The 72,089-nt window shown below is 46.3% G+C and overlaps 1 protein-coding gene across 1 annotated transcript; it reads left to right on the top strand.

Moving 5' to 3' along the window:
- Positions 1–5,491: 5,491 nt before the first annotated feature.
- Positions 5,492–55,350, top strand: KDELR3 (KDEL endoplasmic reticulum protein retention receptor 3). The gene is made up of 5 exons (XM_086963325.1): positions 5,492–6,388; positions 31,741–31,841; positions 32,968–33,126; positions 33,250–33,502; positions 54,032–55,350. Exons 1-5 carry the CDS (start codon positions 6,298–6,300, stop codon positions 54,070–54,072), a joined length of 645 nt encoding a protein of 214 aa, XP_086819451.1. The 5' UTR covers positions 5,492–6,297; the 3' UTR covers positions 54,073–55,350.
- The last annotated feature ends 16,739 nt before the right edge of the window (positions 55,351–72,089 follow it).

Consider the following 72,089-nt stretch of genomic DNA (forward strand, 5'->3'; position numbering starts at 1 on the left):
GGACAGCAGGGCATAAGTCTCAGATATTTTCTTATAAAGCAATGTTCTTGTGGAGACAATTCTTAAGATTATAATACACGTTAAATATTTACAAAATGCGCTCGAAGTGACAAGGAAAAGGAGACAGTTGAGTGGGTTGGGTGTGATTGGGTGGAGGTGAGGACTGGGTAAAGGGTGTTGTGACCTTATTACAATCACAGTGGTTTCAAGTGCAACCTTTACAGACTAATATAGTTCATTAGTTCCGTTCTGTTCTTTAACATAGAATCCGTATTACTCAATGGGTTGCTTCCTATGTTAAGAAAGTACTAAGCAATCCGGTCTACGTTTCGACCCCCTGGGTTAAGGGTTGATTGAAGCCTCAAGCTGGGGTCTTCTTCAGGACAAAGAGGTGCAGGAGCGCTTCATGTAGGGCCGTCCAGTGGCCTATTGAGGATGGACCTGCGTCGGGCAGCACTGAGACAAGCACCGAGTCGGATTGAGTCCTGAGGACCCGCTGTGCTTCACTTTGAAACAAGATTGATCCATATTATCCAGACGCACCCAGACCTGAGACTATGAACCAGTTGATTGGAAAACCACTGATGCCCTAGCTTTCTTACAACACTATGGAACTGACGCAGGTCCATCCTCAATAGGCCACTGGACGGCCCTACATGAAGCGCTCCTGCACCTCTTTGTCCTGAAGAAGACCCCAGCTTGAGGCTTCAATCAACCCTTAACCCAGGGGGTCGAAACGTAGACCGGATTGCTTAGTACTTTCTTAACATAGGAAGCAACCCATTGAGTAATACGGATCCTATGTTAAAGAACAGAACGGAACTAATGAACTATATTGGTCTGTAAAGGTTGCACTTGAAACCACTGTGATTGTAATAAGGTCACAACACCCTTTACCCAGTCCTCACCTACACCCAATCACACCCAACCCACTCAACTGTCTCCTTTTCCTTGTCACTTCGAGCGCATTTTGTAAATATTTAACGTGTATTATAATCTTAAGAATTGTCTCCACAAGAACATTGCTTTATAAGAAAATATCTGAGACTTATGCCCTGCTGTCCTCACTTGATCCAATGAAGTAATTGGTATTTCTCTTTCTTTATTGTTTGTGGTTTCCATTTCATTAGTGTGAATCACAATGTCACAGTAATGTTGAAATAAATGCTTTTGTGTACTACATATTGGAAAATCTTCGTTAAATAATTCTTTTGAAAATGTATTCATGATTAACTCTTGACCAGAATCTATAGAACCTGACCATCATATACGTACCTGTATTTAGGACTGTGGCATCTTTGGTGTTCAGAATTTCTGAGCCGTATGAAATGGAAGGTAAAAATTTTGCAGCAATCACTTTAAGCAGGTGGGCAGTGGAGCATCCTATAAGTTTTTTCCTTAGAGTTTTAAAAGCGAACAACAGTTGTTTGGCTTTCAAGCGACCTTGGTCCAAGTGTGATTTGTCTGTAGTCCACTCATTTTCTTATTGTGCCCCTGTACCTCTGATTAGTCATTGCCCCCCGGCAGCAAGGGGCACCACACTGGCGACGAGGATGGGATGCACTTAATCCCACAAGACGCAAGGAAGAAGGAACGCGCGTTCGGCCCAGGAAAACTCACACTCGGCCGACAGCAACGTGCACGCATGCGCAGTAGCACCGAAGCCGGCTAGCAGAAAGGGGAGAGATGAGCAAGCTCCGGAGGCCACGCAGGAGTGAGAGAGGGACCGAATCACCGCTTAGGAGGGAGCGCAAAAGTCATAACGACCAGAAAGGTACAAGAAAAGACAAGAAGCGTTAAACCTGAGGAAAAGGGGACACACGCACGACAGAATTGAATAAGCATTGGCAAATGCAAAAGGAAATAATTCAACAAATAGTGGCACAGTGCACCATATTAAATAAGCAGTGGCAAAACACCAGTGAGAGCCCACATATACTGACAAGTAACGACATAATTAAGGACAATACACCCAAACAAGCACAGGCGCAACCTACCAACGCCAGCAGACACACAAAAGAAGCACTGGCCCAACCATTCAAGAGAGGACACAAACATCAAGAATAAAGGCAATAGTCAGAAAAGCCCAGAGTCACACCATGTCTAACCCGCCAGATGCAGGGGCAGGAGGACAACAAGCGGGAAATCCCCCAGTGCAACAACCAGCTATACCACCCCCAGTGCAACAAGCAGGACCTCAAGTACAACAATCTACGCACTCACAAGTACAGGCACTACCACCCTTCAGTGAACTCATCGACCCAGCAACAGCCGCTCCTAGGTAGGCCATCTGGCTAGGGAGACTGAACAACTACTTCGTGGCAACTCGCGAGAAAGATGACAAAGTCAAAAGGTCCCTCCTACTCCACTTTGGTGGGGATGAGATCTACAAGCTATTCGCTCATCTCCCAAACACCGGAGAGTCGGATGACTATTATGCAGCAGTACAAGCACTAAACACGCATTTTGACCCACAGCTCAACCCACATTATGAGCGGTTCAAATTCAGACAATCAAGACAGAGAGAAGGTGAGACAATGGACGCTTTCCACGCCCGACTGCGAGAGTTAATCAGCACGTGTACCGAAGATGACCAAAAGAAAGAAGTCACTGCCCAACTAATACAAGGGTACCGAAACAAGCCTCTGAGAACGTTGATCCTACGCCAACCTCAAAACACACTAGAAGAAATCCTACTGCTATCACTGTCTCACGAACTATAAGACGTCAGGTCATCAGCAATGGAAGCTGCCCTCAATGCCAACGCAAACACAGGAGCAAACGTGAAAACAGAGAGAGTCGACGCTATCCGCAACCCAGGACGAGTCGGGCGTGGCCGATATGAATGCCATGGCGGTCGCAATGCGGATACTGTGGGCGCAAAGAACACGGCCCGAAGGATGCCCGGCGCGAGGAAAAACCTGCTCAAACTGCAGAGTTCCTAACCACTTCTCCAGTGTCTGTAGAGGGAGACCTCGAGGAAAAGGACAATCTGGTAGGAAAACACTATCCGGAGCCGTGAGGCAACTCGCACTTGACGACGCCCAGTCGCAACGGTCGACGAGATCAAAGAATTGACGATATGACCTCATAGACGACTCTTCGACAGAAGAAGATGACGAATGCTACTTTGTCTCGTTCACCATGGTCACTCATGTTAACAGGGACCAGGAAAGACATTCTCCAATGGCCGAAGGCTGGACTCCTGAACCGTATTCCCCAAACGATGCTTAAATGAGAAGAAAAAGAAATAATGACAAAGCCAGCAAGAAGAGAAGAGCACGTGATAGGGTACTAGTGCCAGGAGACGTAGTCCTTATCCGAGCTCGGCGGCCAGGCGGGAAATTCCGCACTTCATATGAGGCTGAACCTTGGACTATAAAAGACACTAACGGCACAGCAATCACAGTCCAAAGAAATGGAGAAGAAGTGACGCGCAACATATCATGGTTCAAGCGGGTTCCGGCAGACAGAAGCTGCAACGAGGGGCGAGTCAGTGAACGCCCACAGAATGAGCCTGAAGAGGAGAGTGAAGAACAACCTCCATCAACGACCATCAGTGAAGGACCAACATCATCGTCACCGTCACTGTTATCTCCTCGAGTAAAGAACACCCGCACTCCCGCAAGAGGGAGACAGACATACAACCTCAGGCCTAATCCAAAACCGAGCCAGAGGTTGGCAGACTTTGCATATTATCAGTGAACTGTTATTTCGTTATTAAAAGACTAACGGCCAGATTCATCAAGCTAAATTGCGCTTGCAAAGGGCCAGATTCTGAGAATCTGCCCCTTTGCGAGTGCAATTTTTTCTATTGGGATTCATCATCCAAAATGCAAAATTTGCTATTAAAGAATTTGCACATTTGCGAGGAATTGCATTTAAGGAATCTCCATTTAAGATTCCTTAAATGCAATTCATGAACCATTTTAAAATTGCGAAATCGCAATTTTGGGCCGCTATTTACTGCGAGGTCAAACCTCGTGGTAAATAGCGAAAACTTAAAAAAATGCATTTAAATGCATTTTTCTAAGTTGCATGTTACAAACACACATGTCCTTTGGACATGTGTGTGCGCAACACCAATGTAGATTACATTTCAGGTGTGCTACAGGGTGTCCTTTGGACACCCCTGGCACCCTTGAAATCGCATCCTCATTTGCGATTAGCAAATTGCTAATCGCAAATAAGGAATAACTCCCCATTCATTCCTATGGGCCTTTAGGCCCATAGGAATGAATGGGGAGTTATTCCTCATTTGCGATTAGCAATTTGCTAATCGCAAATAAGGAGGCTGTAGGAATCGCAATTTATTTAGCGATTTCTACATGAATCCCGATTTGCAAGTCGTTAATAACGATTCCTTAATATTCGCTATTAAGGACTCGCAAATCGGGACATTGATGAATCTACCTGTAAGTTGGGAAGGGATGTAGAGCTCTAGTGGTCCTAGGGTCTCGGCTGAGCCCCGGAACCACTTCCATACTTTGTATCACTTTCTGGCCAGGCGTGGCAGCAAGGGGCACCACAGAAGTTATGGCATGGAAATGTAGCCGCTTAAAGTTGGAAATTCGTTTAGTGCCAAAGAAAACAGCTGTCCTAAAAAAAAATCATAGGCATTCCCCAGGGACCCCATCAGCAATGAATGGGGTGAGCTTTTTCAAAGAAATATCTCTAGGTTAAATCCAGTTTTGTCTATATCTGCAGAAAGTTTGACACAAAACGGATACCGGTCTTCGAAGCAGGGTGCTTAAAAGTCATTTCCCGCCTGTGATACATAGATTATCTTTATAGATAAAACTGAGATTTTGCACAGACTTCTGTGGAAAAATTGCCCCTACTGAAAATGGCACACCGATTGGTCATTGCAAATACGACTTTAAATCTCATCGCCGGTGCGTGCATTTAATCTGAGCCAGGGCCTGCATCAGTGCACAACTTCTTGGATGCTGTGCAAAGTCTGAAGAAATGTGACATGCTCCCGCTCGGGCCGCTCCCTTCCCAATGTGACCTTGCAATTGTTTGGGAATCGGAACATTATGCCCGCCCCGTCCACATCCTGTGCAAATGCAGTATGTCCACTTACGTAGCTGCCACATGGCCTCACAACAGCAAAACTTTGCATGCGTATCTCTTCAAGCTCGCTAAGGGTGTTACGTTCGCTGAGAACGTAACGCCCGGCGTATCCGGCAGGCACCGATCACAGCCCGCCTCTGCCTGATGTGCCTGTGCACACACGCGCTTGTACATGTGCACAAAAACGGCAGCGCATACTATGTCATGAATCGGGAAACATCCGGGAATCTGCAAAGTACAGCGCGAGAAGAAGTGCACTATTCCACGCACTGCCTTTTTTGGAAACGCCTGCCGGACATGTCACGCCTCTAAAAGTACATTGTGGTTTGCCTTTCAGTGGGCGGGAGAAAAGGAGGGGTGATGGGAGGAGAGAGGCACCTGGGGTGCCACCCCGCAGAGGCCAGACTCCTCCCCCACACCCTCCCCTAGAGGAGCCACGTCAACGACCCGCAGCAGTGGACCAGGGAGGAGAGCTCAGCTGGACACAGGGGCGCAGGGCAGCTCGGACTTGGGAGCAAGGGTTCTGGGGCGTCCGAACCGAGAGGAAAGAGTCGCAGAGGGGTCCAAACAGGGAGGGGGCTCAAGAGGACTCACCCGTCAAAGGATGCATACTGCAGAAATTAGGATTCTGATGAAGTTAAATAGCCGGTCCTAACAACATTCTGGGGGAGTTGTAGCGAAGTTTTAGAAACTCGCGCAGTTTTAGGAAGTTCTGGGCTACTTGGAACCGGCATTAGGAAGAAGTTCGTAGAAAGCCAGAAGAAGTTCGTGACGTTATTTGAGCTGCAAAGTTGTTTTCTGAAGTTTGTGAGGGCCAGGGACACAGTTCTAAAGTCCCTTAGGAGAGTCAGAAGTTGGATCGGAACTTTTTGGGGAGAATTAGAACTAGGATTGTTGCAGAATAGCATTTTTTGAGGGAGTCACATTCTGAAATACAAACGTTTGTGAGGTATCAAAAGCAGGAGAGGGAAATTCTTGTGGAGACAGAAGTTAAAAGTTCTGGGAGTTTTTGATTCGGAGTTATCAAATTTGGAGAGTTTCATATTAGGTTTTAGGAAATTCTGACAATTTTAGAACCAAGATTAGGACATTGCGGTGGTGGGACGTTTTAGGAAACCACTGATCTGAGTTCACGTTGAAGGTTGGGAATTCAGTGAGCGACTCCTCTTTCTTTAGGATAACCCAAGCCCCAGATCTGAGCTTACCCATCCAGTGCCCATCATGAACATCTTTCGCATCACGGGAGACCTCTCCCACCTGCTGGCCATTATCATGCTCCTGTGGAAGATGTGGAAATCCCAGACCTGTGCAGGTGAGCGAAGGGCTCTTAAGGGCAACAACGCTGAGCGTTGGGGGAGAAATGTGAGGTGGCTCAGAGAGAAGGAATGGGGAGTGAAAGGGAAGAGCATTAAGCAGTGGAAATGGGCCAATCCAGGTGACATGGGAGCAGAGTCTGGAGTGGAGTATTCTGCAGTGGAGTGGGATTCTTGGGGAGGGAGAGTTTATGGGGGCCATGGAGCTGGTTGTTGAGTCTGTGGGTAATGGTTGTTGGATGGAGAAATATGGTATATCTGTGTGTGGATAGAGTATCTCCAGTGCTGAGATTTGCTGAAGCTAAAACAAGAATTGATAGATTGTTTTTGGCTGAAATGGACAAAAGAGAGGCGGCACTACTGCCAGACTGATGTCAAAGCTGAAAATGTCCTTTGGCCCAAAAAGATGAAAGCAGTCCAAATAGACCGCCATGATTGGGGCCCATCCACACACTGGGCATTAATTTCACTGACCTTTAACCGCCTAGTTATAGTCAAAGTGAAGGTTTTAATTTCAAGATGGAACATAATATCACAGCTATGCACGAGTTCTCAATATGGATGAGGATAATAGAAACAACTGTCTTTGTATACCATTTTAGAATCTAGAATAAAGTTTTTTTTGCGGCGAGGTGGGGGGGGTTATATAGTGCAAACTTGAGCCGAAGGTATCGAGTATCGGAACGCTTTACATGAGCCCCAGCTTTTTTGTTAGGCACGGGGAGATTAAGTGTTTTTCCCAGAATCACAGGATGTTGATCATCGTTGCAGAGACTCGAACCCGGTTCCCCAGATTTGAGGTCGACCGCCCTAGCTGTTAGGATAATCCTCTCCCACCCTGATCTAACAAGCACCCTTCCTTTCCACCAGTCAGTGATGACGCTTCTTTGAACACACCCGCATTCAAATACCTCCTCACGTTATATTTTAAAAAATTAAAAGGTTTGTGCTCCATTAATCCAATACATACATACAAGGCTGGTATTGCACAGGCACCATAACTCCTAACATTAAGCCTAAACTTGACCCACACCTTCACCCTATCTGTAACCATAACACCAATCTAAGATTGATCTCTAATTTTGTCTCAAACCAAACCCCATCTCTGATCCTTACCCTAGCACAGTACTTTAATTGGGTTGAAAAAGGGGATAAGAATGTTATCCAGCTGGAATGAAATAGTATCTTAAGCCCTGGAACACACATGGTAAACAATAATATCCACCTGTTACTTCGTTCCTTTGTTACAAACTAAACTACCTGTAACACTATATAGCAGGTACAGTGTGTAATAAGCAGGCAAGTACAGTTTTTTTAATTTGACAAATTACAGATACATAGAGTCCTTGAGCCCTGGTTCAATATCCTTTTTAGGTCTCGCCTGACCAGTGCTTGCGCTGGTCCGGCCAGACCTTAAGTAAGAAGGGCTTCAAAAAATGATACCGCCGGCTACAGCTTGCAGTGCATGTGCACAGGCTTGAGCAGAGGCGCCATATGGCGTGATTACTGCTGCGCGCGCACCACTCGTGCACATGTACTGCAAGCTGTGGCCAGCTGTAGCATTTTTTCCGCGCGATCACTTTCGCTTTCACGGGCGTTACTTTTTTTTTGCAGAGGCGAGAGGAGATGCAAGCCGCTTGTCGAGCCTGGGGTTCTGCATTCTTTGTAGTTTTGCCGTGAACGGCATACGGGCATTCTCTTTGTGGCGAGGCGCATGCCTTTGGTTTCAGCTTTACGTAGTACCAGAGTGTTTGCGATTTTGTCTGTGTCGCTCTTCGGCAGTGTATACGCTTGTGTCCATTTGCGTTAATTTTTGAGTGGCACATCCCTCTGCTTCAAATTATGGATTGCAGCCGAACAGCGCAGGCTAAAATATATGGCTCTGATAAACCACATTGTATTCAGCTAGGCTTGGGTTGGGTTGCATATCACATAAACCACATGTCTTTGTCTCTGCAGTCAGCATACGTTATATCCTGGGCGTCCTGCAGCGTTATTTGGTGGAGGCAGAATGTTTAAAATGTGCGCAGTAAACGTCACATTTTATAACAAGCATTTTAACTAAGGGAGGCTTTTCTTAAGGTTGCATGTTACAACGGTGATGTAAGAGAATAACTTGTTTATTGCCATTTGGCACAGACAGCGTGTGTCAAAAACAAGAAAATGGCCGTGTCACATTTTAAAAGTTGAAGAATGATCTGGAGGGCTTTGAAAGAAGACAGGACGTCTGCAATTATGCAAATTTGCCACACTGTGAAATCAAGTGTAGAATGTGTTATCATAGATGGCTTTCTTTCCATTATCCATATGTGCTTATTACAGCTAAATTATGAGGAACTTGAATGTAGTAATGATGCCTATTAATTGACCAACTGTCAAAGATAAGATATTTGCAGATTAGCCCTCGGGCTGCCGCAGATGTCACAGCGTGGCACCCATATTACTTCAGTTGTCAAGTAGAAAAATGGCAGATGCTCGAGAGGTGCATGTCACCCCCCCCTGAGGATGCGCATGCAGTACATGTTATGTTATGTTATGTTATGTTATATTAAATTTATACAGCGCACAGCTACTAAAAGTGTCCCGGCGCTAACTCCAGAAAGAATTAAAAATTATCAATATTCTGATGTCAGTCTAAAACAGCAGCGTTTTTAGTTTTTTTTTGAAAAGCAATGGGTCATGGATACTCCTAAGAGCCATCGGTAGTAGGTTCCAAGCCAGGGCGGCTTTGCGAACAAATGAGTTGCCGCCAAGCCTCTGGCGGATGAACCGAGGAGTTTGCATTAGCAGCTGATCCGATTATCGCAGGTGCCGGGAGGGTTTATAAAAGGCACATCGCTTCTGCAAATAGCTATGGCCAAGACCATGCAGAGCACGGTGAGCCATGGAAAGCATTTTAAATTTAATGCGAGACTCCACCGGGAGCCAATGCAGAGTACGTAAATGAATGCAAACACTCTGTCTACGAGGCAATCCCAGTAGCAGTCTGGCGGCCGCATTTTGGACTACTTGAAGTTTCCTGGTCAAGTAAGCTGGACAGCCAGCCAGCAAGGCGTTAGAGTATTCTAGGCGAGACAGAATCATTGCTCTGACCACCGTCTTCTTAGCGCTCACTGGAAGCAGAGGGAGGAATTTCTTCAAGATTTTAAGGGTCCCAAAACAAGTCCCTGTCAGCTTTTTTTATCTGAGAAAAAAAAGTTCAAGTCTTCATGGAACCAAACCCCTAGGTTTTTGGCCAGGCCCTTGCTCACAGTAGGGCATGGAAAGTCAAGGGGCCAGAGCCTAGCCCTGAAGTCCTCAGGGAATGAACTATACAGAAGAACCTCCGATTTTTCTTCATTACACTTCAACTGTGCGTTTGCTAGCCAATGAAACACCGAGGCTAGACAATGCTGCACAGCCTCCACCGCATCCTCTCCCCTCTTCCAAGAGAACAAGAGTTGTGTGTCGTCTGCATAGGCCATCACCTTAGCCCCCAGAGACTCCGCAAGATAAACCAGCAGAGTCAGATAGATGTTGAAAAGAAGAGGGCTAAGGGATGACCCCTGAGTAACACCAGTGGCCAGATGTAACGGGGTAGACATGCAGGGGGGCAACCACACCTGTTGTGATCTGCCCGCCAAAAAAGCTTGAATCCAGCACAATGCCGAACCCGAAATGCCAATTGCCATTAGGCGATCCAGAAGTAAAGTGTGGGGCACCGCATCGAATGCCGCCCAAGACCAGAGCGACTCTCCCGCCGGCATCCAGGCACTCACGGATCGCCTCTGTCACCTCCACAAGCGCAGACTCCTTGCTATGGGCCGCACAAAATCCCGATTGCGCTGGGTGTAACAGACCCGCCACCTCTACATAGTTGGTAATCTGAGATGTCACGACCTTCTCACAGACTTTAGCCAAGCTTGGCAAGAGCGAGATAGGCCGATAGTTGGCCGGGGACATTGGGTCAAGGGACGGTTTCTTAAGGAGGGGCAAGATTAGTGCTTCCTTCCAGGGTAGCGGAACCCAGCCCTCGCAGAGTGATTGATTGATCACTAGATTGACTTCGCCATTAATTGTGCAGCCACCTCCGCTAGAAGCCTAGCCGGACAAGGATCTTTCGGCGATCCTGATTTGAGGGCTTTCAAAATTCTAAGAGATGTAATTAAATCCTCTGGACTAAAAACGGAAATGGTGCCACTCCGCTCCTTCTCTTGCACCCCTAAAGGAGCAGCCAGAGTTGTCTTAGGCCCACTCAAAAAAGATTGCTGGATGCCGACTATTTTCTCCGGAAAGAAGTTAACCAAGGTATTACACCAGGTAACAGAGGATGGTATCACCGCCGCCTGGGCACAAGGAGCCACAAAGCTCTGTACGATGGCAAATATTTCTTTAGAATTGTTGTTGGCCCACTCAATGCGAGCCAAGAAATGATAGCCCTTGGCTAGGCCAATAGAAGAATAGTAAGCTTCTGTTTAGCTCTCAGTGCCAGTTTAGCAGTGGGGCAATAGCCACTGAGACGCCAGGCTCTTTAAAGAACCTTACAGGCATGTTTCAGTGTTCTCAGCTCCGCAGTACACCAAGGCTTAGAAGGAGACTCTCTCCTAAGCGTACTATGCACCGGAGTAGAGATAGCACTGACCGAGTCGGAGATCCAGTCAGCAAAGCTGGCCACATTTTCTTCTAGACTGCCCAGAAGGAGAGGCAGCTAGGCCGCCGCTGAGTTGCCCCGCGTCCAGTTTCCTAGCCGTAGGGGGACGATGGTGGCTAGCAGCCCGAAGCGGGCGCAGAGCCTTCCATGAAAAGAATATGGGGAAATGGCCCGACCAAACGACCTGATGGGGCTTCACCATAGATATAGGGAAATTGGAGCAGATGGGATCTAGAATATGGCCTCCTTGGTGTGTCGGATGAGCCACCCATTGTGAGAGCTGGGCCATCTGAAGAGTCTCAGAAAAGTCTACCGATTCTGCCAAGTCTGTGACATCAAGATGCAAATAGGATCTCCCAGGAGTAAATAATTCGTAAAGCAAAGTGATCTATCTTCCAAAGCATCCCCAAAAGAATCCAGAAGCGCCTTAGCTGGTCCCGGAGGTCGATATAATAAGGAGCCCCCTAAAGTAAAATGCGGCTATAATTGCAGGCAAAAGTCAGCCGCCTCACAGGCCTCCCACAAGGAGGAGGTTTCACTCTGCAGAGACCAGCAGTCCCTGTATATATTGGCCAGACCTCCACCTCTACCAACTGGGCGGTCCAGGCGATGAATTTTGTCGCCTGTCGGAGTAGCCAACGCGACAATCGGATTAGAGAAAGTATCGAGACAGGTCTCCGTAATGAATAGGTGATCTACCTGATTATCATTAATCAAGTCCGTTATATCATTAAAATGCTTCCTCATTGATCTTACATTCATGAGACATCCGTGCTAACCATTTCCAAAATTGAGACCGGAAAGCGGGGGCTGTGGGAGGATTTTTGCCGCCTTTAGTGAAGCCACATTTTGCCGCCAGGCGCCAGCTGAAAGTGGCTGACTTTTGAGGCTTGAAGGTGCGTGTTTGGAGGACGTGTTGGCAACTAGGTTTTGGTAGCCTTTTGGTTTCTATCCTTGTTCCATGGGAACCCATTTCTACACCGCAGTCAGATTGATTACAGGTTATACACTATGAATGCATATTACTAACTACTGTGTCCAAGGGGCATCACTGGCTGAATTTTAAATGTGGGTCCAAAATCAGTTTCAAGATGGAATAAAGGATAGCACTGCAAATATACCCCTAACCAGAAAGCTGTACAGACCAGGACACTCTCTCTTCCCTTTCTTCGTATTACCTTTTTTCTGTCCCGACCTCGCTCCTATACTCTTATTTACCCTCCTCATCCTTCTGCCCCTTCCTGCTCCTTCTCTGATACATAGGAAGAATTAGCCAGCTTCCCTCTGATCATCTTCAGATTCGTTTTACATGTTACTTTTAGGCTCTTGTTCTCTCCTGTTTGACTTCATCCTCAGTGTTTCTTGTTCCTGCAGTGATGTTTCTTACATCTTGCCCTTAGCCAGTCTAACCTTCCTGGTCTGCCCCACCACCATCAGCCCTGGTGTGGTCTTCATCACCCACGCGCCAGCTGCAGCTTCCTTTTCCTTCTCTTTAACCCTCTATGCCAAAAAGAACTTCCACCATGGTCAAACAGATGGTTCTCCCAGTTCTCAGGTTACATGTGGTGGTCAATCTCACCTACATCTAGTCCTGACTGACCTGCCATGATCTCCTGACAGAAGACCACAACCAATCCAATATTACAAAGTGGTTTGTCCTCCTTTTTCCTGCGCTGCTGCCCCATCTCTACCGGCATCCCTGTCTGTCTTCAAGTTTGCAGTGATGCCGTCCTATACAGCCCATCTCATGAGGAAGCTCTTTCATCTTCCAACATCAAATTTATCTGTTTTTGTTCTTTCCTTTACATGGCTTCTTCTGCTTATTCTTAGCATGAACAGGCTCCATTAATGGCTTTTAGCTCGTAAAACATTGCCACATACTTGTGACATTATAAACTGCACACCCTGACACAGTGAAGTCATTGAGGTGGGTATCAATTCCAATGGTTTGTGGATCCAAACAACCCCGAGGAACATGGAACCACCTTCTGCTGAATAATACCGAGGCAAGATGCCTGTATTCAAAAGGTAATGTTGTAACAAGTGTAAGAATTACCACATGATATAGAGAAAAGAAAAATAATTTCCTCATTTTTTTTTTTAAAGTAATTTTTATTGTAGACATACAGCGCTCAGACCAGGATATACATATAATCGGCAGCATCATGATTCACAAATGTCAGCTTTTCTCTGAGTTGTATACACAGCCAATGAGCCCACAACCCGGAGGTCAGGCGGTGATGAAATAAGTGTTCTGGATAGCGTCTGGTTTCAGTGTGGCTAATCAGTTTCAATCGTTTTTAGTTGTGTATGTCTACTTTTTCGCCCTAACTTATCTACTCTATAGAGACCCCCCCCCCTACCCCCACCCCAACTCGCTCCACCTCCCCCCTCCCCCCCTCTACCATCCGCCCAAGGGTCCCACGGTGTTGTGTATCAGGGTGCACTATATGGCCTGTCAGTTATAAAGTCTGCATTCCTCCCAATTGTGTCTGAGTGCCGTTCCCGTGTGTGCTAAGGGATTCTTCCTCGTCCGTGAGCATAGTGTCCCTAAGGGCTTGTACCATCACCTCCCATGCCGTGGCTGTCTCTAATGCTCTGGGATCAGGGTTCCTGCGAGCTAGCTGGTATCTATGCGTGCTGTCGCAAGCCGCCCACTTCAGGAACTCATTATACCACTTCCTGTACGTCGGGCAGATTTCGCCTTCCACTGTCTAGTTATCTCCCTTTTGGCTACCATCAACCCCATATCCACGAATTTGCTAGAAAGTTTGTTTTTGGGCGTATGGGGGAACCAGTGCAGTAGGCAGACCGCCGAGTCAAAATCAATGACCCTTTCCGTCACTTCGCTCAGGGTTTCTCCTATGGCCCGCCAGTACTCCCGTAGGGCCTGACAAGACCACAGCATGTGCTCCAGTTCCGCCCCGTCCATCTTACAATGCGGGCACTCCGATACTGCCACCCCAAAGTATGTCTTGATTCTCCTGGGGTCATATAGGCCCTGTGCAGTATATAATAATGGATGAGTTGAAATCTCGCGTTCCTTGTGCTGTTACATGCACGACGCGCCAGCTGGGCCCAGGTCGTGTCGGGAATGTCTTTCCCCAAATCCATTTCCCACTTAGCTTTAAGCGTCGTGAGGGGCGCCAGGTTTTCACGGAGCATTCTCGAGTATAGACAGGTCACGGCCTTGATCGTCCCCGCCGCCATCATGGTATACTGACAGACCATAGATGTCTCGGGTTCTGCCAGCCCTCCCCCCCATTACGCCTGCATTGCTCTAACCACCGCCGAGTGCAAAAGAAACCCTCCGCGCGGTAGGTCAAAGCGGTCTAGGAGGTCCTGGTACGGCAGGAGCATCCCGTTCTCATAGAGATCCCCCTCCACCTGCAGACCTGCCTCCTCCCATCGCTGCAGACTGGACCAATCGCCCCCATGGGGTAGCGCCGTCAGCATGCCCAGGGGAATTTCCGGGGCGTATGGGTGTCTAATACCCGCCCGTCGCTGAGAGCGATTCCAGGAAAGTTGGAATGTTCACTGCTCCATCATTAAGTCTCGGGCGGCGATTTTCTGCTGGAGGGTTATGTAAGCCAAGACATGTCTCGGCGTGCCTCTGGCCGCCTCATGGTCAGGTCCCCTGTACACTCTCGCCACCTCTTGAGTGAATATCTGTAGTTGGGCGGCCAGATAGTATACTTCAAAGTCCGTCACCGCCAGCCCACCCTCGTCTTTAGGACGGGTCAGCATCGCCAGAGCTACCCTGCATCTGCCCGCCCCCCACAAAAATGAAGTCAGCTGGGACTTAAGTTGGCGGAAGAAAGAGCTGGGGATCCAAATCGGGAGTGTCCGGAAGTAATATAACAATCTCGGTAGAGCCACCATCTTCAACAGGGATATGCGGCCGGCAACGGATAACGGTAGCGTTGCCCAAAAGGCCATGCTGCCCCTCAGGGCTCGCATACAGCGCCCCACATTGCCTTCGAACAGGTCGTCTGCGGTATGATATATGTAGACCCCTAAATATTTAATGCAGGTCGGTTCCCAGTTCAACGCAGGGCGGTGGTCAGGTCGAGCGACATCCTTCTGTAGTGGAAATACACTCGTCTTCGCCCAATTGACTTTCAGGCCAGAGACTACCCCAAACCGCTCCAGCAACCCTTCTGCCCTCTCTAGCGCTGTTGAGTCGTTTTCCAGGAATAGGAGCAAGTCGTCAGCATACAGTGAAATTAACTGCTGGCCGTCTCTACTCTCTATACCCTCGAAGTGTCTGCCCGTTCGGGCCTCAGCAGCCAATGGTTCAATCGCCAGTGCGAACAGCAAAGGGGATAAGGAGCAGCCCTGACGAGTGCCCCTCTCCACCGGGTATTGCTGTGAAACTAGAGGCCCTATCCGTACTCTTGCCACCGCCTCCGAGTATAGCACCTTTGTCCACTTAATGTAGCCTTCTCCAAGACCAAAGCGGGCCATAACCTTATATAGGTAGTCCCACTCCAGACTGTCGAAGGCCTTTTCAATGTCCACTGATAGAACCAGGGGGCTCCGAGCCATTGTCTTCGCACTCTCCATCAGCCGTATGAGCCTCCTAATGTTAATGGTCGTATTCCGAGCTGGGATGAAACCGTTTTGATCCACGTGAACTAATCCGGGCATATGCTGCAGGAGTCTAGCCGCCAAAATGGAGGTCAGGATTTTATAGTCTGCAGTGAGCATAGATAGCGGCCTGTAAGATGAAGGAACGCCGCTGTCTCTACCCGGTTTCAGGAGCGGTATCACCAGCGCCTCCCGCATTGATTGTGGTAGGCGGCCCACCGTCATAGCTTCCTTGTATATTACCTGGAGCCTCGGCGCTAGGATGTCTACATATTTACTATGGAATTCGATGGGCAGGCCGTCTAGTCCTGGCGTTTTGTTGCGAGCCATTCGTTTGATCGCCCCCCTGATCTCTCCCAGTGTGATGTCGCCCCCCAGATCTTTCGCCTATTCCTCCTCCAGCTGAGGTAGCTGAAGGCCAGACAGGAAAGCCTCAATCACGCTCTCACGGTCCCCCTGCCCGCTTCTGTATAGGACTGTGTAGTATTTTTGAAAACCTTCCAAAATCTCCTGAGTGTAACAGGTGTGGCCCTCCCCATCTTCCAGTGATAGAATAGGGGAGCAGCGCTTCGTGGGGTCCGCCAGCCAGGCTAAAAGCGTACTAGCTTTGTCTCCCTCTACATGGGCTCTAAGCATATATGCACGGTGGTCGAAAGCACGTAGGCGTTCAACCTCCGCCGCCACTGCCTCCCTAGCCGCGCATACCTCTTCCTGGAGCTCGGGGCGACCGGGACGCCTCGTCTCCGCCTCGCGCAACTTAGTCTGCTTTGGTCACATCATCCAGCAACACCCGTCTCGTACCCACATACTTAGTTATGCATTGGCCCCTTATCACTACTTTAAAAGCATCCCATTCCCTCGCTCTGGTGGATGTTGTCCCCTCATTATCCGCGAAATATTGGGTTATTCCGTCCTCTAGTGCCGCGTGGAAAAGCGGGTCCTCCAGTGTCTCTGGCCTCAATTTCCAAGTCGGCACCAGGGGTATTTCGGTCGTCCAGGCTAAATTAATAATAAGTGGGTTATGATCCGAGATTGTCCTCGAGAGGTACTCCGACCTGGTTGCGGACGGCAATACATCCTGCGAGCACAACATCGCATCGAGCCGGACATGCAGGTCGTGCAGGCTAGAGAAATATGAGTAGTCGAGGGTCGCCGGGTGGTGTGCTCTCCAGATATCTGTTAGCCCCCAGCTCTCTTGCCATTCCCGTCTGCCTTTCGTGAGTCTATGCACCGGGGAGTCCCTAAATGGCAGATGGGATCTTTCTAAGTCTGTGTCTGCTATGGAGTTGAAGTCGCCGCCCACCAACACGTGCCCGCTAGGAATTGTGCCAGTGTCCCCGACAATCCCGTTAGAAATACCATCAGGTCCGTATTTGGGGCGTATACGCTGCTTACAGTGATATCCCTACCCCTCAGCCTGCCTTCTACCACCACGTATCTCCCCTCAGGGTCCACTAGGTGTCGTGTCGGTTGAAAAGGTGTCCCCGCCCTAATCCAAATCAGTGTCCCCCTAGCATAGGCTGAGTTGGAAGTGTGAAAGACCCGCCCTCTCCATCTCTTCTGGAGAGCCGCCCCTTCCTGCTTTGTAAGATGCGTTTCCTGTAGGAGTGCAATATGGACTCCCCTCCTAATTAAGTAGGCGTGTACTTTATGCCTCCGTTGCATCGTATGAAGTCCCCACACATTCCAGGTCATGCACTTCAACAAACCTACATTAGCCATTGTCCCGGAAAGCGTTTCGGTGTAGCACATCACATTGCAGGCCCCCGCGGATGGTGTCCCCCCCCCCCCCTCCCTCAATAACATAAATCAGTACATCGCACAGTGTGCTCTGCGCTCTCCATTGCCAAACGTGGAAGTTACCCCCAACAAAGTCACCCCCCCAGAACAGGCCCCAATATTGAACTATTAGTTTCCATCCAAACTAAGCAACTTCCCCAAACTGTGTTGCTGTAACACGGTCGTAAATGTGGCTGCCTTAAGGGCCAATAGAGAGCGGCCTAGGCCAAAAGGGGGCCACGCGTGTACCCCCCCCCGCACTCCCGGTGAATCCCCATCATGTATACCAAGCATGCAACCCAAATTGCAAGCCCCGATCATCTCACTGTGCCATCAACGGGATCAACGCCAGCCGGGAGTTAAGTGTTCAGGATAGTTTCAGATGACTGTGGTGTCACCAGCGGGCCTTTAGCTCCATGGAACCCTGATACATCTGAGTCCGAGCCCGAGGCAGAGGCATGAGTCTCAGTGTCCGTGTTCTGTTTAGAGTGGGAGCCTCCAGATCTCGACAACGTTCCAGCCGCCTGAAGCGCCGCTTTCCTTTCAGCCTCCGTTTGTGTAGCCGTCGGTTTCTTAGCGCCTCGCCGCCCATTGCGCAGTCTCTGCGACTTTCGGAGGCCCGTTTTCGCCTTGTCGCGTTCTCGCTCCCTCTCCTCTTGTGCCTTGGCTCCATCAGTGCCCGCTTTATACGTGTCCCACCATTCCCACGCTTCCGCTGCCGTGGCAAAAAAGTGTGTCCTCTCCTCCACCACCACTCTAGGTTTCGCTGGGAAGAGCAGGGAGTATGATATTCCCTCCATCCGGAGTTCTTTTTTGAGCGATAGGAAGGAGGCCCGCAGCCGCTGCGTCTCGAAAGTGAAGTCGGGATACAGGGTCACTCTGTTGTTCGCCACCTGAAACGGGCCAGTGTCCCAAGCCCTCTGCAATAACAGGTCCCTATCCTTATAGTGCAGCAGTTTGGCGATAATCGGCCTTGGGGGTAAACCGGACTTCGGTGGTCCTGATGGAACTCGGTGAGCCCGCTCTATAGCAAAGAAGGATAGGCCCTCCGGCGCCACTACTGAGCCGAGCCAGGTCTCGAGGAATTCCACCATATCCTCCCCCTCCTCCTTCTCTGGAACCCCTAAGATACGGACGTTGCTGCGCCGACTTCTATTTTCCGCATCGTCCGCTCACCTCTCTAGGACTTGGATCCGATCAAGGGCATTCGTTAATTTGCTCTCAATAGTCTTGTGCGAGGGCACCAGGTCCTGCAGAGCAACTTCCACGTCCTTGACCCTATCCTTAAGTTTATCGTGGTTCGCTCGCAATAGGCCAAGTCCCGAGGCCACTTGTGCGATGTCTTGCCGCAACGTGTCCTGCGTGGAGGCTATAGCTTCCAGGATACGGGTTTGTAGCTGCTGTAGCTCCGAGGGCTCCTCCAGGTCGCCGTCCACCATGTTCGAGGCCGACGCTCCCTCGGCCTTCCCCTTCGGCTTCACCATATCGGGCCGTCGCCTCTCTCAGGGTCGTTAGTATCGCTTATTCGGCTCCTGGTGTCACCATTACAGTTCAGAGCTAGGCCGAAGGTCCACGTTGTCCTCGCTTCTCTCAATCCCAGGCCGCTCCCGAGCCAGTAACCAAGTCGCTGGGTCGTTCCAGGCCCGTGAGGCACTGTGGGCTCCACTGATCACATGGGCCAAAGACAGCAGCTAGATCGTTTTTCTAGGCAGCCCAGCGCCAGTATTTCGCTTCGTTGTCTCTAGCCTTCGCCGCCGGTGGATTACACTGCATCAGGCATCATCCTTCTACTGGGCTCCATTTACCAGCCTCCATCGCCATCTTGTCCATCTTTAGCTCTCGGTCTGGCGGGCGAGGTGTGCAGGTCCTCTGTCCAGCGCTCGCTCTGATCCACCCCCAGTTCACCAATAGTCACTCAGTGGTAATGTCGGATTATAGGGTCCGGATCCACCAGGAGGATCGGCTTCTCGTTCGGTCCGTACGTTTTCACACCTCGGCCGCCATTTTGATGATCGCCTTTGTCTCGCATCGATTAAAGACGATTCGCTGTTCTGGCATCACAAGTTCTCCAATCTGCTCCGCTGGTGGCTCTTTACTTGCCCTCCATCGTCCTTCAGCAGATCCCCCCCTTTTCTGGGGTTATCGCAGGGTTTTTAGCGACGGTTTTCAGGATGTTTGTGGGGATCGGGCGCGGAGCTCCGGGCTCACGCCGCCATTCCCTCCGGCGTCCAAGCCACGCCCCCCCCCCCCCCCGAAAAATAATTTCCTCATAACAACTTCTCTGCCTAGTTTATTAGAGCAATAACTATACATTAATAGCTGAAGCACCATTCAACAGAACTCAGAAAGTCTACAAAATGAATGAAATATGAGAAAATAAAAGAAAAAGAGGAACTGGCTCAGGAGTTTGCAAGGCCGGCACTTCCACTCTCCAGCCTGCCCCAAATGGGATCACTGCCTAGGATGTGGCTCAGAGAGGCAAGGAGGGAGTGATGAATGGCTAAGATCCAGGGGCCACAGAAATGCAGTTTGTTTCCAATTGCCGTCCTTGCAAGCTTTCAAGCTGTTTTTTCTTTAGGGATTTATTCAATCTTCCTCAGTGCATCATTACCGGATTCTCTTTGGACCGGTCACACACGCATATGTCAAGGTGTAGTTGTCCATTGAATGACCAGAGTCCCTTTTTTTCCTTCAGAGTTGTATTTTAAATAATTTTCTGGCAGGTGTCTGATACATCTTCAGTCTAATCTCCTTTATGACTAGCACTTTCTTTTTAAAGCATTTAGTAAGCCTGGTTTTTTTATGAAAACAACACATTAAACAAGCATCGGCATAGCCAATAGGTCTCGCTTTTGGGACCTTATAAGTGTTTAGCCATGCAACAGTTGATGTTGATGCACCAAGGATATTGTGCTGCATAGCTAAATACTTATAAGTTCCCAAAAGCGAGACATATTGGCTATGCCAATCCTTGTAATCTCTGGTGTTAGCAAGACTGTTAGATTTTTACTAAACAATATTTATTATAAACTTACACAGTGTCTCTTTCGACACCCCCCCCCCCCCCCCAATCTTCAATTCAAGGCACTTGTAGAGTGTGCAGCTGCCTCCAAAGAGGCGTCCTGGCATTAGCGATAAGCTCAGGAAAAGAAGAAAGCTTAAAAAAAGTGTCAAACCTATTAACCTACTAGGGATGAGTCAAAATTAGGGTTCTGACACTATGCCTGAAGCAGGATTCCGAGGGGCTACACCACAGACTGAGAGGCAGTGCATTCCATAGTTTGGAAGCCAGGTGAGTGAAATAACTCCCACCTCTTCTTACTTTGTGAATGCAAGGAACTTGAAACAGTTTAAGATTATTAGATCTTTCACTAGTCTGTTCAAATGTCTGACAATTTGCTTCTACCACCACAGCATACAGCATGGGTGTTGGGACAGGAATGTCCACTGCATGATGACCTATCATGTTCCCTTGCCCGACTGCCCAATTGTGTGTATCTGGTATCTTTGTTTTTTATTTCTGTCCATAGTCACCCAATATCGTATGTACACAGAGGCCTAGGCCTGTTCCTCCGCATGTGTGAGGGCCCGGACCTGTCTTGTGAACTGAAGAGCACCTCAGTGGTGCCCCATTATACAGGAAGTGGACAACTGTTCATACACTGACTTAATACAAAGTTCAGTGGTGATAGTGTACCATGTTTTGTGAATCCATAGTAGTGAACAGTCATAGTGTACTATGTTTTCTGACTCCATAGTAGTAAACATACCTTTTTATTTGTGTCACTGGAGTGGAGGCCTACTGGCTTGCTCATGTAAAGTTCCAGTTCTATGCACTAACCCAGATAATAGCACTAACATCTCAAGTGTATGTTGTTCATGTATGTAGCCTGCCTGGTACATGCACTATATGGATTATTGAACCAGAGTAATGGAGGACTGCTGGATCCATTTTGATGCCCTTGGCCCTTTTGCACACAATGAAGTTTAGGTTGCTTCCTTCAGACAGTGTAAGTGTATTGCTGACATTCCTAAAGCTGTAGGGAGGAGACATAGACACTGAAGTAGGGAGAGCTGAGACAAGGCTCCTTTAGAAATCTGATTAGACCTTCTGCTGAGAGAAATTGCTCATTAGTCTCCCTCCACCACTACCATTTGATAGATGGAGTAGATGAAGGGTGGGGCTGCGGTCTCAATTGTTCAAGGTGAAAGGAGGTTCTTAGGTGAGGCCAGCCTTTTGTCTTTTACCTGAGCACCTTTTAGTTTTGCCAATGACAGCCAGGTGTAGAAAGCTCACGCCTTTTTCGCGTCTCTGTTATGGATGTTCCAAGCAGGAGACTACTGCACAGTGAAGAGCTTCACTCTGCACAAAGTTGTGTCTGGCGAGCAGCCTGGAAGGGACTCTTAAAAGGAGAGCCACCCCAAACAGATTCTGAAAGTGGAGGCGTTGAATCCACATCTCCTGTCTGCATGTACTGCAGCACAGAGAAACCTACAGACCCACTTGTTTTTCCAGTTCCAAGTTCTCTATGTCCAAAGAAGGGAGAGCTCCACAGAGTACACAGAGGGCTGATGTGCAACCAGAGTTGGTGTCTGCCTGACAGACGGCTTCTGAGGTGAGGGCACATCACCCGAGTCTATCCCTTGCTGCAAAAGCTGATACCTATCCTGAAGTACCTAAAAACCAGCCAGCCTGCTGAGAGAGGGAAGTTACCTGCTAACCTTGTAGGAGGTATGAGTGTCCAGGAGGAACAAGATGCAGTCCCCATTGCGGTGTTTCTTCAGGAGTGAGGGTAGGACTAGAGAGATTGAGCTATTTTCTTAGGTCTGGGTGAGGTCCAAAGTTGGTTTAAAAAAAAAAATAAGCTAAAAGACACGGCCAGTGCTGACTGCGTCCTAGCATTTTTGTTTTTTTACTTTCAGCCATGCTGTTCTACAACATGGCTAAAAAAACACTTGACAAAGCGAATAGGTCTCGTGTAGGTAAGACCTATTAGCTTTGCCGATGCTTGTTTCAAATCTTCTTCTACAGAACATGCTAACTCTTCATGAATCATACTCTGTGTTTTGCATTACTTCCTTTGGAAGTCTCAGGTGAATATTGGGGCCCTGGTCAACTTTGAAGCTAATAAGGAAAACTAAAGCCCACTTGGTTCTTTTTGTGGCAGAGACACCTTTTTATAAAGCAGGTGTATATCTTCCCCTGCCTCCCATCTCCATTTACAAGTTGCAGTGCCTTTGCACTGCTTGTGGTGAATGACCATAGATCCGGAATATGTGCAGCTGCACAGGGCGCATGCTGACTGAAGCAGTTGTTCGGCAGGGCTTTCTTCCCTGCTGAGATGGCCGCCAGTAGCATTTTTTTGTTAACCTGAAGAGTTTTTTATACCCAATTTGCAGCATCGATACAGGGTGACTAATTTACCTGGCACCAGCATCTAGCATCCACCCAAAGATGAATGGTTTCACGATGCACCTTTACTCAAGGCTACGAAATATGGTGTCCATCTCAGGGAGGCAAAAGGGTTGGATCCTGTTGAGACCAAAAGTTCGGGCTCTCTTGAACCTCAGGATAGGATGCATTTCATGGTATCATTAGGCTTAATCTGGTAAACCTCAGAAGATTAGCTACTAGAAACCAGGGGGTGTCCTCCAACGAGGTACAGTCTTTTTAAGCACAGATCATTCCACGATCATGGACCAAATACAATAATAAATCATGTTTAGATTTAACTCCTTCTTGAGTGATTGTTAGTCAGTACGGTTAAACAAGCCCTACAGGTCGAATATAACCCTTTTGACTGCAGCACTTAAATGTTTGTCAGGGATTAAATTAGGTGAAACGTGACTATTATCAGTGATAGTTTCCCACTGGGCTAGGAATATGAAAATGGAAGTCTGCTGTTTCCAAAGAAAATTCGAGAAACATTGCTAGACGACACCCCAGGCCAAATAGTAGTCTTCATTTGTTGTACGTTGAAAGAAATAGATTTCAGGGAGATCATTTTGATCCAGGTATTAACAATGATCGCTATTAACATAAGTGGAAGATTGCCATGAGGAAATACATCAGGGTGAACTAAAGTGTCTGGTTACAAATCCCTTAAGGAATGGTCAAATATTGTGATGGAAAGAAAGGGAGTCTCGTGTGCCTCGTCTTCCCTTTAAAGCCTGGTATAGGACATGTTGTTAATCCAATCAGTCGTGTTTACATCTAGCATAAAATGTTATGTGCATTTATATGGATTATTCCCAAGACTTTTCGGATCCCATAGCGCTTTATGAATCTGGGTGCAAATTTAGGGTTTGGAGATTCTCTGTCAGAAGTTGTGGTGTGGCGATTAGGTAGTATTATGTTTTTGATGGGGATAGCTTGCAGACATTGCAACAAAGTATATGGGAAAGCCAGATGTATGACTCGATTAGAGAAAAGAAATGGGGAAGGAAAATAAATGATTTTCTATTATAGCAGAATCAGATAATGCTACAGTACGTGTTTGTGCAACTGGAACAAAATACTTTATGAAGAGAAGAATTATTTTCAATCTTCTTTTCGGATGAAAATCAAGTGAATTGAATTTGTGTTTTTGAGGAACACATATTGGTGATATATTTATATTTTGTAACCATCGTTACACATGAGTATCTAAAAATACAACTTATTTTTAATTTGGATGAAAATTGAGAGATGCAGATGGTAAGACATAGGGTTACTATGCCAACCGAGAGGCCCTGGCTCAGCCTCAGTGTACCTAGGACTGGATGTATGGACAGCTTTTAACCAGCAGTATACTTCACTGAGTGCAGTATCTGTAGCCACTGCAAAAGGCGGTGAAGGCATTTAGGGGGATATGCACAAGAAAGTGGCGGAGCGCGGCGTTAGCCTCCTTGGCATAATGCCGCGCTCCACCACTTCTGAAACGCAAGGCTGCACCTTATTTACAAGAATGTGGTACAACCTTGTGTTTCTCCCTGAGATGGCGCTAAGGTTAGCAACTTGGCGCCAATGCAGGAACCTTTGCACCATAGTGCAAGGGTGTATGCATGCAGGGGATGATTGTTTATGTGTAGGAACGTGTCCGTTCCTGCACATAAACAAACCTAAAATGCCATTCTGTCACTTTCATGTGTGCTACTTCATGCAGCACACATGACAGTGACAACATTTAATTTTTTTAAATGTTTGTTTATGTACAGGAAGGGACATCTTCCTGTACATAAACAAACCATGGCATTTTGCTTTTTCCATGTGTTCAGCACAAGGCAGCACACATGGAAAAAGCAAAAACGAGGAGAAATAATGCATTTATTCTCGTTTCACCAACTTAAGACCAAGATTTACCTGGTCTTAATTTTGGAGCTGCCTCCTATGTATGCCACCCTTGTACATAGGAGGGACACGTCAAAATGAATGGGTGTTGCAGTGGAACGCCCACTACCCCCCTTTCACGCTAAACATAGCGTGAAAGGGGGCCTTATGTGGAGGGTAGCATTAAGCCACATTAAGTGGCTTAACGCTGACTTGTACATAAGGCGCAACCCTATCGCTACCACAACGATGGTAAAAGTGATGCTGTGGTGGCGATAGGGGCTTGTACATATGCTCCTTAGAACCTTAAAAGTGGCGTAGATTTTTGCACCAAAGTAGATGTACCCAACAGGGGAACATTCCCTTTGTGGGGAAACCTCCAACAGAAAACGCTAACAGCCATGTCAGGTGTTGGAATTACTGGTTCTAAGCATGGGTGCAAAAGTGTACCTCCAAACTGGAGGTATGCTGTCAGTGCCCACATCTGCAGTCTTCCTAATATTCGAGGGTGTTTACCATCATTCAAGTAATATTATACCACCACCTCTCTTTCTGTAGTTCTTTTTTCACTAAGCTAACTCTACCGAATGATGGTGGAGCAGCCACTTTAATTCAGGCCTTTTACCACTTCTGGAGGAGTTTATTTTACCTAATAGCAAAGCCAGAGGGGTCTCCACAAACGGGACAATCAACTAACTCTGAATAGGGCAGATATACTATTAGAATTCAAACCATTAATATTTCATGCCAGAGGCTGAGTTACACCCTTCGTGCACATCAAGACCCTAACCACCTGGACCAGGTCCTGCACAAGCAGGAGCCAATGTGTACAGAGGTACTGTATGTTAAGGCAACTACACAGTGGCTCCAGGCTACGGCTCACACAGATGAGGAACTTTATACCAATAAATATGTACTATCACACGCTATTCCATGAATAAAGTTAGGCAACTTCCTTACCAGGCATCCTACCAATAAAACCAAAATGGGCAGCCCGCATTTAGTCTTGTGAAAGTGCCTTCAAGCACTTGAAAGATGCGCTAGATGCATCTCTGTACTGAAAAACCTCGATCCAGCAAGTCCAAAAGTTATACAATTAGTTACTCCTAATCAAGCATCAGCAGTTTACATGAAGCAGACAGTGAGAGATCGGGTAGGGGGCCACTTACTTTCCTTAAGATGCCATCTTTTTCAGAGGACCCAGGAGTATGTGACTACCAAAAAGGAATACCTTGTTCCTGGCTGTGGGCCCCTTGGAGGTTGTAGGTCCAGTTCTATGGAGCACGGTCTACAGTCCTGTTGGACAACAACCAACTGAGTTGGCTGCCATCCATGGATAGGGCCAACCCAAAGGGGCTCCCTTTGGCATTTAACTGCACTCCGCAGATACTGATATGTTGTACATTGTGGATGCCAATGTGTTTTCCAGGGCTGGGTAGGAGGATAAAGTATGGTATCTGTAGTGGCGATCTTTGGGTTACTTATCCCCTATCTTGTCGCCAGTTGTAGCGTCCTCTCCAGCCCAGGTACTCTCCAATGACTATGTCATACACAAAGCTTAGTATAACACGTCTTTATTCTTTTGCGTGTAACTGCAAACTCAACATTCTAAACCTGGATTAAATTAAGTATGCTCTAATGCTTATGTCATAGTTATACGGAGTCCATCAGGAGCCGCAGAGGTTCCTTCATTACATACTCACTCGGCACTACATCTCCCCCTTTTGTTAAATTTTTTTTTTTACAAATACATAATTAGAGCTCCTTAATAAGTCTTCGTGGTGCGTGTATCACACATCCCAACCATGTATGCAGAAACTGGGGACTGGCAATGGAAATATTCATGACTGGTGTTGGTGATGGAGAGACAGCAGCAGTCAGGGGGTCTTCACGTGTCATTTCAGACCCACTCTCTGCAATGACATCAGTGCCTGACGAGCAAAGAGCCATACATCTGAAATGCGAGGAACTTGTGCAATGGACTTCCCAGGACGCTGGGCAGTCTTCTTGTGTCCTTTGTTAGTCACAACATAAAATGGTTCAGCATTGAAAGGAGCATCAGACGTTTGTTTTCTAAGCTGACAAACAAGAACTCTATCTCCTTTCGTAAAGTTGACATCTTGTGCATGTCGATGTTTGTCTGTGTAGGCTTTAATTTTCCTCTTACAACCCACATCTTTCATGTATGTTTCTTCCTTGGCATTTGATTTTCTGTTGGCCCATTGAGGTAACTTGGTCGTCATAGCTCTCCTGAATATCAAGGTTGTAGGGCTTTCATCGGTGGTCGAGTGAGGGGTTGCGCGGAAAGCTCGAAGAGTGAAATTAAGAACAGCTTTAAGGTTAAGCTTTTCTAGTACAGCACTCTAGACAGATTTCTTTAGAGTACTTATGAAATATTTGACAAAGCCTTTGGCCTGTGGCCACAGAGGAGTGCTCTTCTTTGAATTCCTGACTGAGAAAGGTGGGCTGTTGTCAGACTTTAAAATCGCAGAAACACCCCAGGTTGCGATGATGCTGTCTAATCTCTCAATGACATGTTCTTGAGTGATAGATGAGAGATCTTCGACCGATGGAAATTAAGAATGTTCATGAACAATCACCATCAGGTGATGTCCGTTGTCAAGAGGACCGAAGAAGTCCACTACAATTCTTTCTCATGCATGCCTTGGTAACTCAGAAATGCTTAGTGGTTGTTGAGTGGTGTTTGACTTCATGCAGTTGCATAGATGACAGGCCTTTAATTCCTTTTCCACCCTCTCGTCGAGATATGGAAACCAGAATCGGTCTTGGAGAGCTTGGTTGGTGGTAACAATTCCACGGTTTCCTTCATGGGCCACTTCAATTATCTGTTGTCGCAGACTCTCTGGAATGACAATTCTCGACCCTCATATAATAATACCTTCCTGAGTAACGGACAGTTCATCTTTGACGTTCTTAATATTTTCGATACTTACTGTCGCTGGTAAGAGGTCGAGGGTGCTGGTACCAAGACTGACGTGTAACAATGTTTCAGCTTGTCACTATCTTGACTTGTGGCAGTGACAATGTATTTGTTCTATCAAAAAAACAGCTGGAGTGCTTGATTTCACTATGAAATTTATGTAGGCATCACCATCTTAAAATGTGTGCCAGGGCATTGTAGAGGCACTTGTGCACTGGCAGCCATGAGAACTCACTCCAGGCTAAGAGTTTCTCTCAACATCCGTCTTAACGAATCTGACAAGCATCTGTCAATCACTCTGAGGGCTATAGCTTCCTCATTGTTAAATTCATTGAACCTACAGTGTTTGATGCACATATCCAGTCTCTCAACAAATTTGCCGATGGTCTCACCAGCTTTCTGTCTTTCTCGACTGAAGATGTATCTTTCATAATCTACATTTAGCATTGGATTGAACTTGAGATTCAAGGCTGATTTGACTGTATGAAATGTTGTCAGCTCTCAGCCTTTCTTTATGACTTCTTTCACGCCTTCACCAGCAAGACTCTTAAGGTAATTGATAATTTTTTTGTTGTCTACTTCTTCAGTCACATCAATGAAATCATCAAATGTCTCTATTCAGGCAGTCCATCTGTCGCCAATATTCAACTTTTTGGCAGTATCAAATGGTGGTGGTGATTTCAAGAAGGCTGCTGCATTGTAACCATTTACAAGATAAGCTAACATTGAGGGTGGAGTTCCTTCTGCTGTCTGCTAGGACCTGCTTCAGCCAGACCATCTCTACGGCCTGGTGGAACCTTGACCTCCCCATTGGTCTCCATGGGAGCCCTTTGCTTTCAGGAGACCTCTGGAGTAGTTCTGAGCCGCCACCCAACAGCTTTAATGGCGTGCCGCTTTGGGTATGGACAGCTCCGCAAGCACAATCCTGAGTGCTTTCTCTGGGGTTGTTTCCCCCAGCGCAGTGGCTCTCGTCACTCGAGACTAGTAAGCAGGTGACCGGTTCTGTATCATTTTGCCTTTAAGCATCTTTGTGTTCTCTGACATCTGGTTATCTCCACCTATACCATTATCACTCCGTATAAATGTTTTGCTATGAACTGCGTAGTATTGCAGTACCTCTTTGTGTGGCCTACTCAGCAGGTTCTTGGCCACTGATGTGCAGACTTTTCAGTGATGTTTTCATAAGCGTTAAATGCTTTTCACAAACTGGGGCTGCACTTTGACTCCACATATGCAAAAAAATGCTGAATCCACACTTCGACAGAGGCACATGTGGCACGCACAAGCAGTTTGCTGGATCAGAGCAAACTCCCTGGGAGAGCACTGTCAATTTTTCGAGTTACTTCTCTCCTATCTCATTGCCAGTTGTTGTGTCCTCCCCAGTCCAGATACTCACCAAAGACAACACCACACACGTAGCTTAGTATAACACATCTTTATTCTTCTGTGTGTAACCGCAAGCTCAACATTGTAAACTTGCATTCAATTCACTACTCTCTAATGCTTATGTCACAGTTCTACAGAATCCATCAGGAGCCACAAAGGTTCCATCATTACATCCTCATACAACAATACAGTAGTAGCCTAGGCTCTTCTGACATTTGGGTGTGCTAGATGTTAGCAGAGAGCACCTGGAAGTAATGGTCCTGTTTTCAATCTCACTCCCATCTTAATAGGGGACACAGGTGACAACAAGTCTGTAAGCCTGCCCTACTTGAGCAGCTGCACACCGGATGCGTCTGTGTTGCTTGCCCTTTCTCCCACGAAATAGTGTCAGTTTCCTAATTTGTGAATAAAGTAGTTTGCGGTAGTAAACCCAGGAAACCTATTGGGAATCAGATTCAGCACGGTGAGTTACCTGGATCTCCAGAGAACTAGGCAATGAAGAACACTGCTGATACTGCTGTATTTTCTATTACATGCTTGGCTCAACACCAAACTGCCCTTCCCCTGCAACCTTTATCAAAGTAACTAAACATCCTGTTGTGTTTGTAACTGCGTAGACTAGATTGTCATATCAGTGCTTTGCTTTTTGTGATTCAGTTGACCTTAATCAATGTATTTTGAAAGTTTTTAACAGTGCATAAGTCGGGGGTGCACGCAGGTACACTGTGTTTACCCACTTTTTTTCACAGGGTAGACGCCGTCCACCCTGCCGAGAAGTTGGGCCCAACTGAAATATGCTGAACTTATCCCAGTGTAATTTTCAGACACTGGGACACGTTCAGCAGCGCCTGTATGTTGTCTGCTTACCATTCCCAGCAGCAACATTCATTCAGTGAGAGGGGTTTGTTATTTTCACCTCTAGCTGGGCCAAAGATAAAGTCCGAAGTTGAGGGGCCATCAGGCCTCCTTTTGTTCCTGTATCCTGACTGGGCGTGGTCTGGTGCCTTAAAGTGAGATTTCGTATGCAACAGAGTGGAAAGAAAGGCACACAGCTTGTTATCACTGCACATGTACTTAAGAGAGCCATGCTTTTTACTGTGTTCAGTCCCTGTATATAAGACATATGCATGCACTGTAACAATGTCATGTGTGTTGATCTGTCCCAGTATTTACACAAAAATACTATTTAAATACCACTATTTTATTTCTTTTTTAGTGCAACTCATCCCAACACAGGTGTTAGAGCGCTTTCAATGACATTTAAACATTATACGTTGACAATAAATCCTGTGTGTAAATCAATATACAAGATGCGTTGTATAAGACAGCGAGGGTTACAAGGTGTAGGAGTCACATGTCCTTCATAGTTCCCTGTGTTATAATAGAAGGATTTCAATTTATGACCTGCAAGTAACAAAACGCTCTGTTAAAAGCAGTAACCCGCTTACCTAGCTACATAAAATAAAAATCTGTCATCTGCATGTTACATGATGTGTTTAGCCCGCGACACATTAACCCTCTATGCTACTTTGATTCAAAACTGGGACTAGACAAAGCACAAATCTCTCCAGCAAATGCATTAACATCCAGAGTTTATTTCACCATTATTATTATTCTCTGGGCACACAAAGATCTCTACAGAAGGTGCCTTAACCCCGTAAGATATTTTAAAATGCAAACTTTGCAACCAAGTAAGTAGAACGTATCTACTGCCATGTTTCTCTTTGTTGTCAAGTACTTTGTGGCATAGTTTTAAAAAAATGTATCAGTTGATGCCCAGATTTTGCGTCGGGATTGCACCACTTTATTGGCACAACCCGACACAAAGTCTTATTTGTTAAATCTCGTAATACACTTAAATGTACTCATGATAGACCAGCTAAATATATGTGTGAGATCTTAAAATCTGACGTCACTACTTGTGTGGTCACTACCTGTGATGCCACGTGCGATGTCACACGCTGTGACGTAATGCGCTATGAAGTTACCTGCATACTGCCTACCTTGGTTAGTCCCAACAACAGTGCTTAATTTGAGCTGGTGGTTTCTGGTGCGCGGCAGTTAATTGTCAACACCGGTGCTTGTAACAGTCTACCACAAGGGTGGTGCTGTCTGGCTAATTTAGAGATAACAACAGTTAGTCTTTTTGTAATGCATATTGCATGATTAACTATTACCTGCCGCCCAAGCCATTCTTATAACTTTAGGGGCCTGAAACAGTCCGAATTGTCACACTTGTAGGAGTGTGATGTTAGTAGCTGTGTTGTTACAATCATTGGCAGCATGGCAGGGGCAATATGTGGTGCAAGCTGCAGTGGCCTTCTGAAGAAAGTCATGGCACTTATTATTTTATTTACTTTTTTACAAATGAAGCACTGACCCCCACTTCTTTTTTTTTTTTTTTTGTATTTGTGCCCTCCTGGTTTTAAAGATATGCATTAATTGTTTATTGCCAAGTAGCACGGAGTACTGCCGAGGGCGAGTAGCTTTCGCTTTCGATCTGTGCAAGTGATGGAAGGAGGGTGTGGTTGTTTGAAGTCCCAGCGCTTTAAAGCAGCTCGAGTGGGATCTGATTTGTGAATCTTTCCTATTCGTAGCGTGGCGAGGGCTGGTGAGCTTGGCGCCTTTCATCCACCCAACAATGTCATGCCAGTCTCTCCCCTGTTCTTGCTCGCCAGATGACTGCCACTCACTCACCCCTGCTCTCTCCCCCCAGGAATCTCCGGCAAGAGCCAGATCCTCTTCGCCCTGGTCTTCTCTACCCGATACCTGGATCTGTTCAGCACCTTTATTTCCGTGTACAACACCAGCATGAAGGTATGTACCGCCTACGGCTGAAGTGGGCACAGCGTGGCACCTGAGAAACTGACACAGCTGCGCCAACAAAACCGAGGCCCGCTGCTGCCTCTACAAAAACAGGGCAAGCCCTGCCCTCGCAAAGCCGTCTTAGAGCACTGCACCCGCGGAATTGGGGAATCCCTGTCACTGACAGGGCTCAAGGATAAATAAAGCGTTTGGTAAAATGAATGGCCTCTATCGCTATGGTCTTGCAGCATGTATGTTAGTTGCCCGTGGTTTGCATAATACTGCCATCTAGTGGTTGAATCTGCAATAACTTCCAAAAGCATGAAAAAAAATAGTGTGCACCGAATTCCTTCACTTTTTACAAATCCCCACATTTCTCTACCAGAGTAATTGACTTTTAACACACTACAGTCACTCGCATTAAAGCACGCCCCAATATTGCTGCACTGGAAACACATATAGCGGCCAATACACCTCGGCGCAGCGCCAACAGCCGTGAAAGTGATGAGAATTCAAATTGAGCTCTTCCACAACACCTCAACCCTGGCATGCTGGCTGCAGCAGTCCTGGTTCTTAGAACCCACACTTGACGCTTTGGCATTGCCCCTCAAACCTCAGATGCTGGTAGCACAAATCCTGCTTTCCTAGCCTTTCCCCTCAGGTGCAGCTCTTCTGATGCACCCCAATCCTGACCAGCAGCACCCACTGCCAGGGCCAGTGAGGGACTGCACAAAGCTCTGCTGACGTCCTACAGTCATCCGGGCACTGCAACCGCACAAACTGCTGCATATGCACCTCGATCCCGACCTACAAAACCTCCTGATATTGAAACTCCCCGTAGGCTCTTACCAAGCACACCAACTCTGACCTGCAGCACCCACCGCTACATCCATGCTTAGTCTCAAACACAGCTCTACCGTGCCCTCCAGCACCTGCGACATGCCACCTTTAGCATGCAGGCACATCCCAGTCTGCTGTGGCCCCTGTTACTCTCGTACTGAGACCCAAGCACAGTTCTTTAAATATACTCTGTTCCAACACTGAGGCCCATGCGCCACCCTGTCAGGGCATCTGAGCCCTGACCTGCTGCTATTCCACACATGGCGTAAAAATGAGTGTTCTCTGCTTCTCCCCACAGATCGTCTTCCTTCTGTTCAGCTATTTCACCTTATACATGATCTACAGAAGGCTTCGGAAGACCTACGACAGCGAGAACGACACCTTCCGCATGGAGTTCCTGCTGGTCCCAGTTATTGGCCTCTCATTCCTGGAGAACTACGAGTTCGCCCCCTTGGAGGTACAGGCTCAGCCGTCTCAAAGGCACTATGTCACAGTGTTTATAAGTTGATAGATCTGTGAATTATGCTTTTAGTATGGAGCGCAACCTCACCCCATGGTCAATGCTTCTCCCTCTCCTCAGATCTTCTGGACCTTTTCCATATACCTCGAGTCTGTGGCCATCCTCCCTCAGCTGTTCATGATCAGCAAGACGGGTGAGGCAGAGGCCATCACTACCCACTACCTCTTCTTCCTGGGCCTCTATCGTGCACTCTACCTCGCCAACTGGATCTGGCGCTACCATACTGAGGGCTTCTACGACCAGATCGCGGTGGTGTCCGGGGTGGTGCAGACCATCTTCTACTGTGACTTTTTCTATCTCTATGTCACTAAAGGTAGGAGGACGGGGGTATGGGAAAATGAGATGGGGAACAGAGACTGGGTCGGGTGGTGGAACAGAAGTGGCGGTAGCAATGAAAGTTGACATAGAAAGGGAGGACAGGACCTAGCAAGTAAGTAGAGTACATAAAGCATCTTCTGAGGTAGGGAAAGAGAAATAAAGTTACTTGCCTGTAACCAGAGTTCTTCCAAAAACCCTTCCTGAATTCATAATCTGCAATTATACTCCACTGTTGTCAGAAATTACTCTACACCCATTGTGCTGTCAAGACTTCCACTCAGAGAAATGCACAATTTGGCCACAAAGTTATTCTTAATGTATTTATGTAGGTCCAATCTTGCCGGAGCTGCCAGCTCCTTCGTCCTTGTGGATTTGCTATCAACACGTTGAGAATGGGTGAAAGGCAGGACACGCAACCTACATGGTGATTCAGTTACTCCCAGTCCTTGGTCATTATAAGCGTCCTCTCACCAAAACAGTGGCCATTCGCCAATAAATACACACCAATTAGATTATTTGCTGAGGAAACCGGCGGGAGAGTGAATATGGGCAGGGTTAGCAGGCTTGTCCACTTAAATGCACAAAAATGTGCGAACGCTGAGCACAAGAAACTCTTCTATAACAATAGAAACATTTTCCTTTGCACTACTGCTTGTCATTTACCTATAAGTTGATACCTTTATGGTAACAGGCTCACACAAAGGTAACTTTATCCCTTGTCACCATCTATATATTTTATAAATTCACATGACCCTCACTCCCTTCCCTAAGAGGTGATAATAACTGGAATCTCAATGTGGTTTGTGTGTGGAATTAGATATTGTGCTGGGCCAGAAAAATACGGTGAAAATAAGCTCTAATTACCGAAGAACGTATCCCAAATGTAGGACTTGTATTTTACCTAAGTTTTGCCTGGGGTGATGATCAATAAGCATGTGTGTCTATGAAGGATCCCAGTTTGAAGAAACTGTGCTATTGGCATGTAACATTCCCAACTTCGCTGTGGCTCCTTCTCAGATTCACAAGCCTAAAAAAACACTAATTAGTCCACTAATTAACAAAAACGTATTGGTGAGAATGTTATGTACTACCCAAGACTCACCAAGAACATTTAAATATACGCAATAATGTTACAAAATATATCAATGCGGTTCACATAGCAGCCAAAAAGACTGACTTTACTGGAATGGTGCGCTACTGCTTTATTCTTAGTAGAATGGGACAGCGGTGACCCAGTAAAGCACATTTCAATTTTGGCAATAACGCATTCTAGAAGAAAAATCCACATGGAAATTGCCCACTTACAGAAACCTTGTCCTGTGATGCCTGCACCATAAAACACAAAGGGTTGCCTTAAACATCTGATGTCGACCAACCTGTATAAAGCGGTAGGGGTCCTGAATATTAACAGCATGCAAACTGTTAATATTGCTAAACCATAGAACATAGTTTTAAAGCGAAAGCTGTCGCGTCACGTAGTTCATTCATAATAAAAAAATAAAACAACCTTCTCTTTGTGATGGCTTCTGTATCGAAAAGTGTAAACTTAACCAACTACACACGTTCAGCCAATTTTAATTAGAAAGGTCACCACATGCCATCCAATTGGAGGAAGCGTCATTCAAACGCTTCTACTTCTGGATTCCGACAGGATAAAATTACGAATAATTTTCTTCATGGTTACTTTGGTAGTCTTAGCCCTAGCTCTTCCTCACTCACTACTGGCTGTCCCTATCATCAGAGACCAAACTTCTCTACGAAAGATGCAGCTTGGGTCTCCTAGACATGTGTTAATAATACCCTCAACTCGACCTCTATGTGCTGCTCCGATTTGGGATACCTCCTTTAAAAATAGTTACATATAGGTGGCTACCAAAAGAAAAATCAAGTATTATCTGTAATTTGTGTAATGGTGGGGAGCAGGATTTGGAACATTTGTTGTTCACTTGCTCAAATGCGACAGTGGTAAACGCAAGAAAAACGTTTTTACAACCAATTTATACAAAATTTAGAATTAACTCTGTACAGGAATTGATCATACTGTGTAAAGCTCCGCCAAATGAGTTTGTCTGCTACAATTTATACACATTTTTAAAACCTATTTTAACTTTGTAATAGAATGAAAACCTTTCTTTTTTAACAAAACTGTTTAACATTTTATATCATGTACTGAATATTTGTGGTTCTCAGTGGAGAACTACATCAAATAAATTAACTTGACCTCCATTGCTGAAGAGGAAGGAGAAGTGAGTAGAGATGAAGCAGAAGTAGGCAGAGTAGAAGGCTTCGTGCAACCCACCCGTTCCAAATTAGTTTGAACATTTGATACTCTACCTTTCAAACGTTTAGACGAGATCTCTCACTGATGTTGGCCATTTCATTAACAAAGAACGCCTGGCCCATCCGATTGGACGCTGTCCCTTTTGAGGAACTACCTTGGTCACTGATAGACTGTGGAGAAGAGTGGCTCAATGATTAGAGCGGCAGACCCTGATGCAGAGGTCTAGCCCGGGACCAGGGTTCAATTCCCCGCCTCGGCGGGTCTTGGGCTCAAAATTCCACGGACCTGATAAATCTCGCCTCGGTGCCTATTCCAATCATGGAGTCCCACTCTGCAACTCTGGGCAATAGCTTGCTTAATCTCCACAACGGGCCCCACAACGCTAAGGATGCCTGGCCTCCTCCTTGGGGGTGCCCAGGAGTGGACGCCTCACAGGGAAAGCCAGGATGGGTTCCACAGCGGTATTCGTACAAGCGCCTTGAGACCCTTGCGGGTGAGTAGTGCGCTATACAAGTATCAATTTACAATTTATAGACTTCATGGAAGATTTTGAACAGCTCTTTGTGCAGTTTTCTGCCTGAGCTGCACAGGGGCTTAGTATTGTGTTATTTTGATATTTGTTCTAAGAATTGAGTCAACTACTGGCTTGTACGAGTCAAGTTTAGATGAACGGAGAACCATTTTTGGGAGAGTCTAGCTTTGTCATGGGCTATTGATTCTCTGAGTGAAGCAAGATGGTAATATGTATCCTGCTGTGAATCATTATGAAAACACCAACCATGATAGATGGGAAAGGTGGCTTTTAGCAGTTCTAGCGCTTGGGCTTATTTAGCATCCTTGGAAGTCTTCTCCAGATGATTTTATGATTTCCTACAGAGTTAAAAGGGTCATCCTTGAATTCAAATGCGTAGGATGTAAGGGCATTGCAAGATCAAGTAAAGACTTGCAACAAAATATTTTGAGGAGAGAGGTGTGAACAAGCCAAGATCCAATCCTGTGCATGTCATTGTTATGTGAATGCACGGTCTCACAATTGTTGAAACCCAATGCTCTAAGATGATCTAAAAAAGATATCACATCTGAATCCTCACTTTCTCCACACACATGATAAAATTATTGGATTATGTGAAGATCTGTCATGGACTGGATGCTATGAATGTCTCTCAAGTTTCCTTCTTGATTGCCAAGAAAAGGGCTACTCCCACCACTTGCCACGGTATCACCCTGCCCTTAAAAGTACACATGAAAGGTTTCTAGAGTCTCCATAAGGGGGTTCTAGTTATGAGTTAAAAACCAAAAAGGGCATAAAAGCCTCCTTATAAATCGTCTTGTTCTTGATAGAAAATGATGATTAAACTGAATTAGACCAGGAAAGCCTCTATGGCATCACAACACAGAAAAGAGCAGAGCAAGGACTTCAGAAAAAAGCAAAAGGGAAACTGACAGCAAAGGAGCAAAAATATTGGGCAAAAATAGTAGCAAGTGGGCTATGAACGTGATGGAAAAAAACAAGTATCTAAAATGTTGGATGCATACATCACTCATTGATGCCTCCTTATATAGGCCTCCAAGAGGAAATGACTTGACAGGAAAAGACTTCACTGACTTGTAAATTGAGAAATGTCTCTACAGTTCCAGAAATGCAGTTCCAAGGATACTTCCCCCAACTTTGGACCAGTCTGGCGGGAGAATGGTGATGCAGGAACAGCCCTGCTACTGGCTTTTCTGTGTCTTTCTGTTCCTGGGCTAGTGAAGGGTCCGCCTCAATGCAGAGCCAAAACACTGTACTAGTTACACATTTTAAAGACCATTACTTTTCTTTCCCCAACTGCCAGGCATGACCATTCATGAGGTTTGCACCATTTTTAGTTACCTAGGGCTTCTCCAGTCCTGGAGGATGGACAGCATACTGCTCGCTTGATCACTTTATGTCTGGGTCATGCTGCTCTAGCTGAGACCACTCTAAGCTGGCTCAGGAGGAAATAAGAATGGCTCCAGACAGGAAACCATGCCCAAAAGAAATGTAGATCCCCCACCACAATATATGGAGCTGTAGGTTCATTCTGGCAGGGATACTGCAGCTCCCTCAAAAGAGCTGTGGGTGCTACCTCCATCCCCCAACCTACAATAGAAACATTTTCAGGTAGGGAGCCTATGTGCATGCTCCTTTGTCGAGAATGGACGTTGGCAGCTTCACACAAAGGCAGCCACCACCTAACATTTGCTAGTCTAGAAACACACATGTACATTCACTCACACTAGCAATCCTCATGCACCGTTCAGACATCATGGAGGTAAAAGACCCCAGTTTTAAGAAGTGGCATACACTTTACATGGGGGAGCCGGTAGGCCACTCCCCCATAGAGCTACCAGTAAAAAGGCGGTTACAGGTCTGTATTTTCAAACCGCCTCCACTGTCATTCTCTTATATCCTGAGTGGAGGGACTAGTATGCAACCTCACAGTAATATGTACACTTTATCTCACGTCTCATAACAGTAAACAGGAGTACCTCCAGTAAGCTCAGGAATGTTAACCCCTGCCATGCGGCCGCGATTCCCCTGGTGTGCTGTAACAACACGAACATGGGCGGGCCGTGACGAACCCCAGCCGTCATCAGCACGCGAGCACCGTAGTGCATGACGGCTGGGGTTCGTCATCAGCATGGAAGGGGTTAAGCACACTGGTGGGAAATGCGCAGGGCTAGACATAAAAACATGCAAGGGGAGGACAGCATATCTTCACAATGCCAAGCTGATGACTTTCATTCCAACAGGAGGGGTTTTTGCAAGGTTAAGAATTTGGTATTCAATGTTTTGGAATCTGTTTCTGCAGTCTCTGTTTTCACATACTATCTATCATAAAATTCTCCGGTCTTTTGTTTAGATCTCAGAAATGTACCCAAGGATCCAAAATGTAGCAAATAAGATTCCACCAGGAACTACTCATTTGTTAGAAAATGTCTGGAATTAGGGGCCTTGGAAACATTGCGCTTGAGGGACGACCTTTTTAAGGGCCTGTCTTCGCAGACACAAAAAAGCTGTTGCTGAACATGACTTTAAAAACAAGCATTTGCAATGCAATAGGTCTCGCATTTGCAGGAGTTTGAGCTATTGGCACTGACAATGATAATGCCATTTATTTGTATTGGTTTTCAAAACAGATAAAAAAGGCATTGTCATTAACAATGCCAATAGCTTAAACTTTCGCAAATGCGAGACCTATTGCATTGCTTTAAGGTAATTACCGAGATCATGACTAAGAAGAATATTAAATACCGCTGGGGGCATCCGTTTTGCCTCATCGTCCAGACTGAAGTACACGGTCTAGACATACAGCCAGAGGCAAGATCCATCCACGGCCTCCGAGAAGGTTGCCGGGAGGAACAATTTAGCTTTGAATTGTCCGAACCAAAATGGTCCAGAGAGGACAAACCAGAAAGATGGAAAAGAGTGCTAAAGAATAATAGAGGAATAAACCTGAAGCCAGATGACAGAGACCGAAATCGGCAGTCTGTCCTAGAGCAGCTTAGTGAGGAGAGTGGGCAATCAGCCAGGTTATCGCCTAGCCCCCCCCCCCCCTCTTCCTCACCCTCCGGGGGAACTGCTGAACTATTAGCACCCCAAAGCCACTTATTGAAGAGTTGGTGGTGTTCCTACTCTGCCTGAGGCACCACAGAAACGAAATATGCAAACTTTAAATGCACCATAAACTATTCTGGGGTATTCCTTTTGCCCAAGACTATCTGTCCAGTCCACTGCTGCATATGCATTTTTTTCTGGTCCTCCATTTTTCTTTTTGTGCCCACTGTGCTCGATCTGATGTGGGTTTCCTGCCCCCAAGCATTATGGCCTCCATTGAAGACCACATGGTAGCACCCCAGCCCATGAGGGGCCTCTCCGAACAAGTACGGAAGGGCTGGTGTTGGGAGTCAGCTTTTCGCGCCCTTTTTGCAAGAAGGTGCACACGGAAGGAGGCTTTCTTTCTGGTGCACCCAATCCCCTCCCCCAAAAAGCGTGAACGGGGGAAGCATCAGACACTGCCACTGGGACTCTGGCCTCCCCGGGGGCTAGACATGGGTAGAATATGTTAGTGCTCAATTCTTCCACACTGCGTCAGACCCTGGGCACTGGGGGACCCCTGGGACAACCTATTCACAGTGTAAGACAGCGCTTACTTGTTTTGTGTCTGCCCAGTGGGCCCCTTATTTCTCACTGTATTAAGGGGGAGCGATGCCACATGGACCCCTCCCTGCCAATCCCTCTTGGGACAATTTCTGTGGCCCTTCCTAAGAGTAATGGGACAAGCATGAAACTGGAACCTCGCATGCCGCTTCCCACGAGGAATCAGAAGTCCCATGGTAAAAACCCCAGCCTTTCTGACAGCTCTCCCTTAAAGAAAAACATCAAAATCTGATTTTCTGGCCCCTTTATGTGGTTAATTGTGTTTTGCTCCAGGTGCTGCACTCTAGGTACAAAGAGTGACTTCTTCAGGCTTCTAAGATTTTCTACATTTCTAGAAGCTGTTTTCTTCAGTGTTTCTCCTTTGAGAAGGGAGAGCTCACAGACTATCCTTTAGCTCCTTCTGGGCCAGTCCTCGGTCCAGCACCTAGGGCTCTCCTTAGCCCGAGCTCTCCTCCAGCAGCACCCTATGCACAGTCCCTGTCTGCACTATCAGGTCCAGAAGCCTCGTTTGGACATTTGCTGTGTTGCAGTGTGTATGCTCGAGTCACACTCCTTTGATTAGTTATTCACCCACAAACCCAGTCCTCAGAAATTTTAGGGAGCCCATTCATTTCCAGGGACCCTAAGCAGGTCCCTCCCTCTACTGTCACCCCAGAGAGGCTAGGTGAGCCTGTACAACAGGCCCTAGAGAGAAGAATTCAGACTCCCATGCAGCCCAAGTCCATAGTGTCCCAGCACTCCAGACAGGAATCCAGTCTTCTTCATGGTCCTGCAAAATCTATCTTCCCTCCCTCGTGCAGAGGTCTTTAAGTGGGTGGGTGGAAAATTCCATATAGCAGGTAAATGTGCCCCATCACAGAGTGACATTTAACTCCCGCCCTGTCCCTACTGTCCTGCACAGCATTTTGAGACTTTCAACTTCAAATGGTCTTTTAAAAGTTCTTCCCTGAGAGCCTAAAGCCAAATACCTAACCGCCACATATGGCTGGTCTCTTCCTTCTGAAACTTCAAAGAAGACCTCCCGAGATGGGATTGAGATCTGGCTACCCTCTTTTATTTTCCTTGGGATGAGACCCCATTCCTCATGCTTTGTTAAACGGCAATCATTACATACAGATTCTACCTTCACTCCTTCCTCTCTCGTGAGCAGGCCTAATCAATGGAAACGGCACTCTTGCGCAGGTAATGCTCTGATCCCCCAGTGGGCCAACAGAGTAAGTAACTTACCCACCAGACTGATCCAATGCTAGAAATCTGATTCAGAAAATTACGTAAAAAGTGGAAATGCTAATATAGTAAGATTGGTGCATCAACCTAGTCTCTAGGCCTAACTATTGTGAAACTGAACTTTGATGCAGATATCGCCCACAAGCACAATACATTCAGCCACACATTTTTCAACGAAGCATTTCAGATGTACACTAGTATTGCCCACTACCGTTGTAAGTCCTGCTCAGTTCCTCACCAATTCACGAAGGATCACCTCTGCAACAGGCAACCTATGCACCAAAACTAGTTCTGAGTGAGACAGTAAGTCTACTAGCTCAGCCCCTACACATGCTCGCGTGCAGCCAGTCCACGCCCTCTTGCCACAGCTGGGCAGCAGCAGTCCTGGATTCAAAAGGTGAGCACTGGCAGCTAGCATCCACAATCCATTTCATCAGAGTTTACACTGAGTAAGAGTAAATTAGTGACTCATTCACAGCTGAGGTCCAAAAAAAGTAGTACAAACACAAAAAACAGGAAGCTAAATGGGTCCTATCAACCATTTCATACATCTTTTTTGAATGATTTCAAGTAAGTTAAACTTAGCCGGAAGGAGTCGAATCAAGTTGGCTAAACTCAAAATGATCCTAGATCATTCAAAGAGCACTCTTGTCTTCAGTCAATCCATGCACCATCTAGCATTTCCCAATGCATATGCCCTGCTGAAGCTTAGCGTTTCTAATAGAAGATGCTCTCCTAGACTGCTATAGGTCAGTGTAAAGCGGGTTTGTGAGCTGTAGCAAAGAATGAATGTGAGATTATAGACTCTGTTGACTGCTGTGGATAGGACTGGAGTCTCTACTCTAAGTACTGGTTGCTCAGGCCCTTCAAAGGTAATTGGAGTTCTGTACTTATGATTGTAGAATCAATATTGTTGCAGCAAGTACTCTAACATCACTTACTTTAGCATCTTTCAAAACAGACGATCACCTGCAAACAGTTGCTGGTGGTCTAATGACTAACGTAAAAGAAAGAACACCACCATTTCCCTCTTTACTCTAGAAAGACTAAGGCAGACTGTAAATTCTAGGCTGGAAAGCACCAAGTCGGGTTACAGACCAAAGTTTCGGCCTACTCACCTCAAAGACATACGTGCTTAACTACTGGGAGATTCCTCCTCTATACTGGTGGGCTTACGAGATGTGCATCATAGGCTGCCCCTAAGCTGTGAAAGCAATCCCTACTTATTACACCTGGTCACCTCCCAACATACTACGATTAAAGTAAAGCTGCCAATACTTTCTTTTACCGTTAGTCACTTTTTCCATTTTCTGGATTCTAATTGGAAAAAAGCTCAAATAGAAAAGATTGCCTCGATTGTTCTAGAACATATCCAACATGTCCCTCTTTACCCATTCTCAATCGATATTGTTGAAGTCGGCCCTGGGCATTTTCATTAATTTAGTCACCATTTAATCTCACTACTCCAATAGCATACCTGTTTCCACTTCCCCATTAAATATTCCTTACCAATATGTATATCTTTGTATTCTGGTCAACATCGCTTTCCTCAAACCGTGTTCTCTTTGCCCAAACCCACCTTTCTTGCAGTCTATTTTTATTAAAATAGTTACACTTATCAAAAGAAGTCTGCGTTATAGATTATATTCCATCAGTGCGTGGTCAGCGAATAATGGGACATCGTTCGTCTGCATAAAAACCATTACAATTAAAAATTATATTAACTTATAGTTTATGATGCTCAAGTAGAGATACTAAGATATGTATCCTAAGCATTTTTTTTTTTTAGTAAACAGTCAAATCTAAAATCCTAACACAATTTTGCCGTCAATCCTATGACTATACTTTAAACAGGACTGGATCAGCCTACGTTTATCTAAAGAGATGCGTTCAAAAAGAGTTCTTAGAAACCTCCCATTGAGTCGAAATACTCCAGATTTCCCCTTCAATCGTTGGGTACAGGAGCCCGCAATGTTACACTTTACTGCGAGATAAAGTGCTATTTAAAGTTAATCTCTACAGGCTTAGCCACACGCCGCGGGAGGTTTCACATTTCCCCTTCTGAGCTCTGCAAGTGGGTTTCCATTTCATTTTACGGAGATAACCAGGAAACACTTGTCTCAGAACGGCGGCTTCACGACCTTGTGACAGGTAAATAAAAAAAAATGAAATTAAATTACATTTAAAGTAAATTACCATCAAGTGAGTTCTCTAAAAAAGATTAAGACTGCCATGGCTCAGACAGAAGAAACCACTGTCAGTTCAAGCCTTTATGTCTCTGGAGCAGAGACCAAGTGTAACAAGGTGGCTCTGTGTAGCCGACAGGGGGAGGGAAACTGAAAGCGCACAATGCCAGCTTCCGGGGACAGGAGATGTGCACGCATATGGAGTGCACATCTCCTGTCCGCGCATGCCACCTCCTGTCTCCCTTCGGGACAGAAAGCGGCAACAATAGAGTCTCGCAAGGCGATGCAGCGCATGCGCTGCGTTCACCAGCGAGACCTAAAGAGGTTTGCCTGACTGGCAGATCCCAGAGGTTGTAGCACAAACGATGACACGGTCCTCAACATTACATTTTGTGATGTAATATCTATATATCTGTTCTGTTTATTATTATTATTCTTAGCACAGTCAATGTATATGTATACACAGCATGCCGCCTACAACCCCAAGGGGCCGGCCGCATTCCAAATGGGTGACACAGCATCTGCATACAACCCTGGAGCCGACTGCGTAGATCAGACTGTTAAATACCAAAAAGACTAGAAAAAAATGAACATTTATCACTCACACTCCCCTACCATTTCTTCAAGCTTTAAAGGCAAAACACTTAGTTTGACGAGCATCAATCGGGCAAAAAGGCTTATGTCTAGTATTGAGATGACCTAGGCTGGCTGTGTTTTAGGATGGGACACCTCTGGGATCAGGCAAAGAAGTCTGAGATAAGACAGGCATGTCAGCTCCCGAAAGTCAGTAGAAAGAATGTGAATGAGGGGGGCCAGAGTTCTGAGTAAAAGGAGCGATTCGCTTCTGCTGCCAGTGAGAGAGCTTCTCCATCCCAAGAAGGAACCATAGTCTATTGGCCAGGAAATATTATCTGGGGCCTTGTCTGTACCCCAGAGGGAGAGTATCACCTGCTGCCCTGCATTCAGAGCAAGTACATCTGCCTTTCCCTACTAGAACGCAGGCGGTAGGTCAAGGGGTTCAGGAGTCACAAGATGGTTTAAGTTGGGAATCTTAGAATGGCAGTGTTAAAAGCCTGATCAATATCGGCTAAGACCTGTTCCCAGTGTCTAGTGAGTTTGGGACAGTGCCATAAAAGGTGAAGCAGGGTCCCAGCACTTCCACAACCACTCCAACAATCGCCAGAGCATCCCCTATTCCATCTACTGCGTCTCAATTCAATAATAACTTTATTCGGTAGTTTTAAGAAAAACACCATAAAAGTTCACAATGAGTAAAATACAAGTATTACAAAATATAAAATCATTAAAAAATGCCTTTGTTAAAAAGTGATTAAAACGAGCAGCAACATCTCAGTTTATGTAAGCTTTTCAGTTTTAAATTAACCTACTGTTTTCCTGTTAGCTAGCTTTCTTTCATTTGTGCAAAGCAGCGGTATAGTTTATGGTCAGAGATTTGTACGATGACGTATACAAAACTTGAGAAAAAGTGCAATCGCTTTGGCATAATTTACGTTTTCAAGGTACTGAAGTGCCAGGTATGCAGGACGACACTGTCGTAGGCCCCAGGATTTCAGGATGGGCAATATCCAGCGTTTACGGGGTTCAGTAAAAAACTTACAAAATAACAGTGTGTGGATAGTTGTTTGTGGGGACTGCAGATCACAGGGGCACATAGAAAATGTAGATGACCAGACATTTTGCTTTGGAAATGCAACCATTAAATGAAAGAGATCAAATCTGAAACGGGTGAGCAGCATTTTTTCATATTGTGTTAGTTTGAAGTTCAAATAGGGTTCTGCATTAAACACAGTCTGCGCTAGTAATGAGTGTTGGACCGATGGTTTGTGGATCTCCGATAGTAATCGTACCTGACCCAGATAAAGAAGACATTCCCTTTTTAAGTTCTTTTTTGGGATTTCTTTTATCAATAGTGGATGATCAAAATACTTCCTGTAACCTAAATCTGTTAGTAGCGCTTTGACGTAGGACAGCCATTTGATTTTCTTACATTGATCCAGTTTTAGGATGTCTTGGATGATCGCCCTAGTCAATTGACACTGCTCAGTAACCCATATTCTACGCCACAGCATTATTGGCTGTAGTTTTATAATGTCAGTGACGTAGTCAATGCCAAGCTCTGTGTGGCAGGCAAAAGTCGAACAACTTTTTGGTACCGCCAGCAGATATCTCAAAAAAGAGTTCTCGATTTTTTGTATTGAGTCCACATTTGCAAAACCCCATATCCCCGCCCCGTATGTTGCCGTACTTATGCATTTTGAATTATAAATTTGTAACAGTTCTTTGGGTGGTCGCTGCCCCAGTCTTTGTGAGAAGCTTTTTAGAGATGATGTCTCTCGTAGAAATGACAGTTTCCTTGCGATGACTGCTGGATTCCAGTTGAATTTTTCATCAATAACAATCCCTAAGTAGGGATAGGTTGTAGTCCTATCCACGTGTTCACCCTGTACATACAGTTTCCTATTTTTTGCGTTTCTTTTCTCCCCTGCATGCATTGTGTAAGTTTTTTTTACGTTTAGCTTCAGATTCAGGCTTGCCATGAAGGTGGAGTATCTATTCAAAGCCTGTTGTAGTTCAATTGGCGTTCTTGCTAAAATGACAGCATCGTCGGCATATAGGAGCGCTGGTATCTGCCGACGTGCTATCAAAGGAAGATCTTTGCTGCCTTGGAGCATGGCAGCCTCCAAGCCATTCGTATAAAGGGTGAATAGAAAGGGGGCCAGTACACACCCCTGCCTGACCCCCTTTTCCACCCTAAAGGTGTCCGTGAGCTCGCCTCTCACCCCGAATCTTACCCTGCCTGTAGTACCTGTGTACAATTCTCGAAGAAAGTCCACTATTGGAGTAGGAGCTCCCATCTTCAAGATGATGCTCCACAGCGTTGAATGTGCCACGCAATCAAACGCTGCGGAGAGATCTACATATACCATGTGAAGAGTAGAGCCTTTAGCTTCCACATATTTGCCCGCCAATAAAGACAGATTTAGGGCCTGGTCAACGGTTCCTAGCCCCTCCCGGAAACCATATTGTAGGTCTGAAATGATTCTATGGTCAGTGGCCCATTCCTGGAGACGCTCAAGGAGTATTCTTCCTGCCATCTTTCCTAGCGAGTCCAGGAGGGAGATCGGTCTGTAGCATGATGGACTGTTTCGATCTCCTTTTTTGAATATTGGTACCAACGTCGATGTTCTCCAAGAATCTAGAAGGCCCACTTCAGTAGTGGCATTGAGGACGTTGGTTAATAGGGGAGTCCATAAATCTGGGAGGTGTTTGAAAATATCGACGGGAACGCCGTCCGGTCCAGGGGCTTTGGCTGTTTTTGAGGATTTTAAAGCTTTTTGAACCTCTTCATGAGAGAGGTGAAGATTTATTGGGTAAATGATGTGTAACGTAGGTTCAGGTTGGTCTATGTCTTCTATCTGGTCTTTAGAGAAGACTTTTGTAAAGTGTCTCACCCATTCTTGTTCGCTTATTGCGACATCGATAGAGGGGGAATTGTCTTTATCTGTTAGAAATGGGGAACGGACTACTTGCCAAAACGTAGTACTGTCTTTTAGTTCTGAGCTTTGGGTAAGGCGGGACCATAGTTCGGCTTTTAATTCTTTTTTCCTATTATTTAGGGCAACCGTGTACTCCTTTCTAAGTCTACTAATTTTGGCTTTGTCCCTATGGTCACTATTCAGGGCTTCCTTTAAGGATGAAGATGCTTTTGTGCATGCTGTGTTGAACCAGCCTTTCTTTGTGTTAGGGTTTAGTTTGTACGTCCTGGTTAGTTCCTTTTGTATACTTTTTAGGATTTCCAGGAAGCTCTTTATGACTTCCCTTGGTTGTGTAGTGGGGTCCAGGCAGTTTATAATGTCAACTTGATTGTGTGTGACTATTTTTCTGGTTGTTGTTTCCTTATCAATACTACCCCACTTCAGTGTATAGCCGTTCAAGGAGCCTAATGCTAGCTCACGTTGGTTTAAGGCGGTCATGGTATTATATGATTTATTTATTTTTATTTCTGCAAGACCCATAGCTATTGGAAAATGGTCACTCAAAGGATTTTTAAGGACCTCAAATTCTTCTATGGCACGTCCTGCGGATGTTGTGATTAGTATAAAGTCTATAAGGCTTGTTAGACCTCTTCCATTAAATGTGGGCTGGAAAGAGACAGGTGGAGTTTTTATTTCGTTAGCAAAGCTGAGATCTAATTCAGCCATGAGTTCAGTCATTATTTCCCCCACATTAGAGTGCGTGAAATGCGTGAGATTTACGTCAGCCTCGTTACTGATCCCACATTTATTGTTATTGCTGTTAGTACATAGGTGAAGATTGAAATCTCCTCCCCAGATTACCGTGAATGTCTGTTTAATATATTTTGTACGTTGTTCTTGTAGAATTGCCGAAATCTCTGGGAGAAGAGAAATCATATCTACCTCAGATAGATTATTATAGAAATTGACAATTAGATAAAGTCTTTGTTTAGTGACCTTTATTACTATGATCTGAAAGTTCACATCGAGTCTTAGGGGGAGTACCTCATCCACAGGAAGGGTGTTTGTAATATAGGTAACCAAGCCTCCACTGTTTCTGCCAGAGATTGATTTCTTTGCAGGTGACCAATAAGTTTTAAAGCCCACCATGTGTATTGGGGTTATAGCCCAAGTTTCCTGAAGGCAGATACAACCGCTCAAATTGATCTGCCTCAGGAAATCAGGGTTTGTCTTTTTTGCGGAAAGGCCTGCAATATTCCAAAATATGAAATGGATCTGCACGGTATTTGGTGTGGGGTCAGCAGCATTGCTTATATCAGGTGTCAGATCTACAGCCTCCTGGGTAGCGGAGGCCGGTAGCTCCGTTACCAAAGCATCTATCTTATGATGTTTTGTTATTGGACAGTTAGCTATATCAGGAGTTAAGGTAGACTGGGTTGGCTTTTTTTCAGGGATAATACATGTTATAGATGATAGAGTCATCTCTGTATTAGTGGGTTGTGAGAGGTCTCTGTTCGAGTGCAAGTCGGGGAGTCAGTCGTTAATATCTAACCCAGAAAGAGCATTAAACCTGTTGTAGGTCGGAATATTATAAGGAGTGGCTAGCGGTAAGGCCGCCTGCCTCCATCGGTTGTCTCCATTCTCTCGATAAGAGATTTCAGAGAGATAGGGATGAATAGCAGGAGGTATGAGTGTTTGACTCTGGTGCCACTGTACCGATCCTGTTGGATAAAGAAATTTAGGATTCTGGAATGGAGTGGAAAGAAAAGAATCGGAAGGAAAGGGGTCTTTTGGGAACGCATTCATAGGGTTAGGCAAGATGTTATTGTTTATATTTAGTAAGTGCCTGTAGAAGTAGCCCAATGGGAGAAGAGTTGTATTAAATTCCCATGTAGATGGTGGGGGAGCTTTGGCTAGTGTCTTTTCGGCCCACTGAGGATTTCTAAAAGTCTCATTGGAGTGAGATACCATTATAAGGCAATTTTGTAAGCGGGTTCCGTGCTGGGCATAGCGTGGGCCATGTGATGTACACAGTAAAACGTCCTTCCATTTGTTGGCAGAAAGGGGTTTACCTATCTTACTCCCATCGCAGCCAACACTGTGATTTGATTTGTGTTTTTTTTTACTACCCAGCAGAGCGTAAAGCTCAGATGTTAGGCTTCTATCGTCCACCATAAGAAGGAGACACTTGTCAAAAGAAGTCATCAATCTACTCGCGTTATGTTGTATCTTGACACCCAATGGAGCACTTGTAGATAGGAGACGTAGTCTGCATCTGTCGGGGAATAATCTGCTTTAAGCTGGCCAAAGTAGATAAGGCCATTTACATAAAAAAGACAACACTTCTCGATGCAACCTCCGTCTATCCATCGGAAGAATCGGCTCAAACACTTACCAGGAGTGAAATCTGGGTTAGCAAAAAGAGTAGACATCGGCAAGGGGAAAGTGGTCAGGCTCGCCTTAATCGCAACCAAATCCCAGACCCAAAGAACTGCATTTGTAACCAGTGACGAATAAAGGCTCCAATTTCTGTGTGTGCAGCAAAGTCACACTTCCCTCCAAATCTGAGTGCCAGCCACTGCTTGGTCCATGAAAGCCCAATGCTTTTTGGACATTTGCTGATTCCACTCCACTAAAAACCGTAGCTGAGCAGCCTGGTAGTATCAAAGCAGCTGCAGTACGACAGTCCCCCCCTCCTGCTTTGAATGGAATATAAGGCGTTAATGGAGGCAAGGTTTCTTTCCCCATACAAATTTGTTATTATCCAATTGTAGGGAGCAGATAGTATTAGGTGGAGGGGCCAAATGTCTGAAGCTTAGTAACCAATTCCGGAAGAAAGACCAATGGTTCCATAATGGACAGAATGATGATATCAGCATAGAGGCTTATCAGGTGGTAGTCTGCCCCAAAAGTATCCCTTTAACAGGATACTTTAAAGCGGCTCCATATAGAGTGCAAATAGAAGTGGCGAGAGAGGGCATTCCTGGCAGGTGCCCCGAGGATGGGGAATGGCCAAGATTGGGATCCATTCACCCTCACTGATGCCCAAGGAGAGCTGTATACGCTCGGGATCATCTCCCAAATCTCTCACCAACGGCCAAAAATCTGAAGTGTGTCAAAAACGTAAGGCCAGTGTACCAGGTTGAATGCCTTTTCAGCATCAATTGAGAGAAGGAAAGCTTCTGTGTGCGACTGGTGAGTTTTGTCTAAAAGATGAAGGAAGCATTTTGTGTGGTCGCTGCACTGGAAAGAAGGAATGAAACCAGATTGATCTGAGGTCTTTGAGACCCAGCATTAAAGGATTATGGTGGTGCGCCAAGATGCTAGCAAACAGTTTTGCATCAACGTTTAAAAGGAAGATGGGTCTATACGACCCACAAAGGGCTTCACAATGACTGCAATGACAGCTTCCAACATGGAATCCACCAGTGAACTTGTCTTAGAGAAAGAGTTAAACAGCTGTGTGAGTAAGGTAGCCAAGTCTTGGCAGAAGGTATTATAGAACGGACTAAATCCATCAGAACCGAGGGAATTAGTGGCTTTAAGCGAGTTATGGCCAATACCACTTCCTCAATTCTAATAGGTTGGTCAAGAGTATGAGACTCTTCAGTCGGCAGGGCAGTAAGACCAGCATCACGGAGATACTTCGAGGGATCGCTAATAGGGTCAACTGTTAACGAATAAAAAGAAGCATAAAAGGCATGGAAAGCTACGGCGATGCCTTCATTGCTACTCACTTCCGAATTTGGGCCAGTGCAAATGTTTTTTATCGACCCATTATCTACTTTACTGTGAAGAGCCAACATGCGACCACAACGTTTGCCACCAAGGTAAAATTTATGTTTGAGGCGTAGCATAGTAAATTCTGCTCTATCCACGTCTAATCGTGTGCTGTAATATCTATAAATTCTTTTGTGCGTCGGAATGCCCCCGGCCGTCTGACATCACGGTGGGCGTGTGTGGAGTACTGCCGGAGGTGGTCTGAACCGCACACGTGTCAAATTCTTTAGCATCACGGGGGAACTCTGGCTGCAGCAAAGTGGTTAAAACTGTACCGTAATATGTGCACCATTCCCCTAAGGGAGTGTCTTGTGAGTTTGGGCAGAAGCATTTAAGGAAACCGATTCAATCAAAATTCATATAACTCATTTGTGGGTTCAGAGAGGTGGATGTGATTTTCTTGGTGGAGCTGAGCATCAGTTTGTTTGTCCACAACCTTGAAGTGTTGGTCTTGCTCTTTGAACTGAGCTGAGCTGTTTGTTGGTCACATAAGAAAGGGATATTGCACGTCCTATTTTATAATTCATCCTCTCCCAATAGGCCATTCAGATTTAATCAAGGAATCCAAGACTATCCGTTTTGATTCTCAAAATGTTTCCATATATGTTGATGCGCCATTTTGGTGGTTCCTTGGTTCATGCCACTTTCTTCAAGACTCACACATTGATATATTTACACTTTTTTTTTTTAGAATACAACAAAAATGTTTGTTCCTGGGTACCCTGGACTCGATCATTTCAATATTTTCCACCAGAAACTCACCCCCATGATTAAAAATCATATTTCCTCTGGGTACCCAACCAATCTTTCCCAGCAGATGTTGACTTAGTCCTTCAATGCAACATATTCATAGTCCCATAACACCATAGACAATCTACAACTAGCCGTACATACCTATGTTGTTTTTCATGGGGTATTGAGCTTGACCCCCAGCGGATGCTGGGTCTTGCCGTCCCTTCATGCAAATATTTGTAGTCATGAAAACACGTATCATCCGCAGCAAAAAATTGATTGGAAATATGAGTTCTAATCTGGAGATGATGACGAGTCTCTGAAAAGATATTGAAATGATTGAGTTGATCCAGGATACCCAGGTAACCAGGGATAAGGTTTTGTGGTATTCTAAAAGAAAACATAAATATATCAATGTATACGTCTTTATGAAGTTGGGTGAACCAAGGAATCACCAAAACACAGCATAGGCAGTCTTGGCAATATTTTGATCAATTTTGATAGTCTTGTAATCCTTTATAAAATCTGTATGAACTATTGGGAAGGATTGAGTTATAAAATAGAAGGTGCAATTTAGTTTTTTTGAATAATATTATGAGCAGTTGTTTCAGGAATGCTATATATAATTTCTTGGATGTTGAAATAAATAAGAAATAATATTTTTATATATACTCCTTTTAGTAAAATAAATTTGAGGATTACATTTACGTGTAAATGGTGTTCATTTGTCACAGAGAGGAAACACTTGGCCTGTTTTGATTCTGAAGCAAGTATGTCCATTCAGTCCATGTGACACCAAGTCCCATCAGTGCCCACACTTGCAACGGTCACCGTCCGCAGAGCAGCAATAGTGGCGGCTCTCTGGGAAAAGTGCCTTTGCACTCACAATCCTGGCCCTTTACACCCACAATGAAATGGCGACTTATAGAGTGCGAAACAATCACCCTAGGGTGTGAAGGCGCTTACTCATTGAAACCAAATTTCGACTGAAGAGTTCACAGGTGCGTTAATGAATAAACAACCAGGTCTTTCACGCTTTTCTGAAGGCTAACAGATGTGTCTCCTGTTTCAATTTTATAGGTAGAGAATTCCACAATTTAGTTGCGCCTAACACAAAACTTCTTCCCCCCAGGAACATTTTTTCACCCTAGGAACAATAAGATCATGTGCAGAGGATGAACGAAGATTGCGTGCTGGTATGTAGGGTATCGAGTTCCGTTATAAAAAACCTGGTCCTATACCCTGTGTGGTCATAAAGACAATACACAAAGCCTTAAAATCAACACGTTTGCTTATTGGCAACCAATGTAGGTCCTTGAGTGTCTTTGACACAGATCTGTGTCTTAGGATATTCAGCAAGAGCCTAGCCACTGCATTCTGCACAACCTGCAGTTTCGTTAGACATTTTTTCCGGAGGTTGATAAAGAGCTTATTACAGTAGTCGGCCCTGGAAAGGACAAACACTGAGACCACTAATTTACGAAGCTCAACCGGAATGGAAGGGAGGATTTTTCGTAGAAGTTTTACCGTATAGAAAGAGAAGGAGGTAACCTGGTTTACATGATTTTCGAATGAAAGTTTGCAATACTGCCCCTCCCCCTCTCTCACTGAACGTCTTCAGAGTTGTACCCCAATAATGTGTGGAGTGGTGAGACTGTTGACAAAACTGCCCATAGTGGTCTCAGTCAGCCAGACATGTTTTCTCTCTAGAGCAGTTATAGATCTTTAAACTGGGGACTTTGAAAACAAGAGGAATAAACTAAAAGCCAAGGCTACTGTGGCAGCCCAAAGAAATAGACTCTGAAGAAACTCTAAAAGTAAGTAAAATGCATGTGGCAGAAACATCTAAGCAAAAATAACAATGTGGTGAAAGTAAATAAAACAGGAAAAGTTATGCTTGCCTAATCATTGATCAAGGAATTAATCCGTATAAAATTGTGTTAAAAAATACTGCAGTGTCAGTTGTTGTAGTGCATTATGGAACCCTTGAACCTCAGCAGAATGTGCAGTCTTATAGAGGCCGTACCTTTATAGAGCCATACCACTAATTTAATGTGTAATGGAAGAGATGTGTGGTGTCCTATGGAAACAAATTTTCATAGATTGTAATCCCAGGAATCAGATGCTGTAAAAAGGTAAAGTGTCAACTAGATGTACAACAGGCAAGCCCGGTTGGGAGTTAGGCTTCCAATGAGGGGATGGGTGGGGACAACCACACAAATGATAATGGTGGGAGGTGGGGAAGGAAGACTGCAAATGGGAAGGTTGAGAAGACATGAATGGTGGGTGAGCCTGTAGAGAGACAAGGTTAGATGACAGAGAGGTCTGTGCCACCTTGTTCGGTACAACTTATGACAGGAAGGTAAGGAAGGGTGGTCAGAAGCTCTCAAAACGTAGCTGAGCTTGTGGTGGGAGAAAAGGAGCATAGTCAATTTATGGACTAAGTAGGAGAGGGGCCTTGTAAGTTATAGTTTAGAAATGGTAGTCTGAGGTTCACAAAAGGTAGCAGGCATGTTGTGAGAAAGATGAGGAAGGAAAGACTGGTGAATGGGAAGTGGCCTCAGAGTTAGGAAAGATAGAAGTGGGGCATGAGGAATGGAAAACTGACATTTTACTCTTGTTCTTTTTGTATTTCCAGTTCTGAAAGGAAAGAAACTCAGCCTCCCAATGCCAGTATAAGAAGTATCACAAGAAACTGACGACTGCAATGTGGCCTGCACACCTGTGTCCTGGAACTTGGCCAAGGGCTACAGATACAAGGACACACTTCTCAGTTCTGCATAAGTGACCTTTTTTCCCGGGGTGCCACAAACACGTCGCTATATGTGGTCCAATTTTGTAGCTCGCTTTCCATGTGGGTGGGTTGCAGGGAGAAATAATTTTTTAATGAATATATTTATGTTTTTTTACTCTGTCCAAGTGGGGTGCGGATCTCTGTCCAAGTGGGGTGCGGAGCTCACTGAGAGGTGTGTGTGTGTTAGTGCTACAAGCTAGTCAGGCGTGTAAATATAGTACATTTGTGACAAAGGGAAATAATAAGATGACCATTTTGGGCACTTGTCTTTATAACTGTTTTCAGGTTTTATGTAACACTTTGAAAAATTCCAATAAAATTAAAATAGATGATAGTTACTAATGACTGCAACAGCATGTTACTAGTAGCCTGGAACAACATGCTACTAGTGGCCTGGAACTCTGGGCTCCCCTACTTCCACCCTTAATACAAAAACTAGACCTAGTGGCCAGGAGCTGTGTCTAGTGCTTAATTTATGTAGGTGGTTGAAGGTGGTGGCCGTCGGCTCTTATCTTTAGGTCAAAGCCTACCATACAGTGCAGCTGTCTGGCTTGGTAACGACGTCTTGGGGACATACTGAAAGATGATCTAAGAATGCATTCTGTCCATTCCTAACCATTGGATTTGTGTTTTATAACTCACCTTTGCTTGCTTTCTGTTTGCTGGCTTGATTTGTTTTAGGCTGTCCAGCTTGAATCTGTCCCTGCTGTGGCGCATAGCTTATTTGCTCTATTTTTCCACGAGTGCTCGCCTTGTGTAAACAGGCGTTTAAATCTTGTTCTTATCTTGTCACAATTGTTGTGCATTCAAAGACAGAGGTCAAATGTCAGGCTCTGTCTTCCGAGGGAGCTTGGTGTTTACTTTTCTTTCTCTGACTTAAAAGCGAGAAGATTAATGTGACAATCTTGCTGTGAAAGGAAAGACTTTTTGTCTAGCACACAACAAAATATAAATGTCTATAAATGAACTGTGCATATATATATATTTCAGAATATATCAGAATTACTAAAACACAAATGAAGCTTATTATTTTGTAATTCTGTTTGTGGTGAAAACACATATTTTACTACCATCAAAACAAATCAGTACACTAGGTGAGGACGTTTCCACACATTATCGTTTGGGCTCTGTATACTGTTATCAGTAAAACTATGTCTGTGCAATTGTACTGGTCATTTCAATTGAAATTGTGTTGTCTGTAACTGTAGTGAGCTTCCACACCATGCATACTCCACACTACGCCATGCCACTCCATTCTACAACACTACTTCTCACAATGCCCCTCCACTCTACACCACTCTATGCCACTTCACTGTACAATACTACATACCACTCATCTCTCGCCTCTCCGCCAGTCTACGGCACATCATGACACGCCACTCCACAACACGCCATGCCATTCTATAACATGCCACTCTACAACACACCCCTCCACTGTACGGCACTACACTCTACTCCACTCTACTCTATACCACTCCACAACATTCCACTCTGTGACACTGTACGCAATTTCCTCTATGCCACCTTACTACACTCTATGCCACTCCACTCTACAAACACTCCATTTTAAAACACCCTGCTTCACGCCACGACAATCTACTCCATTCTATGCAACTCCCTCTATGACACTCTACACCCTCCTCTCTATAGCCACAGCACCCTACTCCAATTACACAACCCCATGCCACTTTACTCCACTGTACGCCATTCTATGCCAGGCCACTCTTATGACACGCCACTGCATTCTACGCCCTTCCACTGTACTATCTCCATGACGCTCTACAGCACTCCACTCCGACACTCCATGCTACTCCACAACACTCCACTCTATGACATTCCATGACAATCAACTACACTCTAGTCAACTTTCTCTATGCCTCTTTACTCCATTCTGACACTTTACTCCACTCTACGCAACTCCACTCTAATCCACTCATACACTTTACTCCACTCCACAACACTCTACTCCACTTTGAAATTCAGCGCACCTCCTCCCACGCCACTCCATGCCACTTTACTCCACTCTTTTCTGTAACACACTTCTTCACTCCACCGCTGCTCCACTTTATGTCACTCCACAACTCTGCCACCCCACTATACGACTCTCTACTCCACAATACTCTAGGACACTCTATGCCACTCCTTTCTACGACAATCTTTTTCACTCTACGCAACTCCATTTTACTCTATGACAATCTACTCCACTCTACGCCACAACACTCTACTCCATTGTATGAAACTCCCTCTATGCCACTCCAGTTTACTCAACTCAGCATCACGTCACTCTACACCACTCCAGTTAACGACACTCTATGCCCTTCCACTCTAATCCCTCCATGACTCTCTACTACACTCCATGACATTCCACTCTACTCTTATCCACTCTATTCCATGGGACTCCACTCTATGACAATCTACTCCACTCTACACCACTCCGCTCAACCACACTCGACCCCGCTCCACTTTTCTCCTTCCACAACACTCCACTCTATGACAATCTACTCCACGTCACAACACTCTACTGCCTCTACCCCACTTAACTCCACTCTACTCCAGTGGTTCCACTCTACTGTACTCCATGGCACTAATTTCTAGCCCTGTTGAACAGCAGCCACAATGGTGTTCAACATGGCTAAAACACGTTAACAAAGCCAATAGCTGTTGCATAGGGTAGACCTATTGGCTTTGTCAGTACGTGTTATTGGCTGGGAGCAACTTTGCTGTAGAACAAGAAGAAAAAAAGAAAGGAAGGCAAAAGAGAAAGATAGCATAACAGTGACAATGAAAGAAAACAAATTGCAAGAGCGAGAAAACGAGACAGGGTTTCTGGGGTGGATGAAGATAGAGGCATGAGGAGGAATTGAGAATTTGCAATCTTGGCATTCAGCATTGCTGGCAGTGGGCTCCTTTGAAAAACCTTTGATCCATGCATGCATTAATTTATGTTTTTATTTACAAATTAAACACTGTTGGTGCCTCCAACTTTAGTACCATGACTAGGCCAGCCTGTCATCACGGACCTGAAGCTTTGCACCATTACCTCTAAAACGAGGTCTTGACAACCTTGTCCTACTGTCTTTATCATTTTCAGGGCTGAGAAAACACAATCAAGTTTCGTCTTGGTACAATGACCGAGCATAAGAGGAAACCAATCAAAAAGGATGCTCGCCTAAAGTTTGTGTCAGTGGGTCCACTATTTATTAGAGCCCCCCCCCCCCAATCCCTTCATAATTCACTCCTAAACATAGCAGATGAAATGTAAAGAGCCCAAAAATGGAAAGTGTGATTCTAAAAAGCAGTGGGGGTCACATAAGTAGCTTAAAAGAAGAAAATATTCTACAACTATTTTGTTGGCCTTTCATATTCAGGTAAATACGTATAAGATATAACACACACAGACACCTTAAATTAAAAATAAATGCAAGTTAAAGTAATTGGTGGGAAATGCACTCGTTTACAATATGAAAGCTCAGTTTGTTAATGGGATCACTGTAGATGTCTGTATGGACACAGACAGTCACGTAACTGAATCCTGGTTTATGCAGTGGAGAACAGTGACATGTCTCAAAGCTACTATGAGCCTGTAACTGAGTGTACTGTGAATATGGAAAACATTTTGAATTATATTAAACTCAGTCGAAAATCATCTCCTGCAAAATATGCAAAGAGATTTAGTCTTTAAGATAAAAACAAGTTCTTTAGAAGTATACTTTTTTTGTAATACGCAATCACACTATACCGAGTACAAACGGGACGCACCCTGGAACTCAGCTGATAACACCCCTATATTTCTATTTTCATTAATTAGAGTCATACACTGACCCCAGGAAACCTTTAGGATTGCTGATTAACCACTTATACACATTTACATTTTTTTCAGGTTGCAAGCATCCTGGTGAAAAGCCTCGTTTCTTCTTTCCCCGTTTGCCTCTCCCTTACCTTCTCAAAACGGGATATCTGCTCCCTCCCTTTAGACTAAAGCGCACTTGAAGGTCAGCAATATCTGTTCTGGAACAGTTGTTTTCAAATAACAAGAAAAAAACATATTTTTGTAAAATTAAAAAAGATTGGAGACGTTATCTCCAATAAGTCCCGCCCACTTCAACCACTGGAAGGCCCTAAGTGAAAAGAATTAGGCAAGGGACCAGGTTGGGAAACATCCACTGCCTACAAAATTAGACTGCGGAACAAGATATATTTCAGTTCCTAAAGTGTAGCCTTAGTTCCTCCAAACTTGCACCTACATGCCCCCCGACACATTTTACTAATATAACACAGGCCAACACAGCCCTTCATAATGTCAAATTGTATTTATATAACGCTTATTACCCCATACGATGCATTGGAGTGCTTTTCGGTGAGTAGCACGCTAATCTGGAACTCAAAAAGGATTAGTGGTGAATTAATATAGGGAAATATGATTTAATTTGAGTTGTAGACACGTGAGTCTGATAGTTGGATTGAAAATGTTAATCATGGGATAGAAGAGAAGAGGGAAGAGTTTAGAAAGTGTTGCTTGGGAGATCATAATAGTAGTAGGTGGTTTAAGATGGATAAAGGAGAGATGGAGGAGGGAAGAGTCTCTAGAAATGGATTAGGCAGGTCATAGCAGTAAAATGAGTCTAAGGAGGGATACACGAGGGGATAATTTAGAAAGGGTTGTTTGGGACATCTTAGTAGTAAAATGAGGTTGGTGTGATACAAAGAGGGATAGAGGAGGGAATATTCTAGAAAGGATACTTTTGGAGATCAGTAGTAGAATGAGTATTTGGATGAGTCAGAGTGGAGGTACAGGATATACTAAGAGAGGTATATAGTGAAACAAGGGGTAGTGCATTAGAGAGACGCAAGTGTTTTTTTTAACAGCAGGGGTAAAGTAATAAATATAAAGATACATAAGTACATGGAAGATATACATGAATAAGGAAGGTAATATATCAAGATTTAAGTTGTATTTAATAAACTCAAGCTTTCAATTGTTGCTGTACTTTAAGCTAATTTATTTCTGTTTTTTCTTTTTAATAATACAATAGTGAAGCAATTGCAGATAAATAGTTAAGATAGACTTTACATATTGCGATAGATCAACCGAGAACCTCATCTATCTAATAAAAAACTCATATAAAAACTATGGAGTGACATATACACATGTTAAGCATAGAATAATATAACCATAAGTAATATGTACATTTGTTAAGCAGACCTAAAGATTATTTCTAGATCTATAAACATAATTATTACACATAACTTATACAAAGAATTACACATTTCTAGACTCATACATATAATCAAATAAATGCTTATTTACACAGGGATATGCTGTACATTTGTATTTGAGTTTATTGGTTATGTAGGGAAGAGCCAACTCTTGAGTTTTCTTCTGAAGATAAGATAGTTATCCGTGGATCTTATGTTTGGGGGTAATGAATTCCATAGTTTCGTTGCCTGAAGGATGTGTCACCTATGTTTTTATTTCTTGCATGGTGGGATTTTGAGGCGAGGTGCTAATCTTAATTGGAGGTTTCTTTATTGAATGTATTTGGTAATTTTATCCCTGATGAAAGGGGCCCTATTCCATGTATTGCCCATGTATTGCTTTGTGGGTGATACAAAGCAGCTTGAAAGTGGATGTTCTGGCAACCGGAAACCAATGTAGGGCTCTGAAGGCAGGGTAGATGTGCAGTAGGAGTAGTCTCGCAGCAGAGTTATGAATTTGTTGTAGTCTTTTCATAGTTCATATAGATGATCCGTGGTAGAGGCCATTCCATTGGCGTAATCAAGTTTAGACAATACAAGGAAGACAGTAGCCTGGACCTTGTGTGGAAATCCCAGGTGGGGAAAGATGCATCACAGAGTTTTCAAAGTAATGAAGCATGAATTTGCTAATTTGCACTTGCGTATTCATTGATAGCTTGGAGTCCCTGGTAATTCCAAGGTTTCTTACTTCCTTAGATACTTCTGGTGGCGTTCCCAGATCGTCAGGCCAGAGGGCGAGTGGGTCATAATTTCTCCAGTCGCCACATGTAAATATTTCAGTTTTGGAAGCATTCAATTTGAGAAGGCTCCATGTCATCCACTGATCAACAGCTCTGAGGCAACTGACACTTTTTGAGTTTCCAGTCTCTTTGGTACTTTCCAGTTTAATGGAGTATTTGTGTGTCATCTGCATAGTTATAGCATGTGAGGTGAAATTCATTCATCGTTGCCTGTAAGGACTTCATGTAGATATAGAAAAGCAGGGGTGAGATGATAGAGACTTGAGGGACCCCTGCTTTTGTTAAGTATGGTTTGGATGAGAAAGAGGAAAAATGGATGACATTTGTTCTGTTTTGAAGGTAGATTGTGATCCAGTTGAGCAGTCCCTTCTATGCCGGCTTTGTAGAGTCTTTGTATTAGAGTGTCATGGTCAACTGTGGCCAAGGCAGCCGAGAGGTCCAAGAGAAGCAGTGCAGCAACCCTGTTCCGGCCTATGGTGTTCTTGAGGTCATCCCAGATGGTAATGAGGGTAGAGTATGTGCTTCTTCCTGGAGGGAATCCTTTTTGGAAGTCAGAAAGTATGGAGTTATCTTCAATGAATTGTGATATCTGGGCGAATGCTACTCTTTCTATCGGTTTGCCAAGGAAAGGTCCATTTGTAATTGGTCTGTAGTTGTCCAGGTCAAGCGGGCCCAGTTTAGTTTTCTTTAATAATGGGTGTATGTATCCCTTTTTGAGGTCTTCTAGAAAGATTTCTGTAGTTAAGGAAGTATTGATGATTCTTCTTACTGGTGTAGCAGCAGCAGTAGTTAGAAGAATGTTCTTGAAGGTTTATGGTGTACAAGGGTCAGAAAGGCTGCCGACAGGTCTGCTTGCTTCGGCCAGATCCATAAATTAACTTTGTGATACTTGAAGGAATGCAGAGGCTACTGTTGAAGGGAAAGAGGTTGGTTCTGGTGGTTTTCCTTTGTTTTAAATAGAAGTCCAATGTGTCTGCTTTGGCGGTGTAAGGATTTGCCAGTTTATGAATGGTAATAAAAAGTTACTTGGCTTTAATTACATTCCCGGCCATAAACCTGCTTCTGTATTCACCCAGTGACTTAAAATGTAATCTGAACATGGCTGATCTGTTCTGGTGAACTCTGGGCATCAGGTTGACGCATGATGAGATATACTGTTTCCCACCCCGGTAGATGCCTCAGAATGTTTCCGAACCAACGCCAAGATGGCAGAACTGAGTAAAACATGTGCATATTAAATCAGTAAACTCTGTAAAACTGCATCTATTTTGCAAAAATGTCATGGCAGAGAGAAAAAACAATGTTCTTTTGAGGGACCACTGTACTATGCAGGAGCACAACAATGCCACAGATGAGAATCCCTTCAAGAAAACATAAAAAAACAAAATAGTGGACGTATAGAGATCAAAAGGAATGCTCACCTGGGAACAGTTGCAACGAGAATATAATTTGTCCGACAAGGTATTTCACACTGCCCAGCTCTCCATTACTGTGAGTACACACAATTTGCAACGTGCATGTACTATAGCCACATGCTGTGCTCTACTGTCATTTTGTGTTTGGTTTGTAATAGCCCAACCTGTTTTTCTTTAGTATTAAATCTTTTTATTGAAAGAAAAGGCATCACAAAAGGTGCAGTGGCTCGTGCTTGAAGTGGCACAGACCCACCCATGATAAGACAAGCATGTAAGAAGGTCTGCGATGAGCTCCGTTCATTTTGTGTGACACACAGCAAGTCGCCTACAACCCAACTGGGCCGGCTGCGTTGTAAGGGCTCAGGAGCCACCTTTGATTGCAGTATGCTATTAGGTAGAAAAATGACAACCCCAACAATTCCCCCCTCCAACCCCGCCCATCCCACCCCCCTCCTTGTCCAACGAGTAAGAAAGCTACAGGAGACTGATATCGCTTTAAAGCGTTTCTTGGGAGGTTGCTCAACTCCCTGAACTCCCCGGTGAGTAGGGCCAGGAACGGCCGCCAGAGTTCTGCAAAGCCCGCTCCCCTCCCGGCTTTTGCCAACGACAGCTTCTCCACCCCTAGTACAATCCAGAGCCTATGTAACCACCCAAGTTGCTGAGGAGGTTGAACATCTCTCCAGTGTGCCACAATGTTCTGTATTGCTGCTCCCAGTGCGATTGCTATAAGTCTCCCCCTCAAGGACTTCAGGGGGTACATCAAGGCGTTAGGGAGGCCGAGCAGTACATAGGCGGGGAATCTGGGAAGTTGAGTGTCTAGGTGCATATCTATTAAGTCGAGGATTGCGGTCCAGTAAGGTTGTAGACGTTCGCAGCTCCAGAGTAAGTGTTCTAGGGTGCCGAGCTCCCCGCATCCCCTCCAGCAGCGATCAGTGACTCGGGAGTCCCAGCGGTGTAGGCGTTCAGGTGTGTGATACCAATATGTGGCCACTTTTGTCAGCGTTTCAGTAAGGCCTATTTGGTAGGCAGAGTGGCGGGCCCTGTGATATATGCCCGCCCACTCCTTGTGTGTAAGTTCTCTCCCCACGTCTCTCTCCCACCTGACCCACCTCTGCATTGTGGGAGTGAATGTTAGTGAGTAGTAAGTGTTGGTATAGGTCAGAGAGCAGCTTTTTATCGGAGGTACGTGTCAACAGCCATTTTTCGTACGGTGTGAGGTGTCGCTGTGCGCTGGGGTTAATTGACGGGTGAAGAACCCAGTGACGGACCTGTAGGTAGGGCAGGCGGTCCGATTCTGGTATGCCGTAATCCTCCTTCACTTTCTAAAAGGGAAGGATACCGCTACGGTCAAACATGTGCCCCACATCTCTGCAGGGTGTCGTCCTCCAAATCGCAAACGCCTGGGGGTCAAGGCCCGGAGAAAAGTCCGGGTTGCCGAAGATCGGTGTCTTCGGGGAGGGGAATGAGGTGAAGGCCTGCCGTACCGCCACTGTGTCCCAAGTACCCAGGACGGTGCTCGTGATCTGTGACGCGTAGAGATTGGGCGGCCTATGGCGACGCAGTAAAAATGGGACACCCTGCAGCCGCCGGCCTGCTACTGCCTGGTCCTGGAAGAGCCAGTGTTTACTGGATTCCAGTTGGTGCCATTCTACCAGTGTGCGCAGCTTGGCGGCTTGGAAGTATAGAGTGAGGTCGGGTACGCCCACTCCACCATGTGCGGGGGGGGGGGGGGGGGGGAATGTAGCAATCGAATGCTTAAAGCGCGGGCGCCAGCCGTTCCAGATATACCGCGCTAGGTCTGACTGCATCTTGTGGAACCACCCCGCCGGCGGGCGTAGGGGAAGAGTTTGAAAAACGTAAAGAATCTGTGGCAGCAAAGTCATTTTGGTAGCCGCAATGCGGCCCAGCCAGGAGAGTGTGAGGTGTTTCCACCGCCTGAGTTATCCATTGAGGCGCGTGCTGAGCTTCGCGTAGTTGGCTTCCGCTGTAGCTCGTACCGTTGGTGCCAACAGAACCCCTAGATAGGAAATGGGGGAGGTAGACCACTGTAAGTTGAACTCGGCCTTGGCCTCCGCCAACACGTCAGGTGGGAAGGAGATGTTCAGGGCCTCCGATTTCTCTATTCTGACCTTGAACCCCGAGGCCAGAGCAAAGGTGTGTAGCTCCACAAAGAGCGCCCAGAGGGATTGCATCGGTGTCATCAGGGAGAGCAGAATTTCGTCTGCATACAGACTGACCTTATGCGTATCCCCGCCGAACGGGATACCCTCAATGAGGCAGTGCTGTCGGATACGGTGTGCCAACGGCTCCATATAGAGTGAACAGCAGGGGGGACAGTGAGCAGCCCTGTCTGGTCCCCCAGCCAATTGGAAAGCGCGGAGATGTATGGCCATTGACTCTGACCGTCACAGTCAGCTGTCGGTAACAATTAAAAATCCGGTTGCGAAGAGTTTCACCTATGCCGAACTTCTGAAGTACCAGGTCTAAATACGGCCAGTGCACTCGGTCGAATGCATTCTCAGCGTCGATGGTAAGGAGCATGCAGCCCGGTCTCGTTCGAGACCCTGCCTCTATCAAGTGAAGGACTCGCCTAGTGTTGTCACTGGTTTGCCGATGCGGAATAAATCCGGCCTGATCGGGTTCCACTAGTTGCTGCATGTAAGGGGCGAGTCTACTCGCTATGATCCCTGTGTACAGCTTGAGATCTATATTTAACAGGGATATTGGTGGGTATGATCCGCACCGGGTGGGTTCTCGGCTAGTTTTGGGTATTACCGATATTGCGGCCTCTAGGAGATCCGGCGCCGGGTTGGTCGAAGGTGTTAAATAGATCACGCAGTAGAGGGGCTAATTGTGGGCAGAAAGTCTTGTAAAAGGCCGCAGAGTAGCCATCCGGTCCCGGTGTTTACCCAGTTTGAGGCGGGATATCGCAGAAATCACTTCCTCTAGTCCTATGGGACGATCGAGGAACTCCGCCTGTGCCTCAGTTAAGGAAGAGAGGGTTGCACCCTGGAGGTAGTCCCGGCCGGACTGCAGATCCAGGCGGTCCGCCTCATAGAGGTCAGCATAGAAGTCCCCAAAGGCAGCGGCAATCGCTCCATCCTCCACTATCGGGTCACCACAACCAACCTGGATGGTCCGGATGTGCTGCCTTTGTTGCTGCTCCCTCAGCCTGCTTGCCAGGAGTCTCCCACAACGGTCCCCCCCGTGTAGTACGCATGGCGCCGCCGGAGAGCGGCGTACTCAGCCACTTCCTGATCCAAGGCCGCAAGCATCTTCCTTTCCGCGCATAGTTGGCGCCACGCTCAGGCCGCTCCCGTACGCTGGTGCATTTGTTCTAGCTCTGCCACTCGTTGGGTAATCTCGGCCCTCTTTTGCACGCGTTCCTTATTGTTGGCTGTGGCTAGGGAGATGAATTCGCTCCACAGGACCGCCTTGAGCGCTGCCCATTGGGTGGCCTTAGTGGTATCGTCGTTCGCATTGTGAACGAGGAATTGGCTGAGGGCAGTCTTGATGCGCTCCAGCACGGCCGGGCTTGGTAGTAAGCTATCGCGCAAGCGCCAGTGCCGCTGGGGTCCCTGGGTGGTCGGCATCATGAAAGACGCCACCACTGGAGAGTGGTCCGACAGGGAGGCCGGTTGAATCTCGACGTCTCGTGCGCAGGATGCCAATTGGGAGGAACACAAAAGATAATCGAGACATGCGTACGTTTTGTGGGCCGCCGAGTAATAAGTGTATGCTGTGGTTTGTGGGTGTACCCGTCGCCACAAGTCAATAAGGCCCAGATCCGCGAGACGGGTCTGGCCCATTTCTGAGAGCGCACCTACCTGACCTGAGCGTTGACCCGACCGGTCTCCGGTGTTGTGAAACACCAAGTTGAGGTTGCCCCCCAGCAATAAGTGTGAGTGCGTGTTGGCTGCGACCGTCTCCAAGGCCCTATGTAGGAATGCCTCCTGACCGTCATTGGGTGCATAAATGGAGCCTATCAGTAGTGTCTGCCCAGCAATGAGGAAGTGGTGTGCCAGTAACCTGTCCTTGAGCTCCGCTTCCTTATGTAGGACCCATCCCCCAAATGATTTGGCCACTAGTATCGCTACTCCAGCCACTTTCTTGTTTGAAGAGGAGAAAAATTGCCATGGGAAGGAGCGAGATTTAAGTCTATGGTAGTCCTTGGGGAGCAGGTGTGTCTCCTGCAGGATGCAGATGTCTGCCCCGGAATGCTCCAGGAGTGAAAGAATCGCTTTGCGTTTGATTGTGTTATTGAGCCCTCTCACATTGAGAGTGAGAATAGTCAATGGGCGTGTCATGTCATGCCAGCAGGTGGAGAAGCTATGCGGTGCGCTTGGTTCGCAGAGGTGAACCAGGAGAAACGGCCCTGTTCAATACTCGTGGACAAGGAGGACCCCCCACCCACTCTCCCCACCCCCCCCCCCCACCCTCCCCTTCTCCCCTCCAACTCCCACCAACACCCCTCCCAGCCCCACCCGGATCTCCCCCTAACCCCAACAAGAAACCATGAAGGAACATCTCAGTTTCGGCCCACAAACACATCATTGTCCAAGTCCAGTCCCACTGTAGTGTAGTTCCTATTTTCCCTATAGTCCCTGCGCATTGGAATAACATAAACAGCAGTGTAGACGTAGGAGTGCGGTCTTCTAGGTCTCTACTGACTATGTTAGAGTTAATTTAGGTTTGCGCCAGCTAGCTCAGAGGTCACTGGAAACTTTCTTGACCGAATAGGAAGTGATCAGCTTCCCTGGCTCAGACAAGAAGGGATTCAGCTTCCGACAACCGCATTAACATGACAACTTTGCTCCTCAGAATAAGAGTCAATCTCTAGAGTCGTGTGAAACAATAGACAGCTATTTCACTCAGTCAGTTGTGCAGATTTACTTTCACCAGGATGCAGAGAATAGAGAGACGGGCGTTTTCAATAAAAGATATTATTTATTGAGCAGTCTTCCTTCTCATGCAAGAGAAATGAATTGCCACAATTGCAAGACTTGTTATTATAAAAAGTGCGTACAGTAAAAGGAGTATTACGAAATAATACTGTAAAAGCATTGGTTTCTTAGCCAAACGATAGTTAAAATGAATAAAATATATACATTCATATATACATTTGGCTAACGTCCTCAACTGGTGCTTCTAACTACGCCTACCCCGGTGTACCCGACCTAAGCCTAATACATGGGAGGGAGTAAGTAGCAATTTAAGTTAAGTTGGTTTTGCCAAGGGTTTGCTTCAAGAATTCTCTCTAAGGGTCTAGTCAGCACCGTACCTCTGGAATAGAATGTTGGAGGTCTGGTATCTCCTCTCAGGACTCGATATTCCAGTTACCCGCAAGGGTAGGCTGGAAACGCCAGAGCTGGATTTTCTCGGCAGGAGAAAAGACAGCGTCTTTCTTAGCGCGTCAAGGAGGAGGAGGGGCAGCGCCCGGAGCTTCTCGCATCTGCTGGGCTCTGCAAGGGACAGCTGTTCTGCTCCAGTATTCACCACCTCCATCGTGTTTGCTTAAGGCAACGTCGGTATAATTTATACCTGAAAGGTGCCGAGTTTTACGTACATTTTTGGACATAATATGTCAATAAAGATGTCACTAAGAACTTGTCGTTCTTACAGTGCTCGCAAGAGTTCTATTACTAATCAAAACAAAGCAAGCGGGGCTTTCCCAGGTTGCTGGGGGTTTGAGCTGTCGAAAGAACTCGGTGTGTTATCTAGGAATCTAAGGAAGTGGCTTCTGCTGTGTCATGTACTGTAATGAGCTGCAGAGACGAGTTACTGAAATATGGCTCTGATCGTTTTTGCCATTATAGGGATATGTATTGATTATAGCCGTATATGGGCATAAGGTCACAAAATTGATCGGAGTCCTAGATAGAACACAACACCACCAGGGAACAAGTCAGTGGAAGTTACCTGAGTGGACGTCCAGTCACCAGGCCTCTCTCCTTCGCCCCCCTCCCCAGAGCCCAGTACCTGCTAAATGATTGATGCTGAAGTGTTTTCCCCCTGAGAAAGTCTCAAGCTGTCGGTGCAGTGTCCCGGGCTACCTCCCGCACCGCGTTGACCATGTCTGCTCTGATAGTCTGTGGGTCTGGGCGCGCGCTGGATCCCGACGTTCGACGTCGCGAAACCTGCTGCCAGCCATCCCTGGTGAAACGCCTCCGCCGTGGGGTGGACGTGTCCTCCTCTGTGGCCGTGATCCCCAACACCCTGCAGGTGTCCTGGAGGAAGCGTAGTTGGTGTAAGGTCCCATTCGACCTGAAAATGATACGGAAGGGGTGACCCCAGGCATACGGCGTTTCATGTTCCCTTAGAAAGTCTGTTGTAATTTTAAAGGACTTATGCTTTTGGAGCGTTATGGCGGACAGGTCCTGATAGAGGGCCACTGGATGTCCCCGGAACTGCAAGGCCTGCTGCTTCCTGGCTTCGCTAAGGATACGTTCCTTGAGCGGGTAATCCGGAAAAAAGGCCAAAATGTCCGGCGGTGGGGCTGAGGTCCGCCTCGCAAGTCCCACACGGTGGGCCCTATCAGTCCGAATTTGGAAGTCCGCCGGTTCGCCCAGGATGTCACGGAACAAGTCCTGCAGGTAACCCACCACATCGGTACCCTCCTCCTTGGATGGAACGCCTCGGACCCGAATGTTGTTCCGGCGGGACCTATTTTCAAGGTCCTCAGTGTGGGATTGGAAGTCCAGTTGTTGGTCCTTCAGGCGTATCACCTCCTGTTGTAGCTGCACTATCTCTTCATCTCTGGCGGTGACTGCGCCCTCCATGGCGGCCACTCTCTCCCAGAGGCTGTCCACCTCTCTCCGCACTTCTCTGACCTCGCCCGCCACCTCCTGCTTCAGGGTATGGAAGTCTTCCCTAAGGGAATTGAAAAGGGATTCCAGAAAGGAGCGGGTTATGGGTATTTCACCTGTGTCAGCGTCCTGCTGGGCCTTCGACTGGCTCGGTGATGGGTGTCCCTTGTCCGTTTTCGCCTGGGTTTTGTTCAGCATCTCAGGCAGTGTCCGCTCGCCCTTCTTCCCCCCTCTCTGGGCAGCCATTCCGAGGGAGGTTCCCGCTGCTCGGGGCTGACCGCAGCTGCGATGCTCCGGTGCCAGGTGCGTGCGGCGGCTGCGGGGCCTCGTGGCTAGGCTGCGTGGGTCTCCGCCCTTCAGGTCTCCGCTCATTCCCCCAGCCGGTCGGCGCCGCCAGGCAGCGTGGACCCAACAACGGCTGTACGTCCGGTGACTCGTCTGCGGCGGGGGCAGCAGGCAGCGAGCCGCAGAAGTAGGTGCGCCGGCGGGAAGGCCAAGCTATGATCGCCGACTCCAGGCGCACCGGAGCCCGCCCGCCCACGCCCCTCCCGTCCATCGCAGTGAGGTGGGCCTCCTCACCTCCAAAGTTCTGTCCCCTTCGATGCAGCCGGGACCTCCAGTGAGGCCCACCCTAGGTGTTCCGGGTCCCACCGGCCGATGGGCGTCCGAAGTTGCGCAGCGTAGGTCGCCCCCCTCCGGGGGTCCAGGGTGGGTTTAAGCTTCGGCTTCCAGGCCCCGGGGAGCTTCAGCCTGATCAGTCCGGGCCGTGGCACGCCGAGCTCCTCCAGGCCGGGGCGCGCCCAAGCAAAATGGCGGCATAAGGTCTCGGCGCCGGTTGCGCCACTGGGCCTCTCCAGGCGAGTCGGGGTCCCCCGCCGTCACTGCCTCTGCGGGGGACCCGGATTGGGGCTAGTGGGAGCGGGCGAGGTATCGGGGGGGAGGGTGGCCGCTCTGGCGGATCCCACTGGGTGCCCCGGTGTCAGTCGGCGAGGGCCTCACTCGTGTAGGCCGCAGCCGCGGCCTCGATTTGTAGTCCGGGCGGCCGTCCTCCGAGTCTCCGTGCCCGCTAAATCACTGGGCTGTACTGCGCCGCAGGATCGGGCGCCGCTCTCCTACCACTCGCCGGTCGCAAGGCACGGGCTCCGAGGAGGCCAGACCGCCGCGTCCCTCAGGATGGTGCCCCGCTCCCTGCCTCTGGCTCTGGCTGCCGTGGCGGGCCGGCGCGTCCCCCTCTCTCACTCTCCGCCGCAGGTTCACCGGAGCCCCGATGGGCAGTGGCGTAGTCCGGATCGTGGCGTTCGCTCCCGCCATCTCCACTGCGTCGTGGCAGGGGGAGAATGCTAGGATTCAGGCTTGGGCCCAGTCGGATCGGAGGAGCTCCGGAGAGAAGCGTCTGCTCACTCCGCCATCTTGGCCACGCCCCACCTGTTTTTCTTTAGAAGATTTCAGTTTTCCTTTCAAGCGCGCCTCAAATTAATTGTGATCCTGTTCCCTGACACTCACGATGCACAAGGACAACGTCTCCAGCTTATTATTTCTTCATTCTCTGTGAGGATTAGAGTTGTTTAAGGGTGTTTAAAAGTCATCTGCAGCAAGACTCAAAGGTAGTACGTACATTGGTATTTACTCAGATCGCCACAAAGGGTTAATCTCTAGACAAAGCAAGACGCTGGATGCAGCTGTCCATAGGGGAGCTTCGGGGCTGCCGCTAATTGGTGCACTGGTAATCGACAAGCCCTTTTAAGCATTTAGGATAAATACCAATCGCAAAAGATGGAGGAATCGCACATCTTGTCCTGGAGGAGAAGAATAAAAAGAAATTGTTCAGAAATAATGCCAACTGTTACACCACCAGCATACAGGCCTCTGGTCCAGCCACAGGGCTGAAACACCCTGCTTAAGGTCACTTATGTTAAGAATTCTGTGGTCAGGATCTGCAGGAAGGTATGCTTGCTGGAGTTGCCAATGGTCATTAGTACAGTGTGCAGTGCCGAATGTGGGAAATAGTAAAAGCCCTTCCTCTGCTTCTTTTACGAGATTATGAGCATTTTCATCAGCAAGGACCGAGCGGTAGTAATACAGAAATGCCTTTTCAAATTTTCAAAGACTACTTGTTGGATGCCATAGGGCTACTCCTATGTCACCATCATTTTTAATGTAAGCGTGGCACCTTGCTCCTCACTTCTCTGAAGCTTGGATGTTCTTTCCATGCAAGTGATCAGCTGAATTCCCCCAACAGATTGGCGAAAAGATGGGTATGAAACTGTGAAATGTTTGAGGCAAATAGGAGAATGGATAACAGTCAAATGGCTACAGTTTAATGGGAAACAGGCTTTACCACGCATCCATTGAAACGCATATGCCTTCACCACGCATGCCTTTACCACAAATTTAATTACCGCGAATGCTATTACCATGCATGCCTTTACAATGAAAATGTAAGCATTTCACTTTTAAGTGTATTCTTTTTTTCTCTCTCTATATATATTTGTTTTTTGGGCAAGGACTTTTTTAGGTTTAAGGGTGGGTGAATGTTTTTGGGTGGCATGGTCATTTTTGGGTTTAGGGTGGGCATAGGTTTTTGGGTGGTAAAGGTATTTTTACGGTTCAAGATGTGTGGGTTTTGGATGGCAAGGGTATTTTTACGGTTTAGGATGGTGTGTGGATTTTTGGGTGGCAAAGGTATGTTTAGGGTTTAGGGTGGGTATAGGTGGCAAGGGTATTTTTTTAGAGTGGATATGGATTTTTGGGTGGGAAGGGTATTTTTACGGTTTAGAGTGGGTATGGGTTTTTGGGGGTAAAGGTATTTTTAGGTCTTACGGTGGGTGTGGGTTTTTGGGGGGGAAGGGGTATTTTTAGGTATGGGGTGGGTGTGGTTTTTTTGGGGCGGTAAGGGCTTTTTTAGGTCTCGCCTGACCCAGCTCTTGCGCTGGTCTTGCGAGACCTTAAGTAAAGAGGGCTTCAAAAAATGCTACCGCCGACGACAGCGTGCAGTGCATGTGCGCAGGCGCGCGCGTGAGCAGAGGCGCCATATGGCATTACTCAAGCTAATTAAGCGCATCGCTCACGGCACATGATCACTTTCACTTTCGTCACTTTCATTCGGGCTCCTCTGCTCCTCGCATACCCCCCTCCCTTCTTGCTCTGCTCGCATCTCCCTTTTCGTCAGTTTCATTCTGTTTTTTTTATAGTACTACATACCATATTTCCACCATTTGCACGCGTTCTAAATAAAAAATGTTATTGCCCGCTTTAATTAAACTCTGTTTACCAACCTCTGCAGCATGGAAGGTGGAGTAACGTTACAAAATATATTTTCGTAAATATAAAATGTTAAAAATGCGTTAGAAAATCATGCATCCCATACAGAGTTTAGGTGCTCAAATGGATTTCTGAATCAGGCCTGGCAAAAAGATTGCGCCATTAAAAGTGGTGGCATTGATTCTGTGCGCGTTCAGACAGGAAGTGCACAGACACAACTCTTTCAATTAAAAAAAACAGGAGGCGCTGGCTGGAAAGAGCCTGACTAAGACGATTCAGACCAGAAGGCACATTAGACACAAACAATCTGCTCTTTAAATAATTTCCTGCATGGTAAAGAGATGTTATGGTGATGCAGGACCCGAGGGCTCCGAGGGATGAAAGCGCAGTTAAACATTTCAACTGGAGGAAGACGAGTTGGGTT

The sequence above is a fragment of the Lissotriton vulgaris genome, chromosome 1_1 (assembly GCF_964263255.1).
Source record: "Lissotriton vulgaris chromosome 1_1, aLisVul1.2, whole genome shotgun sequence".
Lineage (NCBI taxonomy): Eukaryota > Metazoa > Chordata > Amphibia > Caudata > Salamandridae > Lissotriton > Lissotriton vulgaris.

Bases quoted from the DNA above. Each gene is read 5' to 3' on its own strand.
- KDELR3 (XM_086963325.1), top strand. From the start codon at position 6,298: ATGAACATCTTTCGCATCACGGGAGACCTCTCCCACCTGCTGGCCATT. The intron at 6,389-31,740 runs GTGAGCGAAGGG...CTCTCCCCCCAG, and splicing joins GAAATCCCAGACCTGTGCAG to GAATCTCCGGCAAGAGCCAG. The intron at 33,127-33,249 runs GTACAGGCTCAG...CCCTCTCCTCAG, and splicing joins ACGAGTTCGCCCCCTTGGAG to ATCTTCTGGACCTTTTCCAT.